Source organism: Echiichthys vipera, assembly GCF_963691815.1.
Source record: "Echiichthys vipera genome assembly, chromosome: Y".
In the NCBI taxonomy this organism is placed as follows: domain Eukaryota; kingdom Metazoa; phylum Chordata; class Actinopteri; order Perciformes; family Trachinidae; genus Echiichthys; species Echiichthys vipera.
The window spans coordinates 9,241,839-9,313,927 of NC_139849.1; the positions used below are offsets into that span (position 1 = coordinate 9,241,839).

The 72,089-nt window shown below is 42.0% G+C and overlaps 1 protein-coding gene across 1 annotated transcript; it reads right to left on the reverse strand.

Moving 5' to 3' along the window:
* Window positions 1-8,583: 8,583 nt before the first annotated feature.
* On the reverse strand, window positions 8,584-56,780 carry LOC310966176 (bromodomain and PHD finger-containing protein 3-like). Its single transcript, XM_083940029.1, has 13 exons — window positions 56,537-56,780; window positions 44,902-46,422; window positions 44,459-44,615; window positions 43,330-43,461; window positions 38,278-38,406; window positions 37,861-38,173; window positions 37,466-37,774; window positions 36,689-37,222; window positions 36,544-36,604; window positions 15,223-15,311; window positions 14,950-15,047; window positions 14,545-14,699; window positions 8,584-14,447 (listed from the first exon to the last, which is right to left on the reverse strand). The coding sequence occupies exons 2-13, from the start codon at window positions 46,401-46,403 to the stop codon at window positions 14,264-14,266; spliced, it is 3,663 nt and encodes a 1,220-aa protein (XP_083796155.1). The 5' UTR covers window positions 46,404-46,422; window positions 56,537-56,780; the 3' UTR covers window positions 8,584-14,263.
* Window positions 56,781-72,089: the final 15,309 nt, after the last annotated feature.

Consider the following 72,089-nt stretch of genomic DNA (forward strand, 5'->3'; position numbering starts at 1 on the left):
AAAAAACAAAAAACAACACATTGAGAAGAGAAAAAAGAAGAATTAACAATTTACACATACAGTCTGAAAAGGGGATGGAAGGAAGCAACGCTTATAAATCTCCAACCCCTCACCCAGCACCACCCAACCCAAAATAACATATTATAACAGTACAATATATTGTAGTGACACAAACAGATATACATGACAAACAAAACAGACATATAGACAGACAAACAGACAGACAGGCCCAACTTTTCCTGCTTCTACACCCCCTCTTCCCTCCAGAACATATAGGCAACAGAGCAAGTGCCAGACAGGCAATTAGCAGATCAACAGGCATTCAGACAGACAGGTGTTTAGACAAACAGACAGACCCTCAGACTGAGAGACAGGCAGGCATCTATACAGACAGAGACAGACAGGTAGGCAGAGCGATAGACAGACGCCTAGACGGACAATGGGTGTGTCCGTGTGTGCGCCTGCCGCGTGTGTGTGCGTGAATGCGCACCCGTCTGTCTGTCTGTCTGTCTGTCTGTCTGTCTGTCTGTCTGTCTGTCTGTCTGTCTGTCTGTCTGTCTGTCTGTCTGTCTGTCTGTCTGTCTGTGTGTGTGTGTGTGTGTGTGTGTGTGTGTGTGTGTGTGTGTGTGTGTGTGTGTGTGTGTGTGTGTGTGTGTGTGTGTGTGTGTGTGTGTGTGTGTGTGTGTGTGTGTGTGTGTGTGTGTGTGTGCGCCCCTGCGGAGCCCAAGCTTGAGGAGTGCGCAAAAAAAACAAAAAAAAAAACGGCGTCAGTCCAGCAACTCCTTCTGGTACTCACACATCATATTTCTTTTGAATATTATTTTAAACTGAATGAGATTTCCACAACTTTTCGCTTCCTCTGCCAGTTTGTTCCACACAATGACACCCCTCACCGAGACACACATAGATTTAAGGGCTGTCCTTACATGTGGTTGGTACAATTGATTACATCCTCTCAAATTATATGTGTGATGAGCATCTCTATCTCTAAATAGGTTTTGAATGTTACCCGGCAGCATATTTTTTGATGCCCTGTACATAATTTGCGCAGTTTTATAATTTACCAAGTCAGCTAATTTTTAGTTAAATGACTTAAGGAAAAGTGGATGGGTGTAGTCATTGTATTTGACTTTGTGAATAATTCGAATGGCTCGTTTTTGAAGAGTGACGAGCGGTAGCAAGTTTGTCTTGTAGCAATTTCCCCACACTTCCAAACAATAATTTAAATATGACATTATGAAGGAGTGATAAAGAATAAATAAAGCATTTTGATTGAGTAACAGGCTACATCGTTTCATCACACCAACACATTTTGCCACTTTTGAACGCAGGTGACTTACTGTATGTGAGGTTTCCAAGAGAGCTTTTCATCAATTACAACACCCAAGAACACATTCTGTTGCACTCCATCAATAATAGTGCCGTTAATAGTTACTTGTACTGGCATATCTTTTTTCCGATATCCAAAAAGCATAAGTTTTGTCTTTTTTAAATTCAATGATAATTTATTTATATTAAACCAATTGTTTAACTTATGAAGTTCTTGAGTGATGTTAGTCAAAAGTGTCTTGAAATTCTCACCGGAGCAAACAATATTTGTATCGTCAGCAAAAAGTATAAATTTCATAATTGTGGATATGCTACAAATATCATTGATGTACATTAAAAACAGAGTTGGTCCTAAAATGGAACCTTGAGGCACCCCGCACAATACAGTTCTATAAGTAGATTTTTGTTGATCAACCTGTACTAACTGCTGTCTGTCTTCCAAATAGCTCTGTAGCCAGTTTTATGGTGTCCCTCTAATGCCATATTTTCCCAGTTTATTCAGCAAAATACTGTGGTCAATTGTATCGTAAGCTTTTTGCAAATCGATGAAGATTCCAATTATAAATTTCTTTTTTTCAATGCAATTTGTTATTTCTTCCACTAGTTCAATCAGGGCAAGCGATGTTGAGCGACCCTGTCTAAAGCCATATTGACTGTTGGAAAGCAAGTTATTTTTTTCAATGAAATTTTGTAGTCTAGAATTAAATAATTTTTCCAATATTTTTGAAAACTGAGGCAAAAGGGAGACTGGACGGTAGTTTGTAAAACAGTGCTTATCTCCTGATTTGAATAAAGGGATGACTTTGGCTGTTTTCATTTTGGAGGGAAATTGTCCACACTGAAATGACAAGTTGCAAATGTGTGTAAATGGTCTGACAAGGACTTCTGCTACGTTCCTAATTATTTTCATGTCTATGCCATTGATGTCCTGTGATGTTTTGTTATTGCATTTCCTAATACAGGACACTTGTAGACAACTTAGTAAAGTGGTCCGAACAGAATCACCTGAGGCTGAACGTCAACAAAACCAGAGAGATGGTGATCGGATGCCTTCACAGCCAGGAGGTGGAGGTATACAAATTCTTGGGAGTACGGATCGACAACAGACTGGACTGGAAATCTAACACCGAGGCTGTGTACAAGAAGGGGATGGGCAGACTATTTCCTGAGGAAGCTGGGATCCTTCAACGTGTGCAGCAGATGTTGGAGATCTTCTTCCAGTCGGTTGTTGCCAGCTCCATTTTCTTTGCTGCTGTGTGTTGGGGCAGCAGCATCAGAGCCAGTGACACCAACAGACTTAATGAAATCATCAAGAAGGCTGGCTCTGTGCTTGGTCTCAGGCTGAAGTCTGTGGAGTCCGTGGTGGAGAGGAGAACGCTGAACAACTGTGATCCATCATAGACAATGATCAGCACCCTCTCATCACACAGGGGTCAGACAGCTGAGCACCTTCTCACGGCTGCTCCAGCTCCACTTTCCAAGGCACAGATACAGGAAATCTCTCCTGCCACATGCATCACACTGTAAAGTAACAGTTAAACTTTTCAAACAATACAATCTGTTACTGAACGTGAAGGAGGACCCAAAAGCGGAAGACTGAGCTGTGGACGATGGTGGCGAGAATCTGGACTTGCTCCAGAACCTGCCTCACCTTGGTGTCGTGTTGCCCCACCAGGGTGCCTTGGTTGGTGAGAGCGTGCCTCATGCGCTCAGTCTCCGCTGGGTCCATTTTTGGCCAGATAATTCTGTTACGGAACGTCAAGGAGGAGGACCCAAAAGCGGAAGACTGAGCGAATGAACACAGGAGTTTATTAACAAAGTTCAAAAAGATTAACAGAAGGTGTCCAAAGGGACTAACACAAGGTGTCTGCGTTGGCAGGCGGCTGGAGGCTGGAGGCGAGCGCGTGGCAGGCAGGGCGGCGAGGCACTGAGCTGATGAGGAGGACTAAAACAGAGTCAGGGCAAAATTCTCTTCAAATGTTAAAGTGTTACCAAGACGCAGAGAACGCTGGCGACAAGCTCTACCAATGAGAGGGAATTATCTGGCACCGGAGTTGAGTCAGAGCTGGCTTCTTATGGAGCAGGTGATTAGGTGAAGATGGGAACCAGGTGTGCCGCGCTGAGCTTGTCTAATTGGGTCAGCCCCGCCTCCTGGCGCTCTCCACACTGAAAGTAAGAAACACAGAAAAAAGGAGCAGGGTGCACACAGTCATACATCCCCGAATAAATCGGGGCAGCCCGAGCCATGACACAATCAGATGCACCTTAGGTTTTTTCTCATAATCTGTCCACTGCACCTTAGATTATTATGTTTACATTTGCACTACAATTAGACCCCTTATTTACAGATTTCATTTTTTAGGTATCTTTTATATTGTATTTTTATATTACTGTTTTGATGTGTCTGTGTGTAATGCTGCTGTTACACTGCAATTTCCCAGCTTAGGATCAAGTATTCATATTCTATTCTATTTATGATAAGTGTCAGGCTTCAGAAAACAAGAATGCTGCAGCTCGTGTACTAACTAAAACAAATCAAAGAGAACATATCTCTCCTGTATTAGCCTCTTTGCATTGGCTACGTGTAAAATCTAGAATAGAATTTAAAATCCTTCTCCTTACCTATAAAGCTCTTATTGGTCAGTACAGGGATATAGCACGAAGAGACTGAACCCAAATGCAGACACAGACAAGGGATAAAAGTACAAACAAAACAGTTAATAAAGATGACAAACAAAACGATAAACAACTACAGGGTAACAGAATAACTAGGGACTAGACGGTCGAGGAAACAGGAACACGGGAGACTACAGAGAAACAAAATGACAACAACGATTAATACAATTACCAACGAGGAGCGCAAAAACCACAAACGAGTAACGGGAGCCAATCCGGGGGAAACAGTTTACCAAGGGAAGGATAACAACACGCTTCATGCCTGTCATCTCAGGGTTTATGTACTCCATCAGGTGATTAGTGTAACAGGCTGCAGCTGGGGGGAAACGCCTACCGGCCCTGGACTGCAAAAAACAAGAAGGAGACACATGCAGGGAAAGACAGACAGAGGGAGACAAACTCACACAAAAGGGAGAGAGGAGGGTACTGACAGAACCGACTCTTGACAATAGAAAAGCTCCCCATAAAAGTGTCTGATTCCCTTAAAGTTACTTTAAAGCTGGTCCCTTGTGTATAAACATATTTTTCCCCTCACAAATGCAACATTTGGAATAACCAAGATACATGTTTTAAATGCAAGTCATTTGTTGTGATTGGTTCTGGACAGTCTCTCTCTCTCCTTTTTAATCATTGTTTTTGTCTCCCTCTGTCGGTGTTTTTCTGTATGTACTTTCTTTCTGTTTTCTGGTTTGAGTTTGTTTTCTTGGCAGGTGATTCTTGTTGGCACCAATCACCTGCCACTCTGTATATCAACCCGGTACTGAGCCTCACTCAGGGCCGGATCATACCCTCTACATACCCTGTCTCCCTGTGTACCTGTTCCTCTTGTGTCCATTCATCGTGTCAGTTTGTATCTAGTTCTTCGTGTTTTTCCTTTGTGTTAGTGCACCTTTTGTAAATAAGTTTTATTAAATTTGTTAATACCGTCTCCTGAGTTCCGTGTCTGCATTTGGATCCCCTCCTCCGTCGTCACACATGACATCATTGTTTTTAAAGAATTGGGTTGATAATGGAATACTTCTTGTCCGTCAAACGCTTAACAAGGAGGGTCATTTGTTTACATGTAATGACTTTTTATCAGAGAATAACATTCATGTGCTTCCTTCCTGCTCTTTGATGCAGTTCCTATAGGTATTCAAATTCTACTTTCATCTGCAATCAGAGATACTATCCAGCAAAACTCTCTACCAGAGCTTCATCAATCAATCAATCAATTATACTTTATTCATCCCCGAGGGGAATTTCTTTTACAAAAGAGGGTATGAAAGGGGTACATCACATGAGGGTGAGGGGGGAACTAATAATAGATGTATAAGGCAATTAATACAACGACGCACAATTAATAAACCTGCTTCTATATATTTTTGGAGTAACCAGTATTTTGATATAGAATGTGAAAAACATGGTTATTACCCAGGATTTTTTTTCTCAAATAAGGTGCGAGAGGTGTCTCTGAAACGATTGCACAGATTTTTTCCTGTGAATTGTGTTATTGTAAGATTTATGTTAAATATTGACCTCTCTGCTCCTTTTGTCATTTCACAGATGAAACAACACAACGTCTTTTTAGGGAAAGTTAGGTATAAAGCACTTTTAACTGTAAGGCTGTGAAAACCAAAGACGTGTAATGAATTTAAACTGTAAAGATTTATGTACTTCAGTGTTTTGTTTTATGATATATGCACTACCTCGAGTGATATTGTTATTGTTATATTGTTTGAAGACTGAACAGTAATCACTGTTGTAACTCTATTTGTGTGAATAAAGTTAGGAAACATAAAAAAAAAAATCACATGAATAAAACTATGCTTTTTTTCATTGGTTGTTGCGTTAAATCTTACCCAGATACAATAATGCTATTTTCTGATTGGCCATTGTGTAGCCCCCGTCTTTTTTTTATATGGCTGGTAAGTGGCAGCTCGACTGAGCTCCAGAGGAGATGCGTTTGATTTCTACCGGTTCCATAGTCAGAGCAGCTCTACTGCGCTGCAGCTTAACTTGATTGATATCCAGAGCAGTTTCAGGTTCTAGTTCTACACCTGTTTCTGCAGGTTTACTTTTTAATTGTCTGAATTTTTCTTAGTAGATTACAGTGCCTTTGTGAAACCATGTAATTGTATAATTTCTGTGTTTACTCTGTGCTTTTGCTTTGCAATACGGTATTCAAAATCAGCAGTAATTGTTTACTTTTAAGAAGGGGAAAAGAATGCAAATGTGTAATTTTATTCTAAATGTTTTGTTTTTAAGTGATCACTTCCTACTTTATTTTCATTATACCATTACTTGGTTAATACTTTTTAGGAAAAGAACTGTTTACATAAACATAAAAGTACAACATTCATTCATATTATTTGTAAATAAACCTTTGTGTGTTGAAAATGTACAAACCAGCTTCTCAGGTTTCCTCTGTGGCTTGGGAGTGAGGAAGGTTTCCTGTAGTATGTATTACCCTCTCAGAGACATTAACTTGTATCATTAAATACATTTTCCATTAGGAAATACATCTTCCATTAAGCTCAAAGTTTTTATATGGACTAATGTCACTAAACTATAGGCTATGAATGGAGTTTATTTTGTCACTTGATGTAGGCGAACGCAATAATAATGCTGGTAGACTTATGCAATGTATAAATTCATATTTTTCGTTTTAGTGTTTTTAAAAAATGTCTCTCACAGCCTGAGAGTGAGTATTTATTACATACATATATTGTCTGTGAGTAACATTTTGTTGTGTCATAAGTAAAGCAAGGTTTCAGAGAGGAAAGAGGGATTTAATTAAGCTTCCCTGTCAGAAAAGGCTGTATGACAGCGAGGTAAAGCACTGAGTGAGTGACATTAGTTGAGATACTGATTATAAACGCTGTAGTGCTTTTTATTCAGAGAGAAGCCAGCTCGTTACTACTTACTCCATTACTAGTATGTGTTTACAGGGCTGTATGCCTGGTCCAATGTAGCGGCGACGGTCAATGCGGTCTCTATGGTTACACAAGCAAATGTGACGATGTAATTTGTTAAAAATCACAACTTTCCCCGTTGCATCAGAGGAGACTGGTGGAGCTCTCTTATTAACACATGAACTTTCACCTTCTCTCTGTTGAACAGTGTAACACTGGGACCTGAGCAGGACCTAAACAGGGGCTACATGCATGCTTTGCTTTAGTTATAACGTATAACACAACAAAGTGTTACTCACAGATATATGTATGTATGTAATAAATACTTACATTTAATTCATCTTCACATACCCTCGGCTGAGCACTGGGTGTTGGAGTTCACCCCGGTAGACGAGAGGGTCGCTTCCTTACGCCTGCGAGTGGTAGGGGGGAAAACTCTGACTGTTGTTTGTGCATATGCACCGAACAGCAGTTCAGAGTATTCGGCCTTCTTGGAGATCCTGAATGGAGTCCTGCATGGGGCTCCAGTAGGAGACTCCATAGTTCTGCTGGGAGACTACAATGCCCACGTGGGCAATGATGGAGACACCTGGGGAGGCGTGATTGGGAGGAACCGCCTCCCTGATCTAAATCCGAGCAGTCTTCTGTTATTAGACTTCTGTGCTAGTCACGGATTGTCTATAGCAAACACCTGTTTGAACATAAGGATGCTCATAAGTGTACGTGGTTCCAGAGCACCCTAGGCCAAAGGTCGAGGATCGATTTAGTAATCGTTTCATCTGATCTGAGGCCGTATGTTTTGGAAACTCGAGTGAAGAGAGGGGCAGAGCTTTCAACTGATCACCATCTGGTGAATCTTGTCCTCCTTGGTGGAGCGGAACTTTCCTTACCGGTTTAACCTTCAGTCAGGACTCAGGCCTAGTAACGGAGTGTCCATCCCATCCTCGTCGCCAAATTGTGAAAGAAATTCTCTGGAGTCCTCTGTTTCTCAAATCATGCCTTTACTAAGCTGCATGCATACAGGAGAGAAGCTACAAACATTAATTCATTCATTCATCTTCAACCGCTTATCCCGGGGTCGTGGTCGCGGGGGGCTGGAGCCGATCCCAGCTGTCATCGGGCGTGAGGCGGGGTCCACCCTGGACAGGACGCTAGTCTATCGCAGGGCACATAGAGACGAATAGAGACAGACAACCATTCACACCTACGGGCAATTTTAGAGTTATCAAGTAACCTAACACGTGCATGTCTTTGGATTGTGGGAGGAAACCGGAGTACCCGGAGAAAACCCACGCAGACACGGGGAGAACATGCAAACTCCACACAGAAAGGCCCAGGATGCGAAGTTACATCAAAGCACCTTACAAACAACAAGGACATCAAAGTAACAATTACAACAAAACACACTACCCAAGGTTTATGACTCCAGTAGATGTTATGAATGTTTTAAATGTCACCATTTGCAACCCCCATGTGAGTCCTCTCCGCAATTCCCCCAGCACTCATTCACAGCTTGACTGACCAAGGATTTACATCACAGACTAAGTATACTTACAAATAAAGAGGGAAAACCCTGGTTATTTCCCACAGTGGATCTGGAGAAGGCATATGACCGGGTCCCCCGCGAGATACTGTGGGAGGTGCTGCGGGAGTATGGGGTCACTTCTGTGGGCCATCCAATCTCTGTAAACTCAAAGCGAGAGCTGTGTCCGGATCCTCGGCAGTAAGTCGGATTTGTTACCGGTGGGGGTTGGCCTCCGCCAGGGGTGCGCTTTGTCACCAATCCTGTTTGTGATTTTCATGGACAGGATATCGAGGCGTAGTCATGGTGGGGAGGGGTTGCAGTTCGGTGGGCTGAGGATCTCGTCTCTGCTTTTCGCAGATGATGTGGTCCTGATGGCATCGTCAGTCAGTGACCTTCAGCACTCACTGGATCGGTTCACAGCCGATTGTGAAACGGCTGGGATGAGGATCAGCACCTCTAAATCTGAGGCTGTGGCTCTCAGCAGGAAACCGGTGGATTGTTACTCCAAGTAGGGAATGAGTCCTTACCCCAAGTGAAGGAGTTCAAGTACCTCGGGATCATGTTCACGAGTGGAGGACGATGGAGCGTGAGTTTGGCCGGAGAATCGAGGGCGGTGTTGCAGTCGCTCTACGGCACCGTTGTGGTGAAAAGAGAGCTGAGCCGGAAGGCAAAGCTCTGGATCTACCGGTCAGGAAACTTGGTCATGAACGAAAGAACGAGGTTGCGGGTACAAGCGTCTGAAATGTGTTTTCTCAGGAGGGTGGAGTAGAGCCGCCGCTCCCTTGCATTGAAAGGAGCCAGTTGAGGTGGTTCGGGCATCTTGTAAGGATGCCCCCTGGGCGCCTCCCTAGGGAGGTGTTCCAGGCACGTCCAGCTGGGAGGCGGCCTCGGGGAAGACCCAGGACCAGGTGAAGAGATTATATCTCCACACTGTCCTGGGAACGCCTTGGGATCCCCCAGTTAGAGCTGGTTAATGTGGACCGGGAAAGGGAAGTTTGGGGTCCCCTGCTAGAGCTGCTGCCCCCGCAACCCGACCCCGGCTAAGTGGTTGAAGATGAGATGAGATGAAGTTATACGTTTTAAATTTTTAAATTTGAAAGTCCCCTGTGGACAGGGGCAGCAGCTAAATTTATTTGGGCAACCTAAAATAAGCTCACATAAAGAAAATCTATCAGTTTGACATACACAATATTTAGAATATATTCACCGCCTCATATTGCCACCAGACAGCCCTTCAACATCCCCAGCTGAAGCAATGGCCAACACTCGGACCGTGATGATTTTCTTCACAGAACATGTAATGATGAACACACCGTAAGAGCTGAGTGGAAAAACAAGCAAAAGCTCAGCCCTGTTTAAGTTTATGCAGAGGGAACTAAAGCCGTTTAATGCCCTCATCAAAGCCACCAGACTCCATTCAGAAAATCAGTCATTTTACCCCATGGACCATGAGGGTTGCTCGTCTACCGCTGCCTTGATTGGTCAATTTGTATATACTATTGATAATACAACATACTGAGTTGAGCAGGTGGAACGTTTATAGACAGACACACACAGGCAGTTGTTTCAAACGGCATTTATTCTTGTGTGAGAAAATATTGTCCCAGGCAGATAATAGATCTTGCAGTACAATTCAAAGACAAGATCAAAAATCTTGTAGACTAGTGCGATCACTGCTGCCTAGAGCCACCTCAGTACTAGAGAATATATTCTGAGCTGTTGGTGAATACCATCACGATTAAAAAGAGCTACTTAGCATCATACATAAATCTTTTCAATATTTTACTTTTTAACTCTCGACTACCACAAATTATAAATTAAAATCTAATTTGATCTTTGCATTCCTTAAATTACTTCATGTAAGCCAATATAAACATATATTTACATATTTACAAAACTATACACATGCACCTTTACTACACTGAGTCTGTATTCATATGTATATGCTGTACAAACACACAAGTATTTTGCCAGATATATGGCTCCAGGCAGGGGCGGAGTGGGACACAAAAATCCACTGGGACGAGTGGGGGCTAATTCGCAACAATGTCAAAGCTTGAGCTAAACGTTTTCCTGTCAACTCACCTGCATCACTAGTTGACGCCTGGTAGTTTCGGAATAAATCCGTGATTTTTGACCCTTTTGATGCACTTTCCTCGAGCATCCGCTTCTTCTTCATTCTGGCCTTTTCAGCCCCTCCTTTCTCCTTTCTCTTCTTGCCCTCCATCAGGTGTAACTGAGCGAATCAAACACGCAAATCCAATTCCTTTTCCACTATAAGAAAATCCTCTACTCCAACCTTGCCCCTTTCTCTCTCTGTCTGACAGCTGCTCATTCATCCCTATTCGTTCATTGGATAAACGCGGAGCGATCATTGGAGCGATACGCAGTTCCCATTTCCCATGAGGCTTTGCTCTGACCATTCTACATTAATTTATGAATAAAAAAGAGAAATTCAATCGTTGGCCATTTTATATTTGTGGTTATGAAAGTTATGTAACCTCTGGATAAAAATAATTAGATTAAGATAGGAGGCTAAACAAAAATCAGTAGGCTGGATTAATGAGAGTGACACTGTAGCAACCATGAGTGAGATGTAGAGACATAACAAGTGTTCTATATAGTGGTTGGACTCTCTGTATTTACGTTTTTTATAGAGATTTGTGAGGTATTCACAGGAACGTGCTTGATTCTGAAGAGTTTTAACTCAATGGGCTGGTCATGAAACTCACACAGCTGTGCAGGGCAGTCTGTCGGCTGGTTCACTTGAGCTTATTGGCCACCGGCCGACTGGGAAATCTCCCGGTTGTCCCGATGGCCACTCCGCCCCTGGCTCCAGGAGTCATCTGTCCAACAAGTTTTATTTTATTTTTCTAAATAGACAGATTGGCTGCACGGTGGTGTAGTGGTTAGCACTGACGCCTCACAGCAAGAAGGTTTCAGGTTCGCATCCCGGCCTGGGCCTTTCTGTGTGGAGTTTGCATGTTCTCCCCGTGTGTGCGTGGGTTTTCTCCGGGTACTCCGGTTTCCTCCCACAATCCAAAGACATGCATGTGTTAGCTTGATTGAAGAGGTGTGTAGGTGTGAATGGTTGTGTGTTTATGTTCGTCTCTATGTGCCCTGCGATAGACTGGCGTCCTGTCCAGGGTGTACCCCGCCTCACGCCCGATGTCAGCTGGGATCGGCTCCAGCACCCCCCGCGACCCCGACCCCGGGATAAGCGGTTGAAGATGAATGAATGAATGAATAAATAGACAGATTGTGCTTTTCAGCCAGGTAATTTCAGCCAGATCTGCAAATGGCAAGTTCTTAAGGTGAGAGACTGCAGTAGACCTTTTCATAACCAAAAAATTATCAGCTTCACCTTTTGTAGTAGCTGCATCTGGTACTCCAGAATTCTAGTATCATAATACAGTTTCACAATATGGAAAAATAAGTAAAAACCTCTAAAGTCCCACCTACAGTGCATCATAGCTGGACTAAAAGATCAAGAATGTTTGCATCAGTAGCCAATATCACTATCTTTTTTAATTATAAACATTTCTTTGACAGCCATCTTGTTAAGCCTGAAAACCAGACGAATCGCCAAGCTCATGTTTCATTTGCCCTGGCAGATACGTCTGGATTCCCAGCAGGCCCTTGCAGAATTAAACAACCATCTGTCATATGGGGGTGGGTTTGAGATGATGACTCACAGAGTAGGGTCAGCGTCCTGTAAGTTCATGGGAATCAAGATTCTCTTACTGTATTTCCTATTTCTTGCCTAAAAGCCATTTAGTGTACCGTTTAGCGACCATTACAGAAAGTTTCACAACATTTTTTTCCTGCTTGACAACGGACCAAGCACCACCCCAACTTGCATGTCCCTCAGCGCTGAGTTGTTTGTTGCTCTGATTGGTTGTAGATCTATTCAACTGCATTTGAGAATTAGTCTGGCGATACCAGGTTATATCTTCTTTTAGCTACTGAGCAATTCTCAGAATCGTTGACTAAAATGGGTACACACATTTCTGGGAGTGAAATGGTTATGCTTCACCACTGAGAAAATTATTTTTTGATGGCAAAAGAAAGTAAAACCAAACATCTGTGGTGTCCAGATATGACGTGAACATTAAGTGGGACTTTCACACTTCATTTAACCCTGACATTTCAATGGCAAATACAATCTAAATATGATTTGAATCAAGACAATCCCTTTGATGGTTTAATATTTACACTTTTTTCATCTACAGTACCTGTAGAAAGTCATGATACCCTTTTGAAAGTCACTTATTTTTGTTTTACAGCCTGAATTGCTGGAATATTGTTCCAGCGTGATTTACATATTTTCCCTTACAACTTCCAAGTGAAATAAGATTTAATAAAAAATGAAAAAGTAAAACAGCAGTGTTGGAAAAGTTCCAACAGTGCTTCAGAATAATATCAGCTGTTCCTTGAGGATTCCACTCCTAGTAGAGCATGGTAACACAAATAATTCACCATGGTTGGAAAGATGCTTTCAAAAGAGCTCAGGATAAAGTTGGGGATAGGCACAAGTTAGGAGAAGGATCTAAAAAGATTTCAAAGGCTTTAACCTTCCCACTGAGTACCGTTCAGAGTATTGTCCAGAAGTGGAGGCATATGGATCCAGCCAGACCTGGCCTAGATTGGGCCGCCCCTCCAAACTGGATGACCGAGCCAGGAAAAGATTGATCAGGGAAGCTCCCAAGAGGTCCATGGTGACCTTGAAGGAGTTACAAGTCTTAATGGCAGAGGTTGGTCGATCTGTGCATGTGACAACAATTTCTCAAGTTCTACATGTTTGGCAGGGTGGAGAGAAAGAAGCCTATTCTGAAAAAATGTTACATTGAGTATCCTAAGAAAATATAACATATTAAACATATTAAATATTCTGGTTCCATGTGGCAAAAGGTTTTATGGTCAGATGAGACCAAATTTGAACTTTTTGGGCTGAACTCAAAGCCTGGGCTTGTTTATCTTCAGCAGGGACTGGGCAGTTGGTCGGGTTTGAAGGGAAAATGGATGCTGCCAAGTCCACCCAAATACTTGAGGAAAACCCTTGCCCCTCTGTTAGACACTTGAAAATGGGCAGATGGTTCACCTTCCAGCATGACAACGACCCAAAACACACCTCCATAAAAACAACACAGTGGCTAAAGGACAGGAAGGTGAATGTCCTAGAGTGGCCTAGTCAGAGCCCTGACCTGAATCCTACAGAACATCTGTGGATGGACTTGAAGAGTGCAGTCCATCACCGCTCACCACAGAATCTGACTGAACTCCAACAGTTCTGCAGGAAGAATGGGGAAATATTTCCCAATTTAGGTGCACAAAGCTGGTAGAGACAGATCCAAATGCATCTAAAGCATGAGGTGCCTCCACAAAGTATTAAATCTGAGGGTCTCATCACTTTTCCAACACTGCTATTCTAGTTTTTTTTTTTAATGAATTTTCAGCAATTCTGGAGAAAAAAAAATATCACTAGAATGTTTTAAGGCAAAATGTGTAAATCAGGCTGGAAAAATATATCTTTTTTGTGTTACCACTTCAGGCTGTAAAACAAAAAAATGGGCTATTTCAAAAGGGTATCATGACTTTCTATAGGTACTGTGGTTGTGTAAAATCTTTTACAAAAATGACATGTATAAATTAACAAATGAATCTAGGAAAATGTCATAAAGCACCTTTTTCTCAATTTTTTATAAATCTCAGCAACAGTTTTATGCACAAAGCCTTCAAATACGACCAACTGTTGTCTTACTTCCCCACCTTTTTAGGGCATTGATGAAGCGTCTATACATATCACCAGACAGCCTGGTAAAATCTTGAAACTACAATTTTATATAAAATTGGAGGGAGTGAAGTTCACATTTCCTCTCACATGGTTTAAATGTACCATGGCCCGGTCGTATGCAGTGTGTACAGACTTGCGAATACTAGGTTTCTTGCCTTCCATTAAGCGCAGTTTGTCTACAGTGTCGTCCAAACCCAACGGCAGCAGTTTGTTCCGAGGGAGCCATTGCCTGAAAATCAGGAGACATGATTTTCAAAGTGACAAAACTGCTCCAGGTTGTTTTAAAATTAAGCATGAGGTTTATAGCCCCCATGTATGAATCTTACCAAGTTCTTTTGGTGTCAAAGAAGAGCACTAAGAAGAGCTTTTGGCCTTCTTCCGTTGCTCGCCATTCGCCCAGTTTGAGCACCTCCAAGGGAGGCACTGGAATGGGGATGCCGTTGTGAAGAAGCCCTTCTTGGGGCATGTCTGGGTCAACAATCTGTAACAATGAATTATTTAAGTTAAAGTTGATTGAATGATCACGCCCTTCTATGGGATACAATGAGACCTTTTTCTTTATGTCAGCTCTAAGACTTAGGGCGCACTTTCACTTGCCATTCGTACCGTGCCGAAGCACAAATAACGGCTAAAGTCAGTGTCGTGCCTAGGCACGGAAGGATTATCTGAGCCAAGTGTTAGTGCACCCTAAGTATACACACCATAAAGTGCAACATCAAAAACATCCTCACCATTGCTGGGTATGATGGATATCCTCTGCATTTGGCCCAAACTAGGTCCAGAGGTCTGAGCTCAGTCTCACTATCCAAAGACAGAATTGTAGACTGTCCTGTGAACAGGATATTACAATACACACAATTTATTTGTATTCAGGACACCTCTTGAGCCCAAACTTTATTGCTCATAAAATTCTTTGTGTGCAGAGTCTTACATTAAGCATCCAATAAAACAGACAAAAACCGAAGCATTTTACTGAATTCTGACTGCCTTTGCGTAATACACACCAGACCCACAGATGTCTCCGTTCTCGGTGCCAGGAACCTTTGCCAATGCAGGTTTACCACGACTTTGCTTAGGTGGGGAGACACTACAGCTGTAAACAAGTAGAAAGAGAAGCACGAGAGGTTGGGGAATTTTAAATCAAAGCACAATTTATGGTGAGACTATAGCTACAATTCAATGGCAAAGAACGGGCCTCATACAAGAACAAGTTTGTATTCTTATGCTAAACTTCTTACTTTCTTCTATGGAGTTTGCTTGTACAAGTGTTCAAGTTGGATTCACCAAACTCTCTTGGCTGCACAAACTTGTCATAAATAGCTTGTTTCAGCCTGATGAATGTCACCTGTTTATGACAAACTGAGATTTGATCGTTAGCATAACGGCTCTAAAATTGCCATATACAAAGGCGACCTGTTAAGACTCCCTATGTAGAAGTTTCATTCACAAAAAAGATTTTCACACAGCTCAGAATTAATGGCACAATGAAGTATCTAACTTTTTACGATTATTAGACTTATACTTCCCTTTATTGATCCTTTGGGATGAACTCCTGCAAGGAAATTGAGTTTCCAGCAGCTTACAAAAACACAAGGGAGTTGTAAAAAATACAGTAAAGGATAAACAATAAACTCTTAGCTAAATAAATACAGGAAGTATAAAAAACAACAACAGTAAGCAATAAACTCTTAGTCAAATATATATGAGGTAGATGTAAGAATACAGGTCAAATAAAATTCACAGAAAATTAAATTAGATAAGTAAAATGTAGAGTAAATGTATAAGATAAAATATGTATGACTGTATATGACAGAAATGAGCAGTAAGTTTAAATTATTGCACTTAAGTGGTGGATAAAGTTATTGCACAAAAAAAGAAAATAAGGGTCCAGGGGCCTCATGTACTAAGACTTGCGTGGATTTCTTACTGAAACATGGCGTACGCTAGAATCCAGAAACTGTCGTACGCACAAAAAAATTCAGATGTATCAAAGTGTGCGTAAGCATGGATCCAAGCACTTTTCCTTTGTACATCCCAATCAACGTGGAATTGAGCGCACATGCAGAAGTGCTAATCTCCTCCCTGTCCACGCCCCAATTTACATATGCAAATCAATGTAAATAGGGCCTGCACCGGGGATTCCCTCTCTGCAACATCAGATTTAAACGATGAGTAAAGGCAAGAAGCGCAACTTCAACGAGTCTGAGCTCAAAATTTTATTAAATGAAGTGGAGACCCGAAGAGCGGTGTTATTTGGTAGCCTCTTTTCAGGGATAAACACAAAGAAAAAGAAATTTGAGTGGGAGTGTGTGTGTGAGGCAGTGAAAGTCGTGGGGTCGGAGCAGCGCACAGCCACTGAAAAAAAAAAAAAAAGGTCCGACGTGAAGGTGGAGGTGAAGCGGAGGATTTCGGCCCACCGCCGAAGTATCACCGCAACGGGCGGGAGGACATGAGGGGAGGAACTGACCCCCTTTGCTTATTGTGGAGGACACAGCTCTAAGCGGAGTTGTGGGGGCCCATGAAGGCGACACAGATCATCCTCAAGGTAAATATGTTAAACTTAGAAATGTCATTATACTGGTCGTACAATAGGCTGCTCACATTACACATGCTCGTGCGTTAAGTTGCCAGGATATAAACACATTGAATCATGTTTTATTATTATTTCTCAATAGACGATGAGACAGGAGAGGGCTTCTCCCTCTGCACCATGCGCACCGGCGACTCCACGCCAGCTGCTGACGTCCGCCCGACTGGCCCGAATTGGGAGGAAATAGTGAGAGCAATCCATGGCGTCAGTGATCATCTAGATCAATGGTCAATGCACTGGGAGATATTTGTCACGCAATAAATGCACTTAAAAAGTAAATTGTGTCCTTGCCTCTTTACATCGTTGAAATCAGATGCTGCCAGGCCCGTATCGCTTCGCGGGGTGGGTCGAGGTTGACTGGTCCGGCACCCGGTTCCTCTGGTGGGGGGATGTGCTCTGGCAGTGGTATGCTATGGCGGTTTCCCAAGTTGTGCAGGACACCGCAGGCCAGCACCATGCGGCACACCTTCTCAGGTGTGTACAGCAGCACCCCGCCCGACCTGTCTAGACAGCGACAGCGCCAGCGCCCCTTCAATTTCTAAAGATATATATATATATATATATATATATATATATATATAGATATCTATATATATAGATATCTATATATACATATATATACAAACAGTATAATCACACTACTGTTCGTGGGAAAACAAACAGGACAAAACAACTTCATTACAAGGATTGACAAGACTGATCACACTTATATTAATGACTGCAGAGGTGCGCCGTGGCTACTGCAGTGTGACATTTCCAACTTTACGCACGCGTTTATTGAGACAAATACTGAACACAAGGAGACAAAAAAAGGCTTACTAGATAGCTCAGCCACTATATTTTCACCAGGGAAAAAACAAATACACATATTTGAATGCACGTGCCCAAACGGGCATTCGGCTGGTTTAAATTCGGGGCGTAATTAAACTGATAAATTATTTACTCACCGAAAAGCCACCCATCGGAACGGACAACCCCTGGCTCCTGGCTGTGTGTCGCTCTAGGGCTGGCCGCAGCCCTGCGCACAGCTCCAGTAAAACTGGCCTCTACAACCTGAAACGACTCATGAGCCAGTTATCGTCATTTGCCAACAGATCTTCCCGCTCTCTAAACACCCTCTCACGTATGATATAACCATTTGCGATGTCTTCTAACGAGGCCAAGGCTGCCATTGTTAATGCCATTTTTCATTACTTTGCGCATGCTTTTCTCTCCATCCATATGATTGCAAACACGTGTGTGTTAATTGTCCATTAATGTGTCTCTGATGTGCACATTACACTGAGGATGAATTATTTTCACATAATTAACAGTTTCCCAGCATCACCTCTAAGTGTCGCCAACGAAACAATAGCTGTAGAAACGTCAGACGACAGCCATGAAGTTTGCGTGGCGCACTGCACATTTCCACGGTCATTTCACTTTTGTTACATCTGAACGTTGGCGTGGAAAATGCTGTACGCCACGTTTTTGTGCGTACGCAACATTGATACATGAGGCCCCAGGTCTGTAAGGGTAGATTATTAATTGCACAGTGAGTGGCTCCCACTCCTTCTGTCCTCTTTATTTCCTCCTCCCCCTGAGTGAGGAGTTGTAGAGGATGATGGCCTGAGGGACAAAGGAGTTCTTGAGCCTGTTGGTCCTACACTTGGGCAGGAGCCGCCTTCCACTTAACAGGCTCCTCTGGTTGCTGATGACGGTGTGCAGGGGGTGGCTGGCATTGTCCATAGTATCCAGCAGTTTGTCCAGTGTCCTCCTCTCTGCCAACGGCACCAGTGAGTCCAGTTTCATGCCGACCACAGAGCCGGCCCGCCTGATCAGTTTATCCAGTCTGGGGGTGTCCTTCTTGGATATGCTGCCTAGCCTCCAGTCTCCATGTCGGCAGTGAGGATTCCCTGCTGAGGATCATGCATATTCTGGCCAGCGTCGCAGCCAAGACCGAGCCCTGCGCTACTTTTATTAAATTCTCCTCTTCAGTAGTCTCGGATACACTTTATCCGAGCCTTCTGCTTTCCTGGGCCGGAGCTTCCTCAGCTGTCCTCTGACCTGGTCTGTGTGATGTGAAGCGGGGATTGTGTCGAGGTGGAGGAGGATGGGGGGTGTTGTTGTGGTGTCGGGGGGGGGGGGGGGGGGGGGTGGGGGTGAGGTGGGGGGGTGTGTAGAGGGAAGGAGAGATGGCTGCAGTGAGGGGGGGGGGGGGGGGGGGTTGAGGGGGACAAGGGCTGGTTAAACCTGTTGAAGCCATTCAGCTTGTTCGTCCCCTCTGTAGCTCTGGTCTTTGTGTTGTGACCTGTTATGGTCCTCACACCTTCCCAGACCTCCCTCATGTTGTTCTCCCTTAGCTCACCCTAATGCTCCACCTTTCTCCTGTAGCTGTCCTTAGCTTCCCTCCTGCTGTGCTGCCTTCATGGCCTCCCTGTCCCTGCTCCTGAAGGAAGCCTTCTTTTTGTTGAGGACAGCCTTAACTTTCCGCGTTACCCATGGTTTGTTATTAGGGTAATAGCGGACAGTCTTGACAGGGGAGACCACGTCTGCACAGAAGTTCAGGTACTCCTTCAGACAATGTGTCATCCCCTGGGGGTATACAGTGGCTGTAGGTGAACCAGGTTGTGATCAGACTTCCCCAGTGGGGAGAGTGGGGTCGCTCTGTATGCATCCCTTACATTGGCATACAGGAGATCAATTGTCCTGTTGTTTCTGGTGGGACAGACTACAACCTAATGAAAAACAGCCAAAGTAGAGTCCAAAGTTGCATGATTAAAGTCCCCAGAGATGATCATGAATGCCTCAGGGTGCTGTGTCTGCAGCCTTGCAGTGACTGGGTGGATCTTGTCACAGGCAGTGGCTGCGTCCGCTCTCAGAGGGATGTAAACACAGACGGTGATCACGTGACTGAACTCCCTCGGCAGATAATGCGGCCGTGTGAGAAATAACCAAAGACTGACCTACCTTATTTATCTATGAATGTAAATCCTTGATTATCATAACAGTCAAGCTGAGAATGACTGCTGGGGGGATTGTAGATAGGAGTCACAGGGGTTTGCAAATGGTGACAAACGGGGGGTCGTAAACACTGATAACACCCACTGGGGTCATAAATATGGGGTAGTGTGTTTTGATTGCTTTGATGTGCCTGTAAGGATCTTTTGATGTAATGGTATAAATGTTGAAGTGACTTGAAGAGAGGCAGAGATTATTGAGACCCGGCTGTTGGTCTGATCTCTCCTGTCTGCAGCAGTATTTAGTAAAGACATGATTTGAGAAACACTGAGGACTCCAGAGAATTTCTTTCACATTTGGCGACGAGGATGGGATTGGACGATCTGCTGATCAGGCTGAAGGTTAAACCGGTAAGGAAAAAGTCCGCTCCACCAAAGGAGGACAGGATTCCGCCTGATGTCAGGAACGGGTGCTGGACAGCAGACGCTCCATCCATTTTAAACGTGAGTACAGTGTTTTTTAGATCAGATCTCGTGTGTAATTTTGAAGACAAGCTTCATTTACTTGTGGGGTTTTGAAGCTCAAAAAAGGGGTGTAAACCTAGGCGACAGTTCAAGAACCTGTGTGTGGTCTGCTGTCAAGATATTCTGTAATTCCTGTGAGTTTGAATATAAGGTCCGACGAGTCTATTTGTAGAGGTCGGACCGTCTTCATATGTCCTTTGTGGTTTTGAAGACTAGTTTCATTTTCTGTGTGATTTTGAGGCTCTGAGAAGGCGAGGTATCCTAGGTGACAGTTCGAGACAATGTGGTCAGCTGTCTGATATTCTATAAATCCTATAGGGTTGAATATCGAGGTCCAATGAGTCCCGTTTGGAGATTGGACCGTCTTCATATTTTCTGTGTAATTTTATTTTGTAGAACTAGTTTAATTAAAAATATATATATATGAACTTAAAGCTATATAAGTGATGTCTTGAATAGACATAAATGAGTATAATGTGTTGTGTGAGGTTGGTGCAACCTAACAAATGAGAGAAGTGTTTTGGAAAATACACAAGCATTTAGTGAGAAAAATGACTGATTTCTGAATCAATTATTCAAAGGAGTAGAAATTTTTGAAATGCAAATATAATTTGCATGAGTGTAGGGATTCCCAACTACAATAAAACGGGCGTATGAATGTGGTAAGAAAAATAAACTTTGGGGTAACTCATTTCAGTGTCTAAATATCCGGTTTGGATATTAAAGGGTGCGTTGCTCTGAACGAATGTGTCGTATAAACCACCTGGCTGAAAGGTTATCCAAAGTTAGTGTATGTGTGATAAGATCTAACCATGTTCGTATGGAAAGATCAGCATGTGTGAAATCTGTCTGAGTGAACAATAAGCCCATTGAAAGTAAAAGCACATCCCAGTGGGTCAACAGAAAAATGGGAAACAAAATGGGAAAGTTAAATTTTTTACAGATCCTGCTAAATTTATAGCAGATAAATGGGTTAATGTGGTTGAGAGCTTCCATTTTGGCATTACTAGACTTTTTTAGTTTTTTTGTCTTTTATTAGGCACATATTTAGGTATATATAGTGAAGAGGGTAAAGTGATGAGAGAGAAAGGGACAGCGAGTAGGGAAAGATAGGAGGAAAGCAAACTCAGTTATAGAAAGACAAGAAAGAGATTAGGGATAAAAGACAGGTCCTCCTCATGCTGTCCCCAGGCCATGCAGCCCTCCGACAAGCCCATATGCATATTCCCAGAAGGACTCTGACAATGAGGGGGAGGGGAGACTGAACCTGCATCTGATGTGTCAGTTGTCAGAAAACCAGTGACGGAGGAAAACAGACTGAAACAAAGAGAAAGATAACTTTGCTTCTCCAGAAAGTTCTCTCTCCAAACAGCAACTTCTTTTCGACTACTGGCCTGAAGAAAAGGAAACAGATGTCCACGGCACCAGATGTTCAGTTGAATTGAACACTGAAGAGCTTGTGTTCAGAACATGGCAGCCAGAGGAACTACAAGATTGCAAGGAGGTGGGAGCTGGAGAGGTGTGAACGCAACATTCAACTGGCCATTTGGTTCACTATACCAGCAGAATGGGGCACAGAATCCTGGACAAAGATGGCCTCATCAAGACAACAGCAGAAGGAGAGAAAGAAGGAGACTGGGACAATGGCTCAATGCTGAAGATCCAGAGAAGTCCTGGTTGCGTGTTTCTGTTTGGTGTTTTTTCATGGTTCCCCCATGAGCAGGCCATACAGACAGCGGAGGAAGGTCAGAGCATTTGAAAATCACAAATTAGAAATTAAAGATAAAACATCCACACTAGATGACACCGTTAGTTGAACTTAGAATGAACAGGATGTTTATGTTAAACACATACATACACTTGCATATACATATAGGAACATTTATTAAGAATACTGTAAGTATTGGTGTCAATAGGGATAATTAGGGTTTTGCATTGAGAGTTGATCATTAGACACAGAAAGTTAAGGTTTTGATTGATATGCTCAGACAAAATATTTTTTAGCTCACATAAGAAAAAAAAATCAAGATATTGAAAGCAAAACTGATTATTTCTTATAAAACAAACATGCCATTGTGGAATATCTCAAATATAACTCCCATTTTACCTGAAGAGGCATCATGTCACAGGTTTGAGTTTCTGGTGATTGATTTTAGAAAATGCAATATTGATGCATCACTGTAAATCCTGACTCATTATTCTGGGTTTTTTGCTTTCACTCTCAATGGTATTTCAATTTTTGAATTTAATTGTACAGTTTTCTGGGAAAACCTGGTTTAAAAAACTGCCATAGTGATGGTGAAGTTTTCAGAAACATATGTCTTGTTTTTGCAAATTGAAGCATTAGATATAACAATAATAATAAGGATAATATTATTAATAATGATAATAAGTGGGTCCTGACTGCATCCATAGGAACTGGATGGGTTTTCAAAAAATAAATAAATAAATAGATTAAATTCTATTGCCACTTATGGATTATTTTATGTTTCTGTGGAGATCTCCCAAACCCTGTATAAAGAAACTTGGCCAATGACTGACTTTTTAGACTGTGACTGCTGAGGCAAACAGCCTGTACCGACTTAAAATGACCTACCTGATCGAGCTCTGATTGTTTCTTTTTAATTTTTGCATGATAGTTGTATGTCAGTAGTGTTATGTCTATTAACAAACACTAACATCTGACCCTATTGTATTTTCAAAGTGTGCACGTTATGCATGATACTCATTGTCATACTAATGTTTAATGTCAGCCTGAAGCGCTGTACTGTCTTAATTTTTGAGCTATTGATCCTACAGCTGAAGATGGAGAACCATTCTTGAATGGAAATGTTTAACAGTGGATCAAAACCATGGGAAGCATTGTTTGATACATAGTGTCTAACGATAATTCTGTTTTTCTTCATAGATGGTTCTGCGAGGAATCCATCTAACTGCTCTTTCTGTGTTTGCCTTTGAACCAAACTGCCAAATAACTCGTCTGCTAAGGCGACAGAGTTATTTGTATTAATTTGTGGTTTTCTTTCTAGGCGCAATAGATGATACAGTGTCAGAGTCACAATATGCTCTAATATTGTCCATAACTTTCACGCTCTGGGAAAAACTGTGGCATTCTCACTCCTACAGGAAACCCTTGTCCTTAACCTTTTGTCTCTAACACTTTTAACTGTTTACAGTTAAAAGACTTCACGCTGACTATAACAACTCAGTTTTCACAGGGCAACGCCATTGCAGATGATGGTGCTAAAGAAAAGAAAATGGCATCCATGGCATCGAATGAGGCAAAATAAAGCCTATAAAAACCTATAACCTATAAACCTATATAGTGGCTCAGATGAAGAAACGGTGTAAATAGAATTCTGTTTGTTTTAATGTTTTTCGTTATTTTTATTTTTACATGTCATATTCGGAGAGTTAAAAGTTAACCTCTACTAATGTTTGCAGTGTGTAGTCAAAGAAAGAGTTAGTTGATGATATTGTGTTATTTCCAAAAAATTATTTGACACTTTGTGTCAAAAGGGGGGAATGTGAGAAATAACCAAAGATTGACCTACCTTATTTATCAATGAATGTAAATCCTTGATTATCATAACAGTCAAGCTGAGAATGACTGCTTGGGGGATTGTAGATAGGAGTCACAGGGGTTTGCAAATGGTGACAAACGGGGGGTCGTAAACACTGATAACACCCACTGGGGTCATAAATATGGGGTAGTGTGTTTTGATTGCTTTGATGTGCCTGTGTCTGTAAGGATCTTTTGATGTAATGGTATAAATGTTGAAGTGACTTGAAGAGAGGCAGAGATTATTGAGACCCGGCTGTTGGTCTGATCTCTCCTGTCTGCAGCAGTATTTAGTAAAGACATGATTTGAGAAACAGAGAGGACTCCAGAGAATTTCTTTCACAGCTGTAGGCTAACAGCTAGCAGCTCAAGGTCCGTGCACCATGAGACTTTCTTTACGGAGATATGTCCTGTGTTAGACTAGCGGTAACCCAGGGTAGATCCGCTGGTTGTCACTCAGACAACTTTATTAATCCCACCAGGCGCAATTGAATTCAGCAGCTTGCATACTGGCACAGTACTAAAACACAATACACACAATAATACACAGGGATAAGTTAATTCAGCAAATAAATAGAATAGAATAAAATAAGAGTAAAAATAAAATGCCAAGGAGTACAGTGTCATCAAGGATCAGCCAAACAAAGTGAATAAATACATAGGTTACACATTGTGCTGAGCCCCTGCTCATGTTGCCACTTACTGGTGACTTTTTGTATTGGTCACTTCTTTAAGTTTAATTTTCCCTTCTCCATGTGCTTCAGTCAAAACCTAGCAGCCTGCAGTGTTTTCTTCATGTTTCAGCTTTGAAGTAGGTTTGACGGTAAGTATTGTTTGTAAAAGTGATTGTGCACATGTTTACAAAGTTAGTATTTTATGTATGTTTATGTATTGTAAGTAAGTAAATTCTGTTCTGTATTGCTCAGTTTTACATAAACAGAATTAGAAAAAAACCATACACCTGAAGATGATTTGGCTGAGTTTTTGTACACTATCTGTCTAGCCTTGTCCAGATACGCGAGAGTGAGGACAGAAGACACACGTTTAACCAATAAGATGCACATGCTAAAAGGAATAAAACCATTATAAAGAATTTAAGAGATGGATAGCAGAGGGGATAAAAGATTTCAAAAAACGGTTTGTCTTACAGACAGGTGAGACATAGCAACGACCTGAGGGCAACAGAGGAAATTCACTTGCAAGCACGTGACCAGGAGAAGACAAAATATGGTTTGCTTTCCTCACAGTTTGTTGGTCACAAAAACTTGTCACGTCCCTAAATTTCACTCCTGTAAACTTGAAACATGTTTTTATAATGCTATACCAGCTGATTTTCTCTCAGTGTAAGACTGGGAAACCAGCAGATGGAGAAACACCCTGGGTCTCCTCCTCAGCTCCGCCGGGACGGGGTGTCATATCCCAGCTTGTCCCTTTGTGTGTAGAGCCAGCAGTTCCTCTCTTGAGTAATTGAGAAAACTGAATCTTGGTTGCATTTTAAGTTAGAAAAATCCATAGGATATATATATAAAACATGCTCTTGGCGTAAATGAGAACGAATCTTTGGTGCCCCGGTTGTTACCCGGAAGCACACACAGTTTTTGACCACATACCCCAGGAACGCCACACCAATAAATATGAAAGTCACAGTTTTTCTGCTGAAACTATAAACAATGGAAATAAATAAATGCAACCAATGGTTTGAATTGCAAATACAACTTGGACTTTCATTCATCAAACAGCGTAAAAAAGTGCGTCACTGATTCACCCGTGGTACAGCAACTTAGGGGCTTAAAGCTTGGGCTCAGCCTCTACATTTAAGTAAAAAACGATTTGCTTGGTGGAGTTTTGAAGATGTGTTTTTGGAGATGTGTTTCCACACTTTTGGTGGCGGCGACAAGGAAGCCATGAGAGGGGACCGGTGTGAAGTGGTTTGCTGGCTGCGGCTCATCTGATCGTCAGCTGATTAGGACGGCGGAGGGGAGGCCGCTGGGCTACAGCCACTGCTCATCTGCAGCGAAGGTCGTCAGAGAAGAGCGACACTTCCAGGGAAGTTATGAGCTGTAACCGACTGAAGCACAACGGCTGTTCATCTGAGATGATGTAATGTAGCGCGACCACCGGTTTAAATGCCCATTTAATTGTCAATTGTGGGCACACATAAAACCGTGGCGTGTAATTCCAATGCATTGGTCGCTGAACTCGATGAACAATAAACTTTACGTTGGTTGATTCATTGCAATCCTTTGACTGTCGGACGATTAAATACGTAGGAGATGGAGGAAGAGGACAAAAACGTCAGCTGCGAGCACGCCATCTGCTGGAAAAGCGGACATTAAGGCCAGCAGTGGTGATACACGAGGCAGCAAGAGTGTTGTCAAACTTTCTGTTAAAGCACTTGCTGATAAATTGTACAAATTTAAATAAAGCTAAATAAGGACCATGGTTTAAGAAAAACAATACAAGGTTTAATGGAAACTGGTAAAGCAGCAGCTGAAAGGGCTGCAGTGGCTCGTATGGCAGCTTTAAAAGGAGCTTAATGCGTAGGAGGAAAAAGAGCTTCAAATAAAGAGGGAAAAAAAGCAACTGAAGCTGGAAACAGAGCTAGCTGCATCTACTGCTAAGCGATCAGTTTTGAAGGCAACAAATGGACAACATTCCTCTCATGCGATCAGATCAGATGGAATGAACTCTTATTTTGAACAATTCAACACTCTTAACCCTATGGGAACTGAGTATGAACCTGAAACATGGAAAACACAACAGGAATGGCTTTTACCACAAAACAAACAGCCAGCAAATGATTGTAAACCAAAGCAAAAGGAAATACAGGTCTCATCAAAACTGGAGGCAAAGGGTCAACAGGATAAGGAACAAGCACAAGTTTTGCAACCTGGCCCAATAATTACTGTGGATAATCAAGGAAACATGCAGGAAATAAAGCATCATCAATATGGACAAATAGCATCAGGAGATTCATTCATTCATTCATTCATTCATTCAACTTCAACCGCTTGTCCCTGTCGGGGGCGCGGGGGGCTGGAGCCAATCCTAGCTGACATCGGGCGTGAGGCGGGGTACACCCTGGACAGGACGCCAGTCTATCGCAGGGCACATAGAGACGCACAAAGACAGACAGCCATTCACACCTACGGGCAATTTAGAGTCATCAATTAACCTAACACGTGCATGGCTTTTGGATTGTGGGAGGAAACCGGAGAACCCGGAGAAAACCCACGCAGACACAGGGAGAACATGCAGAAAGGCCCCAGCCAGGATGCGAACCTGGAACCTTCTCGCTTTGAGGCGACAGTGCCACTAGGCTACCGTGTCGCCGTGCATCAGGAGATGTCAGCGGCAGCGCTTGTTATCTTTGCCAGCCAGAGACAGTCCCATATTTGAAGGAGATACATTGCAATATAAGACTTTCATTAGGTCATTTGAACAAGGAGTTAAGAGTAACGCTAGTGCTTATCCTGCTTATACTACTTGGAACAGTTTAGGACAGCCAAAGGAATTGGTTCATAGCTGTCAACACATAGCTCCTAAACATGGCTACATTGTGGCAAAGAGTCATCTCAAAGAGCATTTGGGGAATTATTACAAGATCGCTACTGTCAATATAGAAAAAGCTTTATCTTGGCCAACAATCGAGTCAGAGGATGTCAAAGACCTCCAAGCTTATGCATTATTTCTGTGTGGATCTTGTATCATGGAAGAACTTCAGTTTATGCAAGAGCTATATATACCAACTAACATGAAAATTGTCATTTTCAAGTTGCCCTTCAAGAGAAAGATGGCAAACCAAAGCTCATGACATTTGGGAAACCTTCAATGACCAAGCTCATTTCACAGACATGGCTGCATTCCTTGAGAGACATGCAAGAATCTTATCAGACCCAATCTTTGAAGATATTGAGGGTGTTAGCCTACCACAGGGCTGCTGGCTTGAATACTGCTAACAAGTTTAAACTACAGTTGAAGAGCAGAATGAAAGGAAGCAGTTTTGCCACCACAGTGACTCAAATGGATCCTGATGAAGACAATAATATAACAAATTGTCCCAAGAAAAGGAGCATGTCTTGTTATTGCTGTGCACAAGCACATTCTTTAAACAATTGCTAACACTTTAAAGATAAAAAGCACAGAGACAAGATCAATTTTGTAAAGGAGAAAGGCATTTGTTCCGGATGCTAACGTTTGGGACACATAAGTAAGGATTGTGAACATTGCTTGATCTGTGAAATTTCTGACAACATTCCACCATGCTCCATATCATGAAAACTAGTGTGGAGTCAGAATAAACTCCTGAGCCACCAGGAGTTAAACCATCAATTACATCACAAACATGTGGGCATACAGGGGCCGGAAATGAAGGCTGCATTCTTTCATTTGTTCCGGTACAGGTCAAGTCCACTAAGGAAAACAAGGTCATACACACATTCAGCAACATTCTATTCAGAGGAGCGAATGAAAAAGTTGAGCATAACAGGAAAAAGGACAAATTTTCTCCGGAAAAAAATGAGACAGGAAAAGGTTGCTCCGGCATGCTCCTTACCTGGATTGGAGGTGTCTGGTTTGGAGGAAAACTAATTTTATCTTTGTAATGACTTGTTATTAATATAAAACAATAAAGCGAACCTAAGCCACTTGAGGGGCTGCTGGCTTGAACTTTCCGGGTCCAGTGAATCCAACATGTCGTCGGTCTTTTGCAAACAACATTTATTTACAAACCTTGGCTCCTGACAAAAATGTACCCTTATGTGCATACAAACAACACAAAAAAGGTTTGCATATTTGCCACAACACTGAAACAAATGGCTACAATGAACCCGACGACGCAGACGGTCAAAAAACTATTTGCTTTTTCTCCTGTGGCTGTATTTAACACTTCCTACACCCCACAGTGCCAAGCGCCACCTACTGCGGCCACCAGGAAATAAACAAAGAAAATAAACACAAATAAACATATAACCAAAAAATGGCTCTTACACGCCTGCCCCTAGTTGTAAATGGCGGCTGACCTTACAATTGCCCTCCCCATTAAATTACAGAGCCATTATCCCAGTAATACAAAAAGAAAATGACCAAATAATATACAATATTGTGTATCAATAACTTAGTTCCACTCAGAGGTCACCATTAAGTCAACACTAACAACTTGCAGCTTCCTGTAGTAGACATAGCTCTGTGACATCTTTCCAAGATGTTTGTCTTCGTCTGGAGACGCACAGAGCGTACCAGACCTTTCTTGTCGGGGAAAGTTTACAAAACCCTGCCAAGAGGCCAGGATCCACGAGGAGCAGCAGAATCCATCACAACAACAATGTCCCCAGTAACAAAATTTATCCTTTTTTGATTCCATGTTTGCCGTTCTTGGAGCAAAGGGAGATAATCCTGTACCCATCTTTCTCAAAACAAATCCGCGATGTATTGGATTTCTCGTCATCTTCTCTTCACATACACATCATCTTTGTTAAACAGTCCAGGTGATGAGACTGGTTTCCCTTTCTTTAGGAGAATATGATTCGGAATGGAATGGAAATGTCTCTTGGCACAGATTTTCCAGCTGATAGGGCTGCAATCTCCTCCTTGAACCTTTTCTGCTGACTGTAGCGAATGATGGAAGCTTCAGTATCCAAGAGATTCCCAGCCAACAAGGTTTGACTAATTGCCTTTTTTGCTCTCTCAATCTCCAGCGACACGTGACCCATCTGCAACTTTTTGTTGACCTCTTGAGCATGCAATTCCTTTCTCTTTTATCTCAACTGCAGAAGGATCCTTTTCAATTTGAGAAACCACCCAACTGCCATCTTAAGTTTCCTCCAATCTGAAAAGTTTAATAGGAGCTGGTCTGTAACATTAGATGAGTCTTCTATGTTGATTTTGTTTACTGTGGCAGCCCTTTTGACCTCTACATCATCAACTAAAATTGTGGCCTTTGTGATGTCTGCAGGCCAATCCTTTTCTGGGTGGAAGAGAAACATTGGGCTTTCAATCCAGCTACCACCATTCAGCAGGTCTCATACCTTCATACCTCTAGAGGCGTAATCCGCAGGTTTGTCTTTGGTATTGATGTACCTCCACTGAGAGATATGAGTTGCATCTCTGATGGTTGACACCCGATTCGCCACAAATGTGTGGAAACGTCTGTCCTCATTTTTAAGCACCAAAGTTCTGAATAGTTATCCGTTTCAGGGGGGTGACTCTTGCTTTTCCCAGCAAGAAGGAGACATGGACCTCACTTTTGCTGTTTTTGATTCTAAGGTAGGTGACCGTGCCAAATCCATCTTCACTGGCATCTGAAAAGTTATGCAGCTGTGCTTTAATGGGCTGTCCAAAGTGCTTGGGCTTGATGCATCTCTCAACTTTTAATGAAGACAACCTTTTCAGATCCCCTAGCCATCCTGTCCACTGATGGCTAATGTCTCCAGGTATGTTGTCGTCCCACCAACAACTTCTCCGACAGAGCTCTCGCAACATAACCTTTGCTGGCAGTGTTACTGGTGCAAGGAAAAATTAAACCTCCCTTTAGGGCAGAGGCCACTGAGAGCTTTAACCATCACAACTACCTCCTCTTCTGAGGGAAGGCTCTTTAAACAGTCATCAATGTAACCATTTTGCTTGACGGGTTTCACCCCTTCTGATGAGAAGTGAGCTTGATTGTCCTCTCCTGTCTTTCTCAGTGCGTAACTGGCACAACTTGGAGATGAGACAGCCCCTAACAAATTCTGTTTATGAATTATGGTGCATATATCTCTTGAATGTAGATGCGGTTGCTCAACTGATGCATGCTGCTCATTATTTGCTGGCAAATAAAGAATTTGATGTTGTGTATCTCCATATTGTGCTGTTCCATAGGTTGCTGTTGTCTTCCTGTGTATCTCCTGTCCTGATCCTGGGATGCACTGCTGCACTTTTTTCTACAGTGTGTGTTCTGTGCACTTGAGTCCTTATGACGTACTCAGGGTTGAGTCTTTTGGAAGTTGTTTTGTTCCTTTTTTTTTGTTCTTAGATTTTTTTTTACCTTATTTAGTTTATCTTGTCTTACGTTTTGTGACCTTTCACATTTTTCAACAAAAGCCTTGCGTGTCAATTTAACAGTTCTTTTAACTTTACCCACGTGTGTTTCATTTGAATTTCCCACTTCCCACTTACATAGAGACTTGTGTACTTCGTTCTGGTCTCAATACTTATTTTTTAAACTTTTTCCGTTGCCCTATTGTTTACAGTAAGGATCAGCTGTTTGCCCTCAGTAGCACTACAGAGAAGCCGCACGAGCGGCCTAATGTCCCCCGCGAGCTGAGGAGGAGGAGACGCGGATGCCGTTCCGGAGCCACTCGCCGTCGCAGGAGGACATGCTACAGGCCCGTCCTCCCGTCTGTCATCATGGGGAATGTAAGATGTAAGATGTAATGTAAGATCTCTTCCCAACAAGATGGACGAGCTAACGGCGCTGACCCGGCATCAGAGGGACTACCGCGAGTGCAGCATCATAGTGCTCAATGAGACGTGGCTAACGGAGCTGACCCCCCGACACGGACGCTAACCTGGACGGGTTTCAATTACGGCGGGCAGACAGGACGGCAGAGAGCGGTAAGAGGAAAGGAGGAGGGCTGGCTGTGTTTGTTATTGACAGTTGGTGCAACTCTGGGCACATCACTGTTAAAGAACAAGTCTGCAATAAGGACATCCAACTTTTAGCTGTAAGCATGAGGCCGTACTACCTCCCGAGGGAGTTCACACAGGTGATTGTGTTCGCTGTGTACTTCCCCCCCCCTCTGCTAACGCTGATGCAGCTTGTGATGTTCTTCATTCAGTCTCAAGCTCACTGCAGACACAGCACCCACAGGCCCTCTTCCTCATCTCTGGAGACTTCAATCATGCCTCTCTGTCCTCTACCCTGCCCACATTCACACAGTATGTCACCTGCCACACCAGAGACAATAAAATACTGGACTTATTGTTCGTCAACACCAAGGAGGCATACAACTCCAATCAATACAATCCCCCCTCCCTCCTCTGGGAAGATCTGACCACAACTTGGTGCATCTACCGTCTGTGTACAAGCCCCTCGTACCCAGGCAACCAGTGGAAGTCCGCACAGTTAAAGCATGGACTAAGGAGTCTGAGGAGGCTCTGAGGGACTGCTTTGCCCGGGAGCTGAGGAAGAAGATCAGAGAGGGGAAGAACAGCTACAGGAGGAAGATGGAAAACCAGCTGCAGCAGAGAAATGTCAGTGGAGTCTGGAAAAGCCTAAAAACTCTGGTACCTTCATGCAAGTGGTGGGCGCCGTGCGATGGTCCTGTGGTAGTGAATGAATCAGCTGATGATCTGTGTCACTCCAGTAAACATGGCCGTTGTTGAGATCTTCCATGTGACTCGGCAGAGTCACTCCTGCGTTGGTTGCTCTTACAATCTTCTTCCAGAAGTCCTCACGCAGAAGAAGATGCCAGACACTACCGGGAATATTGCTACTGCTGAAGATGTTAAAAGATGGCCTCATCTGTCAAAAGTTCCCATTTCCAGCTTAAAGGCCAATGATGACATGTTGATAGGAACCAACGCTTCTAAGTTATTGGAACCATGGAAAATTGTCAACAGCTGTGGAGGTGGTCCCTACGCTATAAGAGCAGTGTTGGGGTGGGTCATCACTGGTCCTTTAAATGGACATAGCAGCAGTATTGACATGGAGCTTGCTTCTGTGGCTGTGAATAGGATTTCTGTATCCAACTTGGAGCTCATGCTGAACAGTCATTATAATCATGATTTCAATGAAAAGCCCTCAGAGGAAAAGAAGATGTCTAGAGAAGACTGCAGTTTTATGGAAATCATGGACTCTTCTGCAACATTCGACAAAAAGTACTGGCTGAAGCTGCCTCTTACGAAACCAGAGATCCTTCTACCAAATAACTTTGCAGTTGCTAAACAAAGAATACTTGGATTAAGGAGGAAGTTTGTGAATAATTCAACTTTGCACAAGGAATACTCCAGCTATCTCAACAAGGTTATTGATAAAGGTTTTGCAGAGCAAGTACCTGCAGAACAGTTGCAGTGTGGTGGTGGTAAAGTGTGGTACATCCCAGACCACAGTGTGTACCATCCGAGAAAGAGCTCTTTGCGAGTGGTGTTTGATTGTGGAGCTACCTATAATGGAACATCATTAAACAACGTCGTAACACGTCACACGCATTGATCGCGTGTGTGTGTGGCTTTGTTTACAAATCTTTCCACAGACGTCTGAGTTTTTGTGCGTCTTGTCGACTGTTTTTGAATATTTTCATCCGACCAAATCTGCAGTAAACACTCCACCTCCGCACCACACCAACGTGAACCTTTCACCGCCATTGTTGTTGTTGTTAAATGTCCGCGCATGGTCCGTCCTTCTATTTACATGTCCGAACAGGCGGACATAACGCTACTGCCGTAGGGCTCGTGCTCGTACACGTGCGCACGCTCGTGCTCGTACATGTGCAAACGGCTCCGCTAAAGCCCACCTCTTTCAAGCGGGCCGTCGACGGCCCGCTGGCCGCAGTTGAGCGCGGAGCGGGTGCACTCACATGGCTTAAAGGTACTAGGCTTTAGCTGAAAAAACGGTTTTGGCCCCGGCCAGAAGGACAGTGTGAGCACGCTGTAAGACTGCCAATGACAACAAATCTGACTTTTCTGCAGAAACCGTTCAAGCTATTCACCAAAACTTTTATGTGGACAACTGTTTGATGAGCTAGAGCTCAGAAATGGAGGCCATTCAGATGGTTAAAGAGATCGATGCTCTCTGTAAAAGAGGTGGATTCATACTGGAAAAATGGCTCAGCATTAGTCGGGCAGTGTTGCAGACAATTCCAGAAGACCAGTGGGCTAAGGAGTTAAAGGAGCTGAACCTTGATAGAGATGATCTTCCAATAGAAAGAGCTTTAGATCTGCTTTGGTGCATCAAATCAGACTCCTTTAAATTCAAAATGGAAGTGAAACAGCAATTGTTCACCAGACGTGGCATGTTGTCCATTACAGGTTCGGTTTACGATCCTTTGGGTATTTGGGAACCAGTCAGTCTGTCTGCAAAGATAATGCAACAGGAGCTCTGCAGGAGAAAGTGTGGCTGGGATGATGTCATACCACCAAAATATCGTTATTCAGTGGAAACAATGGTTGGTGGATATTGAGTCGCTGATTTCATTCAAATTGGACAGTTGCATAAAGCCAAAGGACTTTGGAACACCCATACACAAACAGTAACATCACTTTGCTGATGCCAGTAAGGACGGCTATGAGACTGTATCTAACATCAGGCTGCAAAATTGCAGCAACAAGGTTCATGTAGCTTTCTTGTTGGGTAAGGCCAGAGTTACACCGCTGAAGTCCATAACCATCCCACAAACTTACAGCCGCTGTTTTAGCTGCCAGAGTCGATGTGATGCTTAAGTCAGAGCTTCAACTTCAGATGGATGAATCTGTGTTTTGGACGGATAGTACTTCAGTATTTTTCACAGGCTGGAAATTGTTCTGGTGGAGCTCAATCAATCAAACTTCATTCATCCCCGAGGGGAAATTCTTTTACAAAAGAGGGTATGAAGGTCATGCAAGAAAGGCGTTGGAGGCTGCTGGAAATGTACAGGGTGCTCAAATTGGAAAGAGTAAAGGCCACAATTACATCAAGAAGTAACATCTTGACAACAAAGGCTCTTGAGGATGCAGAGTTGGCTGTTATTCGATATCGTCAACAGCTCTCGTCAACAAGGTCTCATGGTGAAATAACTTCCCTGTCATCTGAGAAAGGAACAACAGCAGGCAAAGTTCCATCTATAAACTGGATCCAATTCTGGAAGATGGAGATAGGAGAAAGGAGCAATGCTGTTGGAAATAAAACATCCACTCATTCTTGCCAAGGAGCAGCATATTTCCATTCTTATTCTTAAGGACATTCATCAAGTATTGGGTCACAGTGGTCGAAACCATTCATTATCTGCATTGAGAAGGAAATATTGGACTTGGCCGTAAGAAAGGTAATTGCTGAGTGCAGGTTTTGCAGACGCGATAATGGGAAAGCTATGGAGCAAAAGATGGCAGACCTTCCAAAAAGGAGAATAGTCCCAGATTTACCTCCATTTACCAATGTTGGAGTGGACTATTTTGGACCTATGGAAGAAAGGAGGAACAACATGCAAACGATATGGAGTAATATTTACATGCATGACGATTTATCAGCAGGAGGGGTCAATTGATCCATATAATATTTAACAATGGGACCAACTTTGTTGGAGCTGAGAGAGAGCTGTGGGAGGCCCTGGCTGCATTAAATCATGAGCAAATCCAAAGCGTTCTCATTCCAGCTGGAGTTGACTGGAGTTTCAATCCACCAGCAGGATCTCATCATGGTTGTGTTTGGGAGCACATGATACGAATGGTACGCCACATTCTCACATCAGTTTTGCACCAAAAAACCTTGGTTGACACACTGTTATGTGTGAAGTGGAAGCTATTCTTAATGAGCATCCTATTACAAAACTCTCTGATGATCCAAATGATCTGGAACCTCTCACACTAAATCATCTCCTGCTACTAAAGGGAAAACCAGCTTTGCCACCTGGAAGGAAGTTTTGAACCCTCTGACATGTATGTGAAATGGCGATGGAAACAGGTTCAATATCTTGCAGATTTGTTTTGGAGGAGATGGATCTGTGAGTATCTGCCATTGCTGCAAGAAAGACAGAAGTGGAACCAACAAAAGAGGAGCCTAGTTGCTGGAAACGTGGTAGTCATCATGGATTCCACAGCTCCGTGTGGATCTTGGCCTCTCGGCAAAGTGCTGAAAGTTTATCCTGACAAAAGGGGTCTAGTACGTTCTGTCAAGTTACAAACAAAAAAGGTTATTGAGAGACCTATAACCAAGCTGTGCTTAATCAAAGAGGGGTAGATTGTGGTGATTTTACAAATGGTATTGATGTTTTTCACATGTGGCACATTGTTATATCTGACTGCCATTTACAATTAGGGGCCGGTGTGTTAGAGATAATTAGTGATCTTGGGAATGAGAACGAATCTTTGGTGCCTCGGTTGCTACCCAGAAGCACACACAGTATTTGACCACACACACAGACGCACACCACAGGAACGCCACACCACTAAATATGCAAGTCACAGCTTATCTGCTGAAACTACAAACAATGGAAGGAAATGAATGCAACCAATGGTTTTCATTGCAAATACAACTTGGACTTTCATTCATCAAACAGGGTAAAAAGTGCGTGGTACAGCAACTCAGGGGCTTATAGCTTGGGCCTAGCCTCTACATCTATCATTATTAATTTATTATTGGACACTATGGAAGGAAAAAGACCAACAAACATGGTCACATGCTGCACATAAAACATATATTTATATTGAAAATAGAGGGTTCTGTAAGTACTCATAGAACAGGAGTTAGATCCAGGTAACTACTACATATCCCTGCAAGATTCAGAAAAAAAACCCAACCAGAAACACGTTGCTAACTACTCCAGTCAAGTTTAAACTGTTTTGGTCCAGCTCAGTAACGTTACATTCCCTGGTTAGTTTTATTTTACCTTGAATTGAGCGTAAAGGTGTGGATGATTATCTCTTAAGTATTGGACCCTTTGGACGAGATTTGGTCACACCTCTATCTCTTTGTATAAGTGGTTCTTGTATGGGGCCCATTGCCTCTGTGACCTCATATAACTCATCATATACTCACATTAGTTTTTGGTCGTGATCATCATCACGGACTGCAGAGATGTGCTTTCCATTTGTCAGGCCTAGTGAGAACACAAATTAAAAAGTGACAAACATGGACTTTCTAGAATCTCTCATTGTGATACAGTGATTTATTTTGTCCTTACCTCCTTCTCTGTGTGGTGGAGGGAGTTTGTCTGCTTCACTTTCTGAGCTGGGGCCTCTGGACCTCAGGTCGTGTGTAGAAGGAGAGGGAGGTGTAGGGGAAGCGTTTGGAGTGGGAGGTAAGGTGGTGATGTTGGTCACACTGGGTGAATTTGGGCAGTCCAACCTGTTGGTTTTACACTCAGATGTTTTCCCGTTCTGTTGTGGTGGGGACTTGTTTTTTACCATTTGCGCCCCATCTTTAGCTTTCTTAAACAGAACAGACGTACGACGGCCAACTCCAACCAAAGGCAGAGTCAGGGGTGTTCCCAGTGGAGTAACAGCCTCCTGTTGTGAAGATGGCGTTTCACCCACTTCAGCTTCATCTTCACCTTGACTCTTGATTCCACTGTGGGATGACATCTGACGCTTGTAGGAGCGTCCGGGAGACCTTCGCCCTCCAGGTAGGATGCCCAGGACAGGGGGTTCTAGAGGAGCGTCTCCTGGCAGCAGCGATGATACCGGGAAGGTAAGTTCTGGCACAGATGTAGAGTCATCTGGATCAAAGAGAAATTTATTTAGGTATCATAAATACAGCTGAAACAATAATTAGTGAATCTTATGATGTCAAAACATTCACTGGCTGCAGCTTCTCCAATGTGAGGATTTGCTTCTTTTCTATCATAAAAACTTAGATAATGTATTAGTGCCAACAGTGCCATTACTGCATAAATTGTTATTATAGTAACAGCCGAATGGCAGAAAGTATATTAAAAGGACAGATTTTTTTTTTTTTTTACCTGTCCCAGAATTTGACACTGCTTTCAAAGGTCCTTTATTAATATTTGTCTTCTTTTTCTTTTCCTTCTCCTCCTCTTCCTCTTTTCCTTCATCCTCCTTATCATTGCCATTTACAGACTGAGCATTTTGGTGCTGCTGGTTCATCTTCTGCCTGAGAGTGTTGATCTCTTGGTGCAGCAGCGTAATGCGCTTGGTTCGACCACCACTAGTGCACATGGACGCCACCATGTCCAGTTTGTCCAGTAAGGCCTTTAGCTGTTGGTCTGTGGTTAAGTGCAGTCTGTTTTCTGGGTCCAAGAGAGAGTCGACTGCAGAGAGTATAAGGAGAAACAGATGAACAGATGAGCCATGGGCATGATCACAGAGACGCGGCTAGTTTCTATTATTAACTCACCGTCATCCCACATACAGTTGTAGAAGCCATGTTTATTTGGAGACTCCGGGAGATGCATGCCGGTGCTGGGGTCCAGGCCGATGCTTTGGGACTGCCTGTGGGCGTGGTGGAGAATGGCTCCACCCACCTCCCACAGTTGTAAGGCTGTCTGGTGAAACATGGTGTCCTTGGAGTTGTACTTGAGGCAGTTGGAGATCATGAGATTAAAGTCCTCCTCCAGGTCTGTGATGGAGCAGTAGGCATGTCCCTCCAGTTTGGTACACATGGTGGAGAAGTCCATGGGTTGGGAAATAAACTCCAGGTAATCTGGGACCTCAGTGAATCACGAAAATAAGACTGTTAGTTGAGTCACAGCTTAAGTAAATATGCTGCTTGATATAAAGTGTTAATTTTAAGCTGATTTCTTACTGTACCAACCTCTAATAGATTGACGGGTTGAGAGAATATTTTTTCTGTGTCCTTCTCCTGCAGTTGGTCCAAGGTGGATCGCAGAAGCACCAACATAGGGGTCAATTTCAACTCAAGAGCAGCCTGCTGAATTTTCATCTGAGGAGTGATGACATAAAATGACAGGAGAGAAGCAGAAACACAAGGTCAAGCTACAGTTCAATTCAATTCAATTCAATTTTATTTATAGTGCCAAATCATCATCTCAGGACACTTTACAGACTAGGTAAAGATTACACTCTATGACTTATTTATGATTTACATAGACCCAACAATTCCCCCGTAGAGTACGGTGGCAACGAAAACCTTCCCTATAACAGGCAGGAATGTCGGACAGACCCAGCTCTGTGAAGGACAGACATCTGTCTGCCCCGGTTGGGGAGGAAGAAAAGGAGAGAGAAAGAGATAGAAAGACAAAGACAGACAAAAGACAGAGAGAGAAAAAGACAGACACAAAAACAGACAGACAGACACACTTCCAGAGATGCAAGCAACCAAACAGTAACTATAATAATATCTATAGTAATGTGAATATGACTTATGTTATGAAAGTTAATATAGCAGAATAGTAGAAACAAGCACAGCTAAGGTGATAGAATATGAAAATGATAATTATGGTGGCAAACATGATCAATGATGAGTAGCAGCAATAGCAGCTACGATACAGAGAGACATACCACTGATGGTGTTTTTATGGCTACAAATTTTATAGTTTAATAGACTAGTAATAGTATATATGAGTAACAGTGATAATAGCAGCAGGAAGCGGCATGCAGGACCACGGCAGCAGGCACCACCTCGATCAGCAGAGACCTGCAAGACGACTAAGCACAAACAACTCTGGGGAAGAAGTTGAATTAGTAACATGCATTCATGAGACATGAATGATACAGACAGAGAGGAGAGAAGGTCAGAGTATCAGGACAAGTTTTAACCCCCGGCAGACTAGGCCTATAGCAGCAACATTAAGCAGAACAACATCAGCTTAAAAATAACAACATAGCTAAGGGCCCATAAGCCCTAGCTGTAAGCTTTATCAAAGAGGAAAGTTTAAAGTTTACTCTTAAATATGGGGACAGTGTCGGCCTCCCGAATAACACTTGGGATTCGGTTCCACAGGAGAGGAGCTTGGTACCTGAAGGCTCTGCCTCCCATTCTACTTTTGGAGACTCTAGGAACGACAAGTAGCCTTGCATTCTCAGAGCGCAGTGATCCAGTCGGGTAATACGGTACTATGAGTTCTTTAAGATACGATGGAGCCTGACGAATAAGAGCTTTGTAGGTAAGGAGAAGGATTTTAAATTCTATTCTAGATTTTACAGGTAGCAAGTGCAGAGAAGCTAATACAGGAGAAATATGTTCTCTTCCATTTGTTTTAGTAAGTACACGAGCTGCAGCATTTTGGACGAACTGGAGACTCTTATCAGACTTATTGGAGCAGCCTGATAATAAGGAGATGCAATAGTCCAGCCTAGAAGTAACAACTGCATGGACTTGTTTTTCTGCATCTTTCTGAGACACAATGTTCCTAATTTTCGCAATATTACGCAGGAGAAAATATGCAGTCCTTGTCGTGAGAATCGAAGGACCCATCAAATCAAAGATCAAATCAAGATTAAAAATATCACCCAGATTCCTTACTTTGGTACTGGAGGACAACACAACATCATCCAGAGTAACAATCTCTTTAGCAATTGAGTTTCGGAGGCCTTTGGGGCCAAGTACGATAACTTAATTTTTATCTGAGTTTAACATCAGAAAATAGCAGGTGGTGAATAGAACCGGTCCAAGGACAAAGTCCTGTGGAACTCTGTGACTAATTAGTGAGCATGGAGGATTTGTCATTAACATGTACAAACTGAGATCTATCAGATATATACGACTTAAACCAGCTTAATGCGGTTCCATTAATGCCAATTAGATACTCCAGTCTCCGTCGCAGGATGCGATGGTCAATAGTGTCGAAGGCCGCACTAAGATCTAGTAAAACAAGTACAGAGACAAGTCCTTTGTCTGAAGCTATTAGATGGATGTTAGTAATTTTTACCAGTGCTGTGTCAGTGCTATGATTCGCTCTAAATCCTGACTGAAAGTCCTCAAATAACTCATTATTATGTAAAAAGTCACACAACTGATTGGCGACTGATTTCTTGAGGATCTTAGAGAGAAAAGGAAGGCTAGATATAGGTCTATAGTTGGCTAGTACTTCTGGATCAAGACTGGGTTTAAGAGGTTTAAGGGGCGGCAGTAGCTCAGTCCATAAGTGACTTGGCTGGGAACCGGAGGGTCGCCGGTTTGAGTCCCTGTGTGGACCATGAATGGAGCGTGGACTGGTGGCTGGAGAGGTACCAGTTCATCTCCTGGGCACTGCCGAGGTGCTGTTGAGCAAGGCACCAAACCCCCAACTGCTCAGGGCGCTGGCAGCCCCCTCGCTCTAACATCTCTCCATTAATTGCATGTATATAGGTCCTGTTAGTGCATGTGTGTGTATTTCGGGCCTGTGTGTGTGTAACATGAATAACAATAATCGAGTGAAAAATCAAATTTCCCCGTTGCGGGACTAATAAAGGAATTCTTCTTCTTCTTCTTCTTAATTACAGCTACTTTAAAAGACTGTGGTACATATTAATCATATCTAATACAGGAGTGCTAACTAAAGGTAACAATACTTTAAATAACCTAGTTGGAATAGAGTCTAGGAGACAAGTAGAAGGCTTTGATGCTGAAATAGAAGAGGTTAATTTGCTAAGGTCAACTGAAGAAAAGCAGTCCAAGAATATATCAGGTCATACAGTTGTTTCTAAGGTCCCTGGGTTTGAAGAAAAATTGGTGCCAAGTGAGTTGATTTTGTCTCTAATAGTAATAATTTTGTCATTAAAGAAGGTTATGAAGGTCCTCTATTAAAGATGAGTAATAGGCTGCTCTGGCATTACGGAGGGCCTTCCTATATGTTTTTAGACCTTCTTGCCAAACTAAGCGAGATTCCTTCAATTTATTGGAGTGCCATTTACTTTCCAATTTTCGTGATACTTTTAATTCACGGGTTTATGAGTTATACTATGGAGCTAACTTCTTCTGTTTCATTATCTTCTTTTTTAAAGGAGCAACAGAGTCGAGTGTGGTTTGTAGTGAAGACTGCAAGACTGTCAAAAAGATGATCAATTTCAGAGAAACTAACGTTAGTACAGGAATCTTGAATATTAGGATAAGGCATTAAATTAAATGCAGATGGAATCTCTTCCTTAAATTTAGTTATAGCACTATCAGATAAACATCTAGTGTAGAAACCTTTGCCCAGAGGTGAGTAGTCCTGGAATATGAATTCAAAAGTTATTAAATAAGGGTCTGATAAAATAGGATTCTTAGGGAAAGACTATTAAGTCATTGATTTCCACACCATAACCCAAAACAAGGTCGAGGGTGTGATTAAAACAGTGAGTAGGTTTATGTACACTCTGACTAAAACCAATCGAATCTAATAGAGAGATAAGCGCAGTACTAAGGCTATTATTATCAACGTCCACGTGAAAGTAAAATCTCCAACAATGATTACTTGGATTTAAGGACTAAATTTGACAGAAACTCTGAGAATTCAGATAGAAATTCAGAGTACGGACCAGGAGCACGGTACACTATAACAAGTATAATTGGCTGCAGTTTTCCAGGTTGAATGTGAAAGACTAAGAACAAGACTTTCAAATGAATTACAATTTAGTTTAGGTTTAGGGTTTATTAATAGGCCTGAGTCATCAATAACTGCAACGCCTCCTCCTCGACCACTGCCTCGAGGAACATGAGTATTAATATGACTGGGAGGAGTGGATTCATTCAGGCTAACATATTCTTCAGGACACAGCCAGGTTTCAGTCAGACAGAGAACATCAATATGGTTATCTGATATCAGATCATTTATTAATACAGCTTTAGATGGCAGAGATCTGATGTTTAAAAGTCCTCATTTTATTTTCTGATTTAGTTGCATTATCGCAGATTTGGTGTTGATTTGTATCAAGTTTTTCTGTATAGCTCCTCTTCTGTTTGATTTAACTAATGTAGATCACCATAAGGCACACTGCGTTTGTATAGGATACTGAGCTGGAAAATGCTCCACAGGGAGTGCGGAGAGGTGTGTAAAACTGCAACTCTGCTTCATGTGCGTCTGTGGTAAGGGCAGCTCAGAGTGGTGCATTAAACTGTGACTCTGCTGTTGCCAGGAGGTGGTGGTGGTGCAGGACTGGACACTCAGGTCAGTGTTGGCAGATAAAAGTCTTGACTCTTCCTGGTTAGGGTGCAGGCCGTTGTGTTCAAATAGCCTGGGTCTGTTTAAAAAAGGTGTTAAGTTGTCCACAAATGGAATACTTTTCCCAAGACAGTATCCTTTTAGCCACAGGTGCAGCTGGTAGAGGCAGCTGTACATGACGTCACCAAATCGCAGCGGGGAAAGCGGGCCGGAAATAATGAGACGCTTCCCTGCGTCTAGCAGGTGGTCCACCATAGACCTGAAGTCCTGCTTGAGGACCTCGGACTGTTGTTTCTTTAAATCGTTGGTACCGGCCTGCAGGACGAGCGTCGAGGCCGGGTTGGGCTGTTAACACAGCTGGAGGGCGGAGGACTCAACCTCCCTGACGCGGGCTCCAGGGCGGCAGAAGGTCTGGCTTTTTAAATACTACGTAAATGCTGAATATAACAGAGATCAATTTCATAATTTATTTATCTGCTTATTATTTTCTCTTAAATGATTAACATCCGTCGCAATTTCTCAGAGCCCAAGGTTTTTAAACTGTGTGCTTAGTCTGATCAACAGGTCCATATGTCAAACATGACTGAGAAATATACTGCATCATAGATGACAAAAAAATGTGCCAATATTTACAAGCAGGATTTTGGGCAATTCTGCTCCAAAAAAAAAAAAAAGTGCTTTAACAACTAATCTACTATTAAAACTACTTGAGTAACTGTTTCAGCTCTAATAGATAAACATATTAATACTATAGCTTGTCTCGCACTTCCTCTGTAAGGTACCTGTTCTCTCTTTAGCCGCTCTCTCTTGCGGATGAGTTCCACCAAAAGCCTGGCTCTTTCCAGATCTTGCCTCAACTTCTGCCAGTAGCGTAGCTCCTCTCTTGCAGCACACAGCTTCTCACCCGGCTCCCTCTTAACACAAAGGAGAACAAGCAAAAAGTAAAAAAGTTTTTTAAGCCTAACTTTGTTGAATCATAGCAGCTTATGTTGGTAGCAGAGCAACAAATTCACAGAGTGCTGAGTCGCAGCTCCCTGCTGTGCACCCAGCCCCAGAAAGAGAGGGGAGAGGAGAGGAAATGAAAACGACCATAATGGACAACATAACGCAGGAAACAGTAATGACTCTTATACTGAGCTGAAATGGAAATGCATGTTTTGGTTTAATTAAAATCAATAATTTAACGATTTTAATATTCTAACAAAAACCTGAAAAACAAAATTGAAAATCTAATATCTACCCAATGAACGAGTATCCCAATAGTTGAATATTGGGGTCCAGCCCTAGATTCTAGAGTGAAGTATTATTGAGTTTATCTATAGATTTTGCTGTTATAAACATCACTTTTGTTGCTCTAACATTTAACTATATTTAAAATATAAATAAAATTGAACTGAAGAGTTAGATTTTTTTCTAAAGTAATTGATAAATGCGGAGTATTGATAAGAGAAGTAGTTTAATCTACATTTTATGGTTTAATAACCTTAAGGCATTCCCTGCCATCATAAATGAAGGGGCAACAGATTAATACAAATATCCACAAGTTTTTACAAGCCGTTTCCCTCTGCGACAGTGAGAGGTCTACAACAAAGATGACAGAGCTGTGAAGGGTTGTGTGGAAGCCCGACATCTATTTGAATCAGCCGTTGAAAGTGTGAAGTCTGGGCTTATGTTTCGATTTCAGTGTGAGAGAATACAAATATGGTGTGAAGTTTTGGTTTGATCACAGTGACTTGGCTGACTCTGTCCTGAACAGACTTCATTGTTCTGTGAAGACCTGATACTCTAATGGCTGTAAATGTGCTGGTGTTAATAATTTATAATTCTCAACCACACAGATTTACTCTGATGGCAGTTTTAACAGTAGTATTCCTTATAAGAGAGCACACTGTACCTGATCTCTCGCCTCACCTGCTCTGCAGTCCTGTGCGCCTGTAGGTGGGAATGAAGTCGGCGTATTAAAGGCATTCCATTTTGTGCCTGTCGCTTCAGTAACCAGTAGTTATGAAGTCTCTGCATGAACTGATTCTTCCTCTGGACTTCAACTCCCGTGCAGATCTTGTTCAGCCTGTGGAGATGTAACAGCTAAAGATTAAAACACATTTGGCAGTATTTCTGGTCATTATAACAACACTAACTTACGACCTTATGGTAAGGTCATTTTAAGTAGCAATACATACTCTGTTAAATGTAAAATACTCTATTGTAATGCACTGGATCAAAACCCAATTAGATGAGTGTTTCCTACTAAACCCTGCAACAATAATAATAATCTCTTATAAGGTGGCAGACACTACAGTAAATTAATAAGGCATGCTGGGTATGTTAATATGAACAGTATGCAAATGTGACACCTGTGAGAGGGGATCTGAGGCACGAGCAGCACAGGCACAGTTGAGCGACGTGTCGACCCACCAGACCCCTTTGTGTTCTTCCTCTTCGGGCCCTTGGTAGTTTTCTTGTTTGATGGTGGTGGTGGTGGGGGGCTTTGAGTGTAAGACCTTTGACCACGGTTTCCCCTGCCCCCCACCAGTCTCCCTTCAACCGACTCATCTCCAGAACCGTCCTGCCGAGACCCTACTAGAGAATGATGCTCACAGAAAGCAGTCTTCTTCACAGAGAAGGTGGTACCATTGACACCTGTCTCCCGGACTGGGTCTATCTTCATAAACAGGCCGGCCTTCTGGGCGCAGGTGACATGAAAGGCCCTGTAACAGTTGGTTTTGTGGCACTGAATGGATGCTCCTCTGCCTTTCTGCTTACACAAGTAGCAGGTGAGCTTCCAGCGAGCAGGAGGGATGTTCTTGACCCCCTCAACTGGCTCCAAAAACACTGTGTTGGCAAAGCACACCTCAGGGATCCATATGGCACAGACAACATGGGCCCAACGTCCATCGCTTGTCTGTTTGAAGGCACCTCCTCGGTTGGGACAGAGCACACAGTCTACAGGACGAGAGGGGGACTGCAGGCAACAGCGGCACAGCCACTGACCCTCAGGTACATAGGGCACACCGTAACACTCCTGGTGGACGGCCAGATTGCAGATGTCACAGAAAAGGATGACATTACTGTTCAAACATTCATCATCCATGCAGACGCAGCAAAAAGCATCCTCATCGACAGCACTCTGGGACAGAGCCTGGCTGCGGGACTCCAGGATGGATTCCCTCTCTAGGCGGTCAATCAGCAGCTCAAAAGTGTCTGCAGATACAGAGGCATGGTGGTCAGACACCCTCTTTTGGTTTACCATCTCCAGCCAGGCCAGGTCCTCCTCGTCCATGTCATACTCAGCCACACTGTCCTGTTCCTCCATTGACTTTCCTATGTAACGATAGTAGGCTGTTGGGAGAGCAGGCGCCTCTGAGGGGCATACTGAACTCAACACACGAAATATGGGCTCAGGCAGAGGGATTAGGTGGGATGGTTGCTGGAGGGAATTTGTAGGTCCCGTGTGCTGCTGGGAGCCGGACCGTTGGTGAGATGTATTTTTACCACTTCTAATGCTTTTACTGCTTGAGGGTTTCCTCCAAGATCTGGTTTTACTCTGCGTTTGTTCACTGTTCTCCTTGTTGCTGTTGCACTCAGCAATGTCCTGGGCCATCATCTCATCCTCAGTGATAACTGGCAAAAGATCTGTGATGTTTATCCGATGGAGCCTTCCTTCTAGATCCACTTCCACTATTTTCTGTGCCTGAGCATACGTTAAAGTCTCCCTGGATGGAGAGAGCTGCAGTCTGTAGGGCAAGGGGGGCCGCAGCTGGCCAGATGATCCCCTGCCCCTTCCTCTCCCTCGGCCCCTACCCATGTTGAATCCGCCAAAAACTGTCTGACATTCCCACCTCCTCACATTCCACATGGGAGTTTACACCAGCTCCCTAACAGATACAGAAGAAAGAAAAAATATTTAATGCAATGTGGGCTTATATTGTGTTGCTTGTACTCTATACCATGTAAACATGGTCTCAAGTCAATTAAATCTGAGCTCTTACTGGGAAAAAGGCTAACTATTTTGATACCATGTTATCATCACACCATGAGTGAAACTTGCAGTAAATGTTGATTTATAAAATAACAGTAATCATCACTGTTGGTAGTATTATTGTGCTATTTCAATTGAAAAGCTATGCAATTCCATTAAAAGTTTTAAGGATATCACCATTAACCCACTAATTGACAATATAAATTCTCATAGGCTTTATCAAGCTGGGGGACTTTTGCTCCGGAGGGCTGTTGCACAAAGGCAGAATTAAGATATCCCGGATAAATGAAAAAGCCAGCCTTGACCTAGTCTGGTCTGATCATCCTGGCTGTATTAGTTGCAGGTACACCAAGCCAGGATGAGAAGGTGCATCTATGTCAAGCCAGGTGTAAGTAATTCTGTTGAGTGCACGCTCACAGATTTCAAAGGAAGACCGCGAGGTCGAGCACAGATTCACTGATGCAGACACGGAAAAGACACATGCAGCGTTCTTCTCTGCATCCAAACAGCAAGAACTAATGCAAACTTATGAGGAAGTGAAGCATGCCGTTAGGAAAAAGGAAAGTTGGCTGCTATTATTGAACAACGAGAAAAAGGTTGGCGGGCAATATCAAACCGACTGAACGCAAAAGTGTTCAAAAATACACACCTGTCATTTGTGTCACGTCATTTTCATAGATGAACAGGTGAACAACATGTTACCCTTAAAAGAGAGTAGTGGAATTTAATGTTACTCTGGAAAGACAGCTAGCTGCAAACACTGATTCTGATTTTCCACACACACACACACACACACACACACTTTCATGCCTAATAAAAAATTAAGTTAGGCTAAATGATCATGGAATATTGTAAAACCTGTTTGATCTGTGATCGGAGTGACAGCTGACTAAACAGATAAAGCAGCAGGATTAATCAAGCCTGGCTGTTAGCCTGGTCTGGAGCAAGCTAACAGCACAGAATAAATCTCCATGGTAACTTAGGTGCCTGTGCTTTCACGCAACCGGATCATGGATAAAGTAAGCCAGGATTACCGGAATATCTCTTATCTAGGTTTCATGCAACAGCTCCCAGATTACAAAACTTATGAAACTCTGAAAAGAGACCCTACTGTGGTTACAAAAAGAAGGTTATAGAGTGTCTACAGCAACTACAAAAAGGAGGGGTCACTGACAAATCACAATATTACAGGCTCTATCCCCAGGACTCAACCCCCTGCTTATATCGACTCCCAAAAATCCATAAAGAAGGGGCCCCGCTCAGGCCCATTGTCAGCAGCATAAACTCGGTCGCTTATAACATTGCAAGCACGTTGCCAATATTCTGGCACCGCTGGTGGGCAACACCCCACACCACATCCAAAACTCCATAGACTTTGTGAACAAAGTCAGAGACTTAAAAAAATGGATCCAGATGAAACCATGGTATCCTACGATGTGACTTCCTTGTTCACCTGTATTCCAACCATGGAGGCTCTGGCCACAGTAAGAGAGCGGCTCACACAGGAAAACTCCTTAACAACAAATCTCAAACCAGACCACATTTGCCAACTTCTGGATTTGTGCCTGAACACCACATATTTCCAGTTTAATGGCACTTTTTACAGACAGAAACACGGCTGTGCCATGGGTTCACCAGTATCCCCTATTGTGGCAAATGTATACATTGAGGAGGTAGAGGACAAGGCTTTGAACTCCTTCAAAGGAGTAACCCCGAGCCATTGGTTCAGATATGTGGACGACACATGGGTTCAAATCAAATCCAAAGAGGTGCAAACTTTTACCGGACATATAAACTCTGTGGACAGAAACATCAAGTTCACCAGAGAAGAAGTCAAGGACAAAGTTTGCCTTTCTTAGACTGTGACGTCCATATGGAGAATGAAAGGAGCCTCCACATTGGGGTATACAGAAAACCAACTCACACAGATCAATATCTACTGTTTGACTCCCACCACCCCCTGGAACACAAGCTTGGAGTTATCAGAACCCTGCAACACAGAGCTGATAACATACCCACCAGCTCACAGGCCCAAGGGGAAGAACGCAAGCACAAAGAGAAGCGCCACCCTGATTATTAATAGTGCTTTACTTCTGCCAATAAAAAGAGCGTCATCTTACTTTGCAGTTTTCTGAGAGATTTGTAGTGTTTTTGTTGTATGTTTTTTTTAAATTGCAGACAAAAAGGTTACTCGGTAAAAATGGGTCAACTGTGACGCTTTTGTAATGAAAACCTTAATATTTTGAATAGTGAGTCTCATTTGTTGACTGCTGATTTTCTGAATATTCTATATGCAAATTCCCTTTACACCCCAATCACAAAACCTACTAGGCTAACATCCTCATCTGCAACCCTTATTGATAATGTATTTACAAACTGTTTTAATAATCTGGTGTAATAGTCTGGTGTCCTTTACTGTGATATATCTGACGATTTTCAATTTCATTAAATTCTATTCAATTTTATTTATAATGCTGAATCATAACAAAAGTTATCTCAGGACACTTTACAGAGTAGGTAAAGACCACACTCTATGACTTATTTATGATTTACATAGACCCAACAATTCCCCCGTAGAGTACGGTGGCAACGAAAACCTTCCCTATAACAGACAGGAACATCAGACAGACCCAGCTCTATGGAGGTTGGCTATCTACACCGTTTGGGGAGGAAGAAAAGTAGGGAGAAAGAGAGAAAAGACGGACAGATGGACAGAGAGAGACACAGACAGACACACAGACACACTTCCAGAGATGCAAGCAACCACAAACGTAACAGTGACTATAATAATATCTGTAGTATTGTGAATATGACATATGTTGTGGCAGTTAATACAGCAGAATAGCAAGAAACAGGCACAGCTAAAATGACAGAACATGACAATGATAATAATTATGGTGGCAAACATGGAGTTAAATTAGTAACATGCATTGATGAGACATGAATGATACAGACAGAGGAGAGAAGCTCAGAGTATCAGGAAAAGGATTATCCCCCAGCAGGCTAGGCCTATAGCAGCATCATTAAGCAGAACAACATCATTTAAAAAATAACAACATTGTTAAGGGATTGTAAGCCCTAGCTGTAAGCTTTATCAAAGAGGAAAGTTTAAAGTTTGCCTCCCGAATAACACTTGGGAGTCGGTTCCACAGGAGAGGAGCTTGGCACCTGAAGGCTCTGCCTCCCATTCTACTTTTGGCGACTCTAGTAACGACGAGTAGCCTGCACTCCCAGAGTGCAGCGAACCAGTCGGGTCATACGGTACTATGAGTTCTTTAAGATACGATGGAGCCTGACGAATAAGAGCTTTGTAGGTAAGGAGAAGGATTTAAAATGTTTCTATTCTAGATTTTACAGGTAGCAAGTGCAAAGAAGCTAATACAGGAGAAATATGTTCTCTTCCATTTGTTTTAGTTAGTACTCGAGCTGCAGCATTTTGGACCAACTGGAGACTCTTAACAGACTTATTGGAGCAGCCTGATAATAAGGAGTTGCAATAGTCCAGCCTAGAAGTAACAACTGCATAGACTCCTTTTTCTGCATCTTTATGAGACACATTGGGCCTCATTTATCAATCGCAGATCTGAGCGCAGAATTGGTCGTAGGAAGGGACCCACGTGTGATTTATGAAACATTCGTATCGGACCAATCTCTGCGCATGAATGAGCGGGCCTTGATAAATGCGGCGGTTGAATTCGATCGTCATGAACATGTTACGCCCTTAAATATTCCTGTTTCGGAGGCCTCGCCCACTGAGGTCAAACATGGAGAGGAAGAACGCAGGTTAGAAAAGAAACTTTTCCGACACACAGATCGACATCCTGACATCCGAGATGGAGCAAAATAAGGATGTGCTTTTTGGCAGTCTTAAGAGTGAAATAAAAGGGGCCCATAAAAACGCTGTATGGAAAAGAATAACGGCAGCGCTCCACTGTGACAGGAGTGCGCCTGTGCGCACTGTTGGACAGGTGTAACCCAATTAAAAGCACACACCTTTGAACATATGAATTGCAAGAAAAGCTGGGATTATATTTAGGAAACGCTGAGTCAAATACATTCAACTTGCTCAAAAGATCCATTTCATTCATTTTGTAATTATGGCTGCAGTATATTTCCACAGAACATACAAAAAGGTGTTGTTTTGTGTTCGCTATTATCCAAGTTTGTGATTTTAAACTCTTAAATTAGTTTAAAGACTGTAAATAACCAATGTTCTGACCGTTGTGGGTTAGCTGTATATAAACTACTCCTTTAGGTGGAAACAACAGCCTTCTGATCCAGAATATCACCTATAATGCGAGGGGGTGCATTTCACGGCAGGAATACGGCACAACACCGGCGCTCTTGCTATGTAGCAGGGTTTGCCAGCGGGGTTATTAGGTATTCCGTAAGAGAATACCTTTGTCACCTAGAACCAAACCAAGATGTTAATCATCTGATACCTTGTTTGATTTAATGCAATTTATCGAGGGTAGCCACCAACCGAGGAGATGAGTTTGGCTCTGCAGTGCATCTTGCTGCAGCCACGCACCAACACATTCATTCATTAATTAATTCAATGTCGGGGTCGCGGGGGGCTGGAGCCGAGCGGTTTTGAAATATAAAAGAATCGTGTGTCCCCCCCGGACCAGACCGCCACGTTTAAAAGCGACAGCTTGGCGTCACAAATCACTTGTACATTTATCGAGTGGTAGTTTTGGTGATTTATGAATGCGTAATCATTCATGGATGGTGCCATCAGACGCACATGAGTACAATCAATCGCGCCAACCACAATTTTTATTTTTTTATTCGTTTTAAGAATCTGTTTTTAACTGTTCTTAATATGTGACTGCTTATGCTTAATGATAGCTGAGGTTTGTTTATTATTTTCAGTCAGATTTTGCTGTGCTGCACCGCAAATACACAGGCTGAAATGTGCGTACACGAACTCAGACCAGACGTGAGATTTGATCGTAGCTCCCGCTCACGTCCAAATTGATAAATGCCGACGTTTGCCAGGAAATGGTCTTACGCACGCTTTTCTGCCGTACGTTCGTTTGATAAATGAGGGCCAATGTTCCTAATTTTCGCAATATTACGCAGGTGAAAATATGCAGTCCTTGTCGTGAGAATCGAAGGACACATATCCTGATCAAAAATATCACCCAGATTCCTTACTTTGGTGCTGGAGGACAACACAACATCATCCAGAGTAACAATATCTATAAGCTATTCAGTTTCTAACCTAGTTGGAATAGAGTCTAGGAGACAAGTAGAAGGCTTTGATGCTGAAATAGTAGAGGTTAATTTGTTAAGATAAACTGTAGAAAAGCAGTCCAAGAATATATCAGGTCGTACAGTTTGTAAGGTTCCTGGGTTTGAAGAAAAATTGGTGCCAAGTGAGTTGATTTTGTCTCTAATTGTTATAATTTTGTCATTAAAGAAGGTCGTGAAGTCGTTACTACTGAGCATTATAGGAATACATGGCTCAATAGAGCTGTGGCTCTCTGTCAGCCTGGCTACAGTGCTGAAAAGAAATGTAGGATTGTTCTTATTCTCCTCCAATAAAGATGAGTAATAGGCTGCTCTGGCATTACAGAGGGCATTCCTATATGTTTTTAGACCTTCTTGCCAAACTAAGCGAGATTCCTTCAATTTAGTGGAGTGCCATTTACTTTCCAATTTTCGTGAAACTTGTTTTAATTCACGGGTTTGTGAGTTATACCATGGAGCTAACTTCCTCTGTTTCATTATCTTCTTTTTTAAAGGAGCAACAGAGTCGAGTGTGGTTTGTAGTTAGCCTGCAAGACTGTCAACAATGTGATCAATTTCAGAGAAACTAACGATAGTGCAGGAATCTTGAATATTAGGATAAGGCATTAAATTAAATGCAGATGGAATCGCTTCCTTAAATTTAGTTACAGCACTATCAGATAAACATCTAGTGTAGAAACTTTTGCCCAGAGGTTAGTAGTCCTGTAATATGAATTCAAAAGATATTAAATAATGATCTGATAAAATAGGATTCTGTGAAAAGACTATTAAGTCATTGATTTCCACACCATAAGCCAAAACAAGGTTGAGGGTGTGATTAAAACAGTGAGTAGGTTTATATACACTGACTAAAACCAATCGAATCTAACAGAGTGACAAACGCAATACTAAGACTATTATCATCAACGTCCACGTGAATATAAAAATCTCCTACAATGATTACTTTATCAGACTTAAGGACTAAGTATGACAGAAACTTTGAATTTCGATCTCAGACACTTTCAAGGTTCAGAGTGTTCAACAAAAGAAACATTGAATAGCTTTTATAAAAAATCCATAAGAAATCCATCTCCTCTGGATAGTGATAATTATAGAGGTTTCAACTACCCTGCCATCAGTTTATTAAAGGTTCTGTAGAGTGTACACAGATCCATCTGATATTGCTTGTGCTTTCAATTATTATTTTGTTAGTATTGGTAAAAGATAAGTCCTATCTCTGGGAACTGAGTTTTTAAAAGGTTGTTATTCTTCTCTCCAGAGTTTTGATCCTCCTACTGAGCAGGAAATATCACTGCCAATTTAAAAGATTCAGCAGCTGGTCATGATGAGGTTAGAGCATGTTTAATTAAATATATGTACTCAATTATCAGACCACTTATATATTTGCCAAATCTCTTGAAACTGGAATAATACCGAATGACCTTAAAATTGCTGAAGTTGCTCCTCTATTTAAATCTGGAGACTGTAGTTAATTTAATAACTATCTCGCTATTTCTTATTTTCCATGCTTCTCAAAGATTTTGGAGAAGTTGGTTTAAAGTAGAATATTGAAACATACTGTACGAACATCAGTTTGGATTTAGGAAAAGCTATTCTACAGAAATGGCTGTGCTGTAACTGGTTGATAAAATTCATACTGCCTTTAACAACCATGAATATGCCCTAGGAATTGTCCATGATTTATCCAAAGCTTTTGATAATGTGAATCATTAAATCTTAAGGCAAAAAATGTTATATTATGGTTTTACTGGAATAACGTATAAATGGTTTTATAATTCTATTCATAATCACCAACAGTTTGTCAATGTAAATGGATGGAAATCTGTCAGGGTCATTATAACTTGTGGGGTCCCACAGAGGTCCATCTTAGGGCCGCTCTTATTTCTTCTATACATTAATGACTTTGCTGCAGTTTTATCGCCCCGGTTCCATACGATACCAATTTGTTTATCCCTCATGCTAGAAATGCAAACTTTGATGAGAAATTACTCGATTAAAATAAATGAATTGCAATATTTGCAATAATATTGTATTTCCTGGCCCTTTGAGTAGAAACCTGTGTGAAACAGTAATTCACGGCCGTGGTGGCCGGATTACTGTCCTCTCCCCGGGATTTGACGCGCTGGGAGAATTGCTCCAAGCGCTCCCTGTAGGCGCACTGCCCACTACTCACACTCCCACTGCGCTCTTCTTCGGGGGTTTCTGAATCCTCTTGGAAACAGCTCACCGAGCTCCGCTCTGTTGTTCCCAATCGTTACAGTCTGGGTAAATCCGTGGTTAAATCACCACATCAATGTCTCTTCCTACTCTGAAAAAAAGAAAGGCTGTCACAGAAAACTGTCAGTTCACCAGAGAATGGACGGAGAAGTTTGTGGTTCTGTCTCTGTGAAGCCTGTGTTTACTCTGCAGCCATATCTGGGTGTAAAGAGGAGAAGTTAAGGCATTTTCAGAAAAATCATGCTACTCTGCATTTACGTTACGTTAATTTGTTATAGTTCTGTTTTTGATGAATAAACTAATGTTTCACATGTACTTGTCAGCCTGGTAAAGTAACTAGTAACTGAGGTAATCAGATAAATGTAGTGGAGTAAAAATTAGAATATTTCCAGAAATTTGTAGTGGAGTAGAAGAATAAAGTAGCATGTAAATAAAATACTCAAGTAAAGGAGAAGAGCCTCGAACTTTACTTAAGTCCAATAATTGAGTGAAAACCTCTGGTTAACAGGTTTGTTCATTTAACAAGGATTGTTTTTTGACAAGCTTGTTGCACTTTGAGGTCTTTTTAAACTATTTACATTGATAAAATAAAGACAATATAAGCACTCCTATGTCGCTGCATTGTTTTACAATATCCATTAATGTGATGCTCAGATTTTTCCGGCCCCTCATTTTGGATAATTTGTCAACCGGCCCCAATTCATAATTAATTGAATAGCCCTGCTCTAATATATACTCGTACTTAATTTTTCTCTGAAAATGCATCAGATTGACGCTTTTAGGGGGAGAATATTAATTTATTTTCATGTAAAGTAGCCTGTGTAATATTTTTATATTTTCTATTCAGAATATGTTTGATATGTTTCCAAAATGTTATACCCTGCCCTCAAGTGAGTGATTAAGGAATAGCATAGCATTTTATGTTACGTATAGACCTTTTTTTAAAGTTGTAAACATAAACATTCTAAATGTGTCCAAGTTTGATTCCTGTTGCAGTGAATGTGAATGACATCAGCTGACAGGAAGTTAACAAGGACCAAGACTGTTGCCTCGTAATGGAATTCCATTAAAAAAGGTCTATACACAGTAAAACCTATTCAGAGGGAAATTCAGCTTCTCAGAAAAATTAACGCTTATTAATTAATTGATAATCGATCGATGAAACAATGATCAATTAATGATTTACTCGATAATTTGCATCCCTATATTATACTAGTTTCTCTGTACTTATAGCCAAAGATAATGTTGATTTAAAAATGATTTCTGAATGGTTCCAATTAAACAAAATCTCAGTCAATATAAAAACAATCTAATTGTATAACATCTACATCAAAAAATAAAAAATATTGTCAATCCGATTCTTGTCTTAGCATAGGAAATATCCCAATTACTCAGGTCTATTATTACTTATTATTATTAGAGCTCACATACCTAATTTCCCCTCGGGGATAAATAAAGTTATCTATCTATCTACCGTATATTGTAATACAATCTGGGGAGGTACGTATCCATCCCACCTTTTGTAGCTTTATCTTCTGGGGAAAATATTCTGTAAAATTGCTATAGCAGCAGATGAGAACACTAAACAGTGATGTACACAGGTATAATACAAGACATGCCAACTGGCTACACCTCCCAAAGTTTCGCACTGAGATCTGTAAATTTTCAATTCGATACAAGGGGTTTCATATATGGAACAGCATTATTTAAAATTGTTGCTCAGTCCACTTCTCAAAAGAATTTAAAATACAGGCTTAGGACCTGTCTGACTAACCAGGCAGTGGAAACCTAAAGGACTGAAACAGGTCGATCCTACATATCTGTCTATTATTTGTATATACTGTATGTATAAATATTCAATGATGCCACTTTGCTTTCTCTTTTTTTGTTTGTATACCTTTGTGGATGAGATGACTTTTCATTCTTTTTTCTTGCATTTTAACAACACTTGAAGTGAGATTTCCTTAACAAGACCCTATGGGTTTTCTTAATCTCACCGGCACAATTTGTTTATTTTTTAAATTTCCTTTGTATGCATTTGTTGTTGCTGTTGCCTTTGTATTTTCGGTTTGTTTTTTATTGTGCAAAAAAAAAAAAAAAAAATATATATATATATATAGTTTTTTTGTTTGTTTTTTTTATTCTTACTGCAACAACTACAGTCTCTCCATTGGTCCAATCGGGAGTCTGTAACTTTACCACGTTTCCCCTCAGCCCAATCAAATGCCAGTATACTGGCCCTCTTGCTGTGCGTAGTTAGGTTGAAGAGCGCTAGAGTATCATCCATTTTAAGCGCACAGCAGAGACAACATTTGGATTGCAAGTTGATTATCAAATCCAATTATACATGCCAACAGTAACCAGACGCACTGTATGCACCGTGGCTAAACGCATTAATTACTTGCATGTATACATTAGAGCACAAAACCGCAAGATTTCGGCTCCTGCTTTTGTACTCGGACAGGAAACAGTCGTGTAACAAGACGACAGGTTTCCTGTGCAACGCTGAGAATTCTAAACGTATCAGAGTGGTTTACCTTGTGAATTCGTCGTCTGCAGTGCGAGTGCCCAACAAAATAACTACACCTAGCTGCTTAATGTCAGCTAGTAACACACTACAACCCAAGTCGGACATGCTAGCCCCATTCGCTTAGCTGGACAGGGATTTCATGAGCGACAGCGTCATTTTCAGCGCCCCAGTTCTCCGCCGTGACTTCGCTCAAACACACGAACTCGACCCTGTTTTGTGGTGGTTTAAACCTTTCAAACGATGCCGGTTCCACATCTGAGGGAAGCAAAATCCCGAAGATATCCAATTTAATGTCGCTTGGATGAGGCTAAATATTCAATCAAGATGGCTTGAAAAATAACGCCCCTTTGGAAAAACACCTCAGCCAATTGTACGTCGCCCCTTCACCTCGAGCGCAACGAGCATTTTTTGTGATTGGTCAATGGGATAAACCGAGTTCATCGAACTCGGTGTAGGGATAATAGACGTAATAAAGAGTAGACGCCGCATCGATCTTTACTGCCTACTGGCGCTGACGAGCGCTGGGGATGCCATCTTGGACCGGTCGACCTTTCAGTGTAATCTGTTTGACAGGTGAAATTAACTGTCAGCGCATTTAATAAATCAGACTTCACACTTGTTTTTTTTCTACATTTCTTAAAGCAGGGACGTGTGGTCAGCACATAGGCTATGATAGGTATTTTGCAAATCACACACTATAAATATGAAGGAGAAGCAGAAACATAGGGGCAGTAAAGTCAGCAATTTTAATAATCATATGAACTGTGAACATAAAGGGCAGCTGGGTGGATCCATTGATAAATCAATTCATTTAGACTTCATAGTAAATAAGCCAGTCAAATTTGGAGAGAGTAGCAAACGGACTGCCTTGCTGAGGTCGTGATATGCCACAAACAACTTCCTTATCTTGGTAGTAAATGCAGTCTCGCCTATTTGGCCAGACAAAACCCTTTTTGTCTCCAAGTTGTTTCATGCAGTTTTCCTGCAGGCCCTCCATACTGATGTCAACAATTTGTCCCACATATGGCTTTCCCTCATACTTAATTAAGACAAACTTCTGTGTATTCTTCATCTGAAGTGGTGTCTGTATCTCCAGCTTGGGCCTCTCCAATTGATGCACTTGGTTGGGCACGTGCATACAGCACCTGAGTAGAAGAGCTTCAAAAAGGAGAGAGTTATATGTTATTGACACCATTGTCGGCAGTGACTGCAATAACTAGCTTCTACTCCATCAAATTTGGTTTGCACAATTTACAAATATGTAGGGTTTGTACTGACTGGACTTGGGGCTCGCAAGTGGGCAAGCTGGATGGAGAAGAAGGCGACTCTGTATATATATATATACACACAATATGTGATATATATAGTATATAAAATACAAATATATGATCAACCTGGAGGATTGATATGAGCTGGAGAGCAGAAAGGAGGATGAGGAGTGGTTCAAAGGTAGAAGTTTGTGTTAGCTCGGCAACCTATTGCTCCCACAATGACAAAATAAAAATCTTGTTTTAAGGAGATCCTTTTCAAGATCTGATGATCAAATTATTCTGTATAATAGACTGAACAGATGACAACAATGGAAATGTTTACATTGTGCAATATTACATTAATTAATAAGATAGGATGCTGTATCTCAGAGCGTCCTGAAATTATGTCTGAATAAAACCACCAGGATTTTTCATATTGTTAGCTGTAATATATCCAGCTGTATATTCCATCACCCATGTCTACAAAACCAGACATTGACTCAGTATGAGGATTATATTGCACATGTTTTCTGATGGACAGGGCATCCAACACGAGAGGAACACATCCATATTTAGCCTGGTCTCCCTGGCAACTTCTCTCCAGGATATCCAGCATTATCTTGTTCAGGCCAGGCTTTGCATCCACCGAACGCAGCCACCGGTACAAAAAATTGAGAAGAAGCTATTTAACGTGTTCGCATCAGTTTTTCCCAAAATGAAATCGGACAACATTAGGCCTACCTTTGTGATGTATGTGGATGTGGGAGGGGAAAATGCAGAGTCTCTCTGAGGTATTTGTGTGCCTTTGGACCATGCAGATGGAGTGTGAGCGCAAACTCTCTGTAGTCCTTTGTGTACTCATGGCCCTATTTTCCCATGAGGTCTATCTGAAGTTCTGAAATGTTCCCATCACATAATACCTAAGGAGTTTAATAAAGACTCTCTGGCTGTGGCATTCTTCTTCTCTCACTCCAGACTTTCCACTCTAGCTTAGGCCTCATGAGTCTGGTCCTAAGAGCTGTAGGAGAAGCAGGCAGGGCATAGCCATGATCCTAGTAGAGAGAGGGATGAGCATGGTTTGAGTCATGTTTCACTTCACAAAAATTACTTTGACACCACTAGGTTATGGGCAACATTCTTTCTTATAGTAATCACCTGTCAAAGCCACTGCCAGCATTGTGTGTGTGTGTGTGTGTGTGTGTGTGTGTGTGCCAGGAATGCATGTTCAACATGTCTTCAATTGTGTGTGGGTTTATTTGTGAGTGTGTTTAATATGCCTGTGTGGAGGGGGTGATGTGGACTAAGCAATGGTGGATTCAGTGTTTTAGATTTTCATATTCTTCATTCCACTTTCAAAACTGAATGGTTAAAAAGATATTTAACTAATCCAACCTCATTATGGAATTTTATTTCAACATATATATTTGAAGCTTTAGGAGGATTTAATTATTTTATTAAGATGTAATGATAAGATAGAAAATCTCCCCATAAAAGTTTCTGATTCCCATAAAGTTACTTTTAAGCTGGTCCCTTGTTTATAAACATATTTTCCCCTCACAAATGTAACATTTGGAATAACCAAGATATATGTTTTAAATGCAAGTCATTGTTTTTAAAGAATTGGGTTGATAATGGAATACTTCTTGTCTGTCAACCACTTAACAAGGAGGGTCATTTGTTTACATGTAATGACTTTTTATCAGAGAATAACATTCATGTGCTTCCTTCCTGCTCTTTGATGCAGTTCCTATAGGTATTCAAATTCTACTTTCATCTGCAATCAGAGATACTATCCAGCAAAACTCTCTCCCAGAGCTTTATCAATCAATCAATCAATTATACTTTATTCATCCCCGAGGGGAAATTCTTTTACAAAAGAGGGTATGAAAGGGGTACATCACATGAGGGTGAGGGGGGAACTAATAATAGATGTATAAGGCAATTAATACAATGACGCACAATTAGTAAACCTGCTTCTATATATTTTTGGAGTAATCAGTATTTTGATATAGAATGTGAAAAACATGGTTATTACCCAGGATTTTTTTTTCTCAAATAAGGTGCGAGAGGTGTCTCTGAAACGATTGCACAGATTTTTTCCTGTGAATTGTGTTATTGTAAGATTTATGTTAAATATTGATCTCTCTGCTCCTTTTGTCATTTCACAGATGAAACAACACAACGTCTTTTTAGGGAAAGTTAGGTATACGACTCAAACTCAAATTTGATTTTGAAAATAGTTTTCCTATCAAAAAGTTGTATTTTATGATTCTTTACTTATTATTAGATAAATTATGAATACAAACCTAATTGTATTGTTTTAATTTCTTACTTTAACTCTTCTCTGGACACACTAAAGTACTGCACCAACTGTAAAGCTGTGAAAACCAAAGACATGTGTAATGAATTTAAACTGTAAAGATTTATGTACTTCAGTGTTTTGTTTTATGATATATGCACTACCTCGCGTGATATTGTTATTGTTTGAAGACTGAACAGTAATCACTGTTGTAACTCTATTTGTGTGAATAAAGTTAGGAAACATAAAAAAAAGAATCACATGAATAAAACTATGCTTTTTTCATTGGTTGTTGCGTTAAATCTTACCCAGATACAATAATGCTATTTTCTGATTGGCCATTGTGTAGCCCCCGTCTTTTTTTGATTGGCTGGTAAGTGGCAGCTCGACTGAAAGCCCCCTGCGTTGGGTTTGAGCGTAGGCAGGACGTAAGCCTCTTTTCGCATGTGTCCATGGTGCATTGTGGGTCTATTTGATTACATCTTTTTTCATCGCTTGACACACGGACTATTAAAGGTAAGTAGCTAGTAATAAATAGTGCTAAAACCGATTTGAGAACGATCAAATGTGTAAATCATTGCATTCTATGTCCTTTCGCCGTCTATTAATGTAACAGAAACTAGATTATTATCGGCTGTATAATGTTTTAAGAGCTCAGTTAACATTCATTTAACTAGGCAATAAAGCTAGTCAGCTAGCGCGGAACAACCGCTAACGTGATATTTAACTTTGATGATGCTTTGTATAAATATCCGTTTTCACAATAGCTAATATTAATGGAAAGAGACCGCTCATCGTTATTGTTTTAGTTGTTTAACGTTATATGCGTTTACACGCTCCCAATTAGTCTTACGTTACATGAAATGGTAAGCTAAAATGATATGTATTTTAGATTTAATCTTTTCTTTTAATCAGGCTGTCTAGTTGAGATTAAAATATATTTTTAGACACCCTAGATTACGTAAAGACACGTACAGGTGCAAAGCCAGGAATACATAAGACACGGTAGAGGACAGACAAAACAGGTGTACCGTCAAATATGTGACCCATTTACTATGTTTGTGACTATTTGTGCATGTTTTAAGGAAGAATGCATTTGTTAATATACCACCTAACGTATTTTGTTTTCAATAGACCTTTTCAACGGAATTCCATTGCTAGGCAACAGCCTTGTTCCTTGTTTACTTCCTGACAGCTGGTGTAATTCACATACACTGCAACAGGAAATAAACTAGGACTGTTTTGGAATGTTTAAGTTTACATCTTTGAAAAGGTCTATAGGAATTTCTTAATTCATAACAAGCATTTATTGTTACCTTCTAGAGCCCTCAAGAAACTATCACATATACAGTTTTTATAAATTGACTTGGAAAAAAAACTAATTTGGGGACACAGGTCCTGAGTAGTATTATGCTGTAGCAGTTTTCTTTGAAAGCCAAGATGTAAGAGCACTGTGTTTATTGTGTTAATTTATTATTCACTGGTAACACAGCATGCAGTGTTCTCATTTCTTATTTCTGTTTCTGTCTCCAGATGCCTACTCAAAAACAATGCATCACATGCAAGGAAACGATTGGTGTGGCCAGCAAGATGTGTAAGCAGTGCGGGGCCAAGCAGCCTTACAAAAAAAATTAGAAAATCAAAAGAAGAAATTTGGCCACGATTGGAAACACACAAAAAAAACTTTACATACTATTTACATTACTATATTTCTCTTACATTATTTGCTTTTGCAGCAATTTAACACCCATCTTTGTTTTATTGTGCAAGACAATCCTGAATTCTCGATTTACTGTACCACTCCCAATTGTCTTGTCTTGTTGTCTTGTTTTCACTCTACCTCACACTGGTCAAACGCACTAGGCTTTAGCCGAAAAAACAGTTTTGGCCCGGTGCGGAAGGATAGTGTGAGTGCGCCCTTAGGTATCCCGCTCCGGGTATAACTGCGGCCAGTGGGCAACTGCAACAACAATGGCGGCAAAAGGTTCACGGTGGTGTGATGCGGAGGTGTGTTTACTGCAGATTTGGTCGATAAAAATATTCAAAAACAGTCGACAAGACGCACAAAAACATCGAGGTCTATGGAAAGATTTGTAAACAAAGAGACGCATGGCAATGCATGTGACATGTGAAGCATTTGCGCGAGGCCCAGGCAGTGTGAGTACAAACGGGCCTGGGGCGCGGGAGGAGAGGGAGGGGGGACAAGTAGCTGTCAGGAAGTAAACAAGGGCCGCCACCTAGAGGTCTGTATTGGTCTGTACTGGTATTGGTCTGTATTGCATTGCTTTGTACTGTCTACGTCACCTACACATACGCATGCGCAGCGTCGTTTGAATTCGTTTGAATTCACCGGGTTTCCCGCCACCTCGGCTCCGGAAAATATTGTTTTTAACTTAATTTATCGATTTCATATTTGCAATCACTCGTGCCCAGCTTCTATTGTATTAATTTCTTCAACCGATCGACCGAAGCATTTAACGATCGGGCCTGTGGTTGCCTCTGATCACACCGGAGAAGTAAAACACGGAAGTCGTGACGCCGAATCGCACTAGCGAGGCGCCAATTTTTAAACATTTCTTCAACTCAGCGGGATCTAAAAACAACTGGTGAAGTGGGCTGCCTGCCCAGGAGTAAAAAGGGATCTCCCGGAACTTTCGGCCCCAAGGCCGTAACGTAATTTCATTTAACTCTCCTACCTGTGACGGTACTGTGCCCCGGGGTGACGGATCCACAGCACAGACTGCACAGGCTGCAACATGATGGCTGTGTGCGAGTCCTGTCTCCCCACGCTCTCAAAGCTGAGGGAGAACGTCTCTGGACTGAAGGCTGACCTCATGGAGAAGAACAAAATCCTCCTGGAATTTTCCAACGTCGCCTCAACTCAGGCGAAGTTCCTCGCCCATCTTAAGGCTTCCGGCGCTGGTGACCGTACCATGACGGCTGCCGACAACACCACCCTGCCATGGACTGGCTCCATCACCACCGGAACTTCGGCACCAACACTCACCGAGTCCCGCTGGCAGCAACAGGGTGCCAGGCCCAAGTCATCGGCGCCCTCCTCCTCCTGCCTTCTCCCCGCGGAGTGGCAGTGCTCCACCAGTGAGAACGGAGCCGCGGCCCCGGGCCTGGTGAGCTCAACTCCACTCAAGTCGAGGGAACCCTGGTCGAGGGTGAACAGGGGCACTGGGGCTCGCCGATCTCTCCCCCTTCCGCCTCCGGATCTACCACTGGATAACAGGTTTGACGTCCTAAGCCTGCAGGAGTTTCCCCCGCTCGGTGCGCGCACCAGCTCGACTCCGGCATCCGCCCACAGAGTCAGTCGTGGCTCTCGCCGACCCAGGAGCCGGGGTCCGCTGGCCCAAACCAACCCCCCTGCTCCGCCCCGGTTAGGAGCAGCCGCGAGGCAGCGCATTTCCCCTCCCGTGCTGGTTGTCGGAACCTCGATGGTCAGACACGTGAGGGTGCGCTGCGGCCAGACTTTCTGCTACCCTGGAGCCCGCGTCAGGGACGTTGAGTGCTCCGCCCTCCAGCTGTGTTCACAACACAGGTCGGCCTCCACGCTGATGCTGCAAGCCGGCACCAACGACTTGAAGAAACGCCAGTCCGAGGTCCTCAAGCAGGACTTCAGGTCCATGGTGGACCACCTGCTGAACACAGGGAAGCGTGTGATCATCTCCGGCCCGCTTCCCCCGCCCCGTTTTGGTGACGTCATGTACAGCCGCCTCCGCCAGCTTCACCTGTGGCTTAAAGGACACTGCCTGGGGAAGGGCATTCCATTCGTGGACAACTTCACGACTTTTTTTAGAAGACCCAAGCTTTTTAGACGCGATGGCCTGCACCCTAGCCAAGAAGGGTCAAGACTTTTGTCTGCAAACATTGACCTGACTATCGAGTCCTGCACCTCCACCACCTCCTGACAAAAACCCATTGTTGGGATCAGGATGCAGAGTCAGAGTTTAATTCACCTCTCTGCGCTGCCCTTACCGCAAGCACACAGCAAGCATAGCTGCAGTCTTACACAACTCTCCGCGAGCTCTGTGGATCACTTTACAGCTCAGTATCCTATACAAACGCTGTGTGCCCCACGATCATCTACATTAATTAAATAAAAAATGAACAGAAGAGGAGCTATACAGAAAAACTTGATGCAAATCAACACCAAATCTGCGATAATGCAACAAAATCAGAGAATAAAATGTGGACTTTTAAACATCAGATCTCTGTCATCTAAAGCTGTATTAATAAATGATCTGATATCAGATAACCATATTGATGTTCTCTGTCTGACTGAAACCTGGCTGCGTCCCGAAGAATATGTTAGCCTAAATGAATCCACTCCTCCCAGTCATATTAATACTCATATTCCTCGAGGCAGTGGTCGAGGAGGAGGCGTTGCAGCTATTTATGACTCAGGCCTATTAATAAACCCTAAACCTAAACTAAATTATAATTCATTTGAAAGTCTTGTTCTTAGTCTTTCACATTCAACCTGGAAAACTGTGCAGCCGATTATACTCGTTATAGTGTACCGGGCTCCCGGTCCCTACTCTGAATTTCTGTCTGAATTCTCAGAGTTTCTATCAAATTTAGTCCTTAAATCTGACAAAGTAATCATTGTAGGAGATTTTAATATTCACGTTGATGTTGTTAATAGCCTTAGTACTGCGTTTATCTCTCTATTAGATTCGATTGGTTTTAGTCAGTGTATACATGAACCTACTCACTGTTTTAATCACACCCTCGACCTGGTTTTGGTTTATGGTGTGGAAATCAATGACTTCCTATTTTATCAGACCATTATTTAATAACTTTTGAATTCATATTACAGGACTACTCACCTCTGGGCAAAAGTTTCTACACTAGATGTTTATCTGATAGTGCTGTAACTAAATTTAAGGAAGCGATTCCATCTGCATTTACTTTAATGCCTTATCCTAATATTCAAGAGTCCTGCACTAACGTTTGTCTCTCTGAAATTGACCATTTTGTTGACAGTGTTGCTTGCTCACTAAGAAAAACACTCGACTCTGTTGCTCCGTTAAAAAAGAAGAAAATAAAACAGAGGAAGTTAGCTCCGTGGTATAACTCACAAACCCGTGAACTAAAACAAATATCGCGAAAATTAGAAAGTAAATGGCGCTCTACTAAATTGGAGGAATCTCACTTAGCTTGGCATGAAAGTCTAAAGACATATAGGAAGGCTCTCCGTAATGCCAGAGCTGCCTATTACTCATCTTTAATAGAGGAGAATAAGAACAATCCTAGATTTCTTTTCAGCACTGTAGCCAGGCTGACAGAGAGCCACAGCTCTACTGAGCCATGTATTCCTATAACCCTCAGTAGTAATGACTTCATGACCTTCTTTAATGACAAAATTATAACTATTCGAGACAAAATCAACTCGCTTGGCACCAATCTTTCATCAAACCCAGGAACCTTAGAAACAACTGTACGACCTGATATATTTTTGGACTGCTTTTCTCCGGTCGACCTTAACAAATTAAACTCTACTATTTCAGCATCAAAACCTTCTACTTGTCTCCTAGACTCTATTCCAACCAGGTTACTCAAAGAAGTGTTACCTTTAGTTGACACTCCTGTATTAGATATGATTAACATGTCTTTATCAGCAGGTTATGTACCACAGTCTTTTAAAGTAGCTGTAATTAAACCTCTTCTTAAAAAGCCCAGTCTTGATCCTGAGGTTCTAGCCAACTATAGACCTATATCTAACCTTCCTTTTCTCTCTAAGATCCTCGAGAAATTAGTTGCCAATCAGTTGTGCGACTTTCTACATAATAATGAGTTACTTGAGGACTTCCAGTCAGGATTTAGAGCGAATCATAGCACTGAGACAGCACTGATAAAAATTACCAACGACCTTCTAATAGCTTCAGACAAAGGACTTGTCTCTGTACTTGTCTTACTAGATCTTAGTGCTGCCTTCGACACTATTGACCATCACATCCTGCTACACAGACTGGAGCATCTGATCGGCATTAAAGGAACCGCACTGAGCTGGTTTAAGTCATATTTATCAGATAGATCTCAGTTTGTACATGTTAACGACATATCCTCCATGCACACTAAAGTTAGTTACGGAGTCCCACAGGGCTCTGTCCTTGGACCGATTCTATTCTCCTTATATATGCTTCCCTTAGGAAATATTATAAGGAAGCACTCCATACATTTTCATTGTTATGCTGATGATACACAATTATATTTATCGATCAAACCAGATGAAACCCATCAGGTAGATAAACTTCAAATGTGCATTAAGGAAATAAAAAGCTGGATGACCTGCAATTTTCTGATGTTAAACTCAGATAAAACTGAAGTTATTGTACTTGGCCCTGAAGGCCTCCGAAACTCAATAGCTACAGACATTGTTACTCTGGATGATGTTGTGTTGTCCTCCAGCACCACAGTAAGGAATCTGGGTGTTATCTTTGATCAGGATATGTCCTTCGATTCTCACATAAAACTAACAACAAGGACTGCATATTTTCACCTGCGTAATATTGCAAAAATTAGGAACATTGTGTCTCAGAAAGATGCAGAAAAACTAGTCCATGCATTTGTTACTTCTAGGCTGGACTATTGCAATTCCTTATTATCAGGCTGCTCCAATAAGTCTGTTAAGAGTCTCCAGTTGGTACAAAATGCTGCAGCTCGTGTACTAACTAAAACAAACCGAAGAGAACATATTTCTCCTGTATTAGCTTCTCTGCACTGGCTACCTGTAAAATCTAGAATAGACTTTAAAATCCTTCTCCTTACCTATAAAGCTCTTATTGGTCTGGCCCCGTCGTATCTTAAAGAGCTCATAGTACCGTATCACCCAACTCGATCACTGCGCTCAGAAAATGCAGGGCTACTTGTCGTTCCTAGAGTCTCCAAAAATAGAAGGGGAGGCAGAGCCTTCAGTTACCAAGCTCCTCTCTTGTGGAACCAACTCCCAAGTGTTATTCGGGAGGCAGACACTGTCCCCATATTTAAGAGTAAACTTAAAACTTTCCTTTTTGATAAAGCTTACAGCTAGGGCTTACGAGCTCTCAGCTGTGTTGCTGTTGTTATTCTTAAAGCTGCGTCCGTTCAGTTTAATGATGCTGCTATAAGCCTAGTCTGCAAGGGGAAATATTACCTTTCCTAATACTCTGAGATTCTCTCCTCTCTATGTCATTCATGTCTCATCAATGCATGTTATTAATTCAACTTCTTCCCCGGAGTTGTTTGTGCTTTGTCATCTCCGAGGTCTCTGCTGATCGTGGTGGTGCCTACTGCCGTAGTCCTGTGGGTCACTGCTGATTTTGGTAGAGACTGCTGCCTTGGTCCTGTATATCAGGCCCCTGCTGATGGGGGTGGTGCCTGCTGCCGTGGTCCTGTGTGCTAGTCTCTGCTGGTGCTGGTGGTGCCTGCTGCCCTGGTCCTGTGTGTAGGTCTCTGCTGACAGTGGTAGTGCCTGCTGCCTTGGTCCTGTGTATCAGGTTCCTGCTGATGGGGGTGCTGCCTGCTGCCCTGTTCCTGCGCGCACGTCTCGGCTGATGGTGGTGATGCCTGTTGCTGTGGTCCTGTGGTCCTGTATGAAGGTCTCTGCCGATGGTGTTAGTGCCTGCTGCTGTGGACCTGATTGTTGGTCTCTGCTGATCGTGGTGGTGCTTGCTGCCGTGGTCCTGTGTGCTGGTCCCTGCTGATGGTGGTGATGCCTGCTGCCCTGGTCCTGTGTGCAGGTCTCTGCTGATCGTGGTGGTGCCTACTGACGCTTCCTGCTACTTCAATAACTATTAGTCATTTATTCTGTCACTACTTTTATAAATTATAAAATCTGTAGCCATAAAAACACCATCAGTGGTATGTCTTGCTGTATCGTAGCTGCTATTGCCCCTACTCATCATTTTGTCATAATTATTTTCATTTTCATGTTCTGTCACCTTGGATGTGCGTGTTCCTGCTGTTCTGCTATGCAGACTGCAATAACATGTGGGTCATGTTCACATTACTATAGATATTGTTATAGTTACTGTTACTCGCTGGCTGCTTGCATCTCTGGAAGTGTGTCAGTCTCTCTGTCTTTTGTCTATCTTTGTGTTTCTCTCTTTCTCTCTCCTTTTCTTCCTCCCCAACCGGTCAAGACAGATGACCGTCCTCCACAGAGCTGGGTCTGTCCGACGTTCCTGCCTGTTATAGGGAAGGTTTTCGTTGCCACCGTACTCTATGGGGGAATTGTTGGGTCTTTACCTACTCTGTAAAGTGTCCTGAGATAACTTTGGTTATGATTTGACACTATAAATAAAATTGAATTGAATTGAATTGAATTGAATTGAATTGAATTGAATTGAAGTACCCTAAAAGCCCGAGGCGCGGTGCGGAAGGACAGTGTAAGTGCGTCCTAAGTCACTGGTGAACAGGGTTATGTACTACTAGATCAGAGCCCGCTGTTATTGCGTATTGTTGAGATCAACCTGCAGTTATCTCCCCGGGTCCGTTGATCGGAGGATAGAAGAAGAGATCTTGAGACGATGGCTTGAGATCACACCAATATCTTTATTGGCGCACTTTGCAAAGCGGAGACAAGTTCTGATACAACTCAAACCAGGTCATACATCAGACGAGTCTGTTGTGGTCTAAGAGTAGCGGCTTTAAATAAACTGGTGGGCTGATGGTAACGCCCCCAAGGTAAAAAAGGTGGCAACAGACGTTAATCTGCCTAGCAACATCTTATAACACTAAATGCTGAGAGAAGGAATTTAGTGCATGTCCCTATATGGCTATCTAGAGAGACAGATGTGTCTGTGTTTGCAACACACAAACTTGTTAGTTAAGGAATATGTGTGTGTGCCTAAAATGAGGAAATGAGCATTTCCTCTGTTTGTTAGAATCTTTACGAGGTGATGGGTGAGAGGTCACGAGATCTCTATCTTCCTCTCTTTTCTGTGAGGCTCTGTGATTCAAGTTTATTATCTGCTCAACCAGCAAGGACTAGTCTCATTCCAGGGGTTTATGTACCATGACCCCACTGTGTACCAACTTCAGTTTAGCCATTTCAAAAGCCACATGAAGAGAGCAGCTCATTTCTCTTACTTCCACAATTCCCCCTTTTGAGCTCTCAAAAGAGCTCAACATCAAGCGTTCGCAATTGCAGACAATCATTGATAGTAAACATGAATATAGCTCGGCGTATGCTATAGTTCGGCCGTACATGGGTTATGCACTCATCCTTTTTTTGCGTTCCTCGTTTCTTACGAGAGAGCGGGCTAAGGGGTGTCACTGCCTCACTCTGTTCATGCTGACCTTCGCATAACCAAAAAATCAGGGGTACAATTCAATTTCAATTTCATTCATAGCTTGACTGTTAGGTAAATCAACATACAGGGATTTACATCATACATAAATAAAGAGTTACAAAAAAAAGTTAGGTCAATCTTGGTTATTTCTCACATTCCCCCCTTTTGACACAAAGTGTCAAATAATTTTCTTGAAATAACACAATATCATCAACAAACTCTTTCTTTGACTACATACTGCAAACATTAGTAGAGGTTAACTTTTAACTCTCCGAATATGACAAGGAAAAATAAAAACAACGAAAAACATTCAAACAAAAACAATTCTATTCACACCGTATCATCATCTGCTATTGCATTGCCCTGTGAAAACTGAGTTTTTACAGTCAGCGTGAACTCTTTTAACTGTAAACAGGTAAAAGTGTTGGAGACAAAAGGTTTTCCTGTAGGAGTGAGAATGCCACAGTTTTTCCCAGAGTCTGCAAGTTATGGACAATATTAAAGCATATTGTGACTCTGACACTGTATCATCTGTTGCGCCTAGAAAGAAAACCACAGATGAATACAAATGACTCTGTCGCCTTAGCAGACGAGTTATTTTGGCAGTCTAGTTCAAAGGCAAACACAAAAAGAGCAGTTAGATGGATTTCTCGCAGAACCATCTATGAAGAAAAACAGAATCATCATCATCATCAACACTATGTATCAAACAATGCATCAAATGGTTTTGATCCACTGTTAAACATTTCCATTCAAGAATGGTTCTCCATCTTCAGCTGTTGGATCAAAGGCCCAAAAATTAAGACGGTACAGCGCTTCAGGCTGACATAAACATTAGTGTGACAATGAGTATCATGCAGAACATGCACACATTGAAAATACAATAGGGTCAGATGTTAGTGTTTGTTGATCGACATAAAACTATTGACATACAACTATCATGCAAAAATTAAAAAGAAACAATCAGAGCTCGATCAGGTAGGTCATTTTAAGTCGGTAGAGGCTGTTTGCCACAGCAGTCACAGTCTAAAAAGTCAGTCATTGGCCAAGTTTCTTTATACAGGGGAGATCTCCACAGAAACATAAAATAATCCATAAGTGGCAATAGAATTGAATCTATTTATTTATTTTATTTATTTATTTATTTATTTTAAAAACCCATCCAGTTCCTATGGATGCAGTCAGGACCCACTTATTATCATTATTAATAATATTATCCTTATTATTATTGTTATATCTAATGCTTCAATTTGCAAAAACAAGACGTATGTTTCTGAAAACTTTACCATCACTATGGCAGTTTTTTAAACCAGGTTTTCCCAGAAAACTGTACCATTAAATTCCAAAAATTCAAATATCATTGAGAGTGAAAGCAAAAAACCCAGAATAATGAGTCAGGATTTACAGTGATGCATCAATATTGCATTTTCTAAACTCAATCACCAGAAACTCAAACCTGTGACATCTGTGATGCCTCTTCAGGTAAAATGGGAGTTATATTTGAGACATTCCACAATGGCATGCTTGTTTTATAAGAAATAATCAGTGTTGCTTTCAATAACTTGAATTTTTTCTTATGTGAGCTAAAAAAGATTTTGTCTGAGCATAGTAATCAAAACCTTAACTTTCTGTGTCTAATGATCAACTCTCACTGCAAAACCCTAATTTTCCCTATTGACACCAATACTTATTCTTAATAAATGTTCCTATATGTATATGCAAGTGTATGTATGTGTTGAACATTAACATCCTGTTCATTCTAAGTTCAACTAACGGTGTCATCTAGTGTGGATGTTTTTATCTTTAATTTCTAATTTGTGATTTTCAAATGCTCTGACCTTCCTCCGCTGTCTGTATGGCCTGTTCATGGGGGAACCATGAAAAAACACCCAAGCAGAAACACGCAACCAGGACTTCTCTGGATCTTGTCCCAGTCTCCTTCTTTCTCTCCTTCTGCTGTTGTCTTGATGAGGCAATCTTTGTCCAGGATTCTGTGCCCCATTCTGCTGGTATAGCGAACCAAATGGCCAGTCGAATGTTGCGTTCACACCTCTCCAGCTCCCACCTCCTTGCAATCTTTTAGTTCCTCTGGCTGCCATGTCCTGAACACAAGCTCTTCAGTGTCCAATTCAACTGAACATCTGGTGCGGTGGACATCCGTTTCCTTTTCTTCAGGCCAGTAGTCAAAAAAGAAGTTGCTGTTTGGAGAGAGAACTTTTCTGGAGAAGCAATGCTAACTTTTTCTTTGTTTCAGTCTGTTTTCCTCAGTCACTGGTTTTGTGACAACTGACACATCAGATGCAGGTTCAGTCTCCCCTCCCCCTCATTGTCAGAGTCCTTCTGGGAATATGCATATGGGCTTGATGCAGGGGCTGCATGGCCTGGAGACAGCATGAGGAGGCCCTGTCTTTTATCCCTAATCTCTGCTCCTCATCATCATTCACTTCTCTTTCTGTCACACATACTTATTTCTTTAATTTCTTGTCATTCTATAACTGAGTTTGCTTTCCTCCTATCTTTCCCTACTCGCTGTCCCTTTCTCTCTCATCACTTTACCCTCTTCACTACATTTGTACCTAGACATGTGCCTAATAAAAGACGAAAAAATAAAAAAATAAAAAACCTCTTAGTCTAGTAATGCCAAAATGGAAGCTCTCGACCACATTAACCCATTTATCTGCTATAAATTTAGCAGGATCTGTAAAAATTTCAACTTTCCCAATTCGT

Coding starts and splice junctions, on each gene's coding strand:
- LOC310966176 (XM_083940029.1), bottom strand. CDS start 46,403: ATGTGGAATGTGAGGAGGTGGGAATGTCAGACAGTTTTTGGCGGATTC. Junction 38,174..38,277: donor AACCCGTCAATCTATTAGAG/GTTGGTACAGTA, acceptor TGATTCACTGAG/GTCCCAGATTACCTGGAGTT. Junction 37,775..37,860: donor CAACTGTATGTGGGATGACG/GTGAGTTAATAA, acceptor TACTCTCTGCAG/TCGACTCTCTCTTGGACCCA.